Below are 62,100 nucleotides of genomic sequence, written 5' to 3'. Positions count from 1 at the left end.
CACTCTATACTTTCAGAATGTTAATGGTAGTAATAACTGCCTAACATGAAAATATCCAACTCTTCCTTAGGTTCAAAATCAATCTTATAGTGGAAGACAGCACAAATCAGCACAATTTCCTCATGTTAGGAAGGCATGCTGAAAAGATACTTCAAGTTTCTTGCCACACTTTGGTAATAGAGGACGGATACGATGATCCCTTAATGGTGCCGCCACCTCTGGAAAAATTGGTAGGCGAGACAAAAAGATTTTTGCTATCTTTTGGCAATCAAAACAGTGACTTTCAGAAGACGGACTTCATCATTTATGGATTGGTTCAAGAGTAGCTGCCCTTCAACCCAGCGACTATCTCAATCGACCTGCAAACGTCTGTTGCTGTCGCAGGAAAACAAATTATGAGTGAAGCGACTCCTGCCCCAGTGACGCCTTCCCAGCGGCTAGATCACCAACCTCAATCGGTTGCACCTCCCAAAACTTCAAAGAGAGCATTGTTCATTGCTCAACTAGACAAACCCAACAGGTTAAGCTTTCCTCTTAATTATCGTCTTATGTGTAAATCATAATAAATATGGTTGCTTATCTTGGGTGTACATATGTGTTATGCCACTGATCAAAAACTGTTAGCCAATCTTTTTGCACCACTCTTTGACACTTTTTTGCATACCTATCACGATTCTTTCTAACCTTATAAATTATACATTCATTCACAACAAAAAAACTCGCACCGGACAAACAGAGACAACCAATTCTGCAAGAATTGCCAGAGAATTCCACAAACTGGTTGCCCCTAAGATTGAGCCCGCCGACAAAGAGCCGATAGCTGCACTCAAAACAAAGTCTCAAGCCAAAAAAACCAAGGATAGGTAAATTATAATTTGTTTTACGCGTACACACACACCTGCATAACATCTGTTATACCTGTGTTTGCTAAACTATGATTCATGTTTTTTACTATAGTGTTGAAGATGTTCGCCTGCTGAAAAAATGAATGGCTGCAGTCTCCGTTACGAATTGCTACAAAGCTACTCTCCATTTTTTTGCCTTTAAAACATGTGTAGCTGAAAACTTAGTTGCTGAAACCTTTTTTTGAGTTTTTTTGTAACTACTTAAATGGGTGCCTGGGTTGCAGGGCATGTATTTTGCCACCTTAATTGTAGGGGCAAAATATGTGTGGACTGCATCTTCCTTTTGTAACTAATGGAAACAAGGATCGTGCATGTTTATTGCTTTGAACATTTGGGCTTGTTTTTTTGTAACTACTTAAACAGGTGCCTAGGCTATAGGGCATGTATTTTGCCACCATAACTGCAGGCGCAAAATATGTGTGGACTGCATCTTCCTTTTGTAACTTATGGAAACATGCATACTGCATCTTTGTTGCTTTGAACATTTATGCTTGAAAGATTAACTGCTGAAACAAAAACAACCTACTTTTTCACCTTTCACTCATCTATCCTTTTTATTTGTTCATGATTCTGTTTAATTTTTTTTCAAGTTACATGTATCTAATTCATGTGGTTAAGATTCATGCATTCAAGTCCCGCAACAACGAGCATTTTTTTAGTTACTTTTAAGGCGAAAGAAAAGTTGGAGGGCAAAAGTGGAAATAAATTCAAAATAGGGAAAAAATAAAAAGTTAAACCAAAATCGAATGGCTGGACGGCACCGCTGCGCCCCTTTGGTCCTTTACAAATTTAAATTTATATTTAAAGGCATTTTCGCCTTGAACCCTAAACCCCTGCAAACCTAGTGCTAAAACCTCCGAGGCTGATAAACCCTAGCTTTTGGGAAAACCCTAATTTATCCGTTTCCTGTGAAATTGGTTTTGAGTTTTGCGCTTTCAAAACCTTGAGAATCTCTTTCTTCAATTCCAATTCTTCTGAAAACAAAAACCGGCCTTAAAAACCTTTAATTCTTCGCTGTTTTGAAAAGTTTTCCGCAGTTCGTTTCTGAACGATATTATATATAAAATTTTGTTTCCTTGAGTCGGCGTTTGTATTGTGGGTTTTCGTTTCTGAAATTACTTAAAGTATATATTTTTCAAACCTAAATATATATATTGTTAGTATAGTTTAATAATCTTAATACTTGAGCTTTCAAATGGCCATTGATGGTAGTTTCAGCTTGGAATCAGCACTGGGGAGGTTTCTTGCTCGGTGCCCGGAGCTCCAATTTTCTCCAAACTTTGATTTTCTGTCCAAAAAGGTACGGAAATTTACTGTCATTTGTCAAGCTTTATAGGTTGCTGATCAATTAAAAGAAAGACAAATTCGTGGTTAGGTGTTACAGAATTAGAGTACTAGAAGGATGAATGATTTGAACTAATAATATTGCTGGTAAAATTTACTCTGTTTTTCGGCGTTTGGTTTTGCGCAGGGAGATGCTGTGACTGAAGATGAAGTGGTCAAAGCGCTAGTTGGGGTGTTCTTACATCCAAAATATACGATTCCCTTGATTGGATGTTTCCGTCCAATAGCTCAGAAGATCGTGGGCAAAGCTGTCGATTTGCTTCGGCTTGTGCCGAATTTGAGGTCTAATTTTGATGGGGGATCAGTTTCAAAATTTTGCAGAGCTACTAGTTTAAAAGAGGTTGATAATGTTATTGAGTTCTACAATGGAGCTGGGAGGGGTCTAGATCTCCATGAGCTTGCTTGTCTAGCCTTCTGTCGATCCCTTGAATTGGATCCTTTCTTGTGGGAGTACGTTCACTTCTCATGTCTATATATGTGAATACATGTATGCATATGTCTTTAATGTAATCTTATCTGTTCGTATTATGTACTTGTTCATGACATTCACCCTCCTTTTAATGGTTGGACACAGTTACATGTACTATATAGATCTTTCTTTTCGTCACTTGCAGGTCTATAGTAGGTTATTTTCAATTTTCTCCACCTCCATTTCAACGTGTTCTGCTGGGACCAAAAGTTTCTGATCTCCGTATTGAGGTTAGTAAGCTTTGTATGAATAATTTGTGTGAAATGGAATGCTCTCTCTCCCCCTTACTCTCTATCTTACTCTCTTTCCCCCTCCCCCTGGCCAGTTTTGTTGTCTGACCTTTAATGGTTCTTGATTCCACAATACCCATGGTTCGGCCCCTGTTTGGAATTTCTTTAGGCTTATATGAAGCATAAAATAACTGAACATTTTCTCATTGGTGATAAACAAAGCACCAAACAATGTTAGCAGGTGAAATATAAACTTGATAGAACGTGTGGTGAACAAATTGTTCAAAATTACACTAAAACACTTTCCACACTTTTCAAGGATACGCAATTGGAGATTTCTTAGCTGTAACTGATATTATGTAGAGATCTGAAGTTTTGTTTCGTGAGAGGGTTCTATTCTTGAACTTCTTGTAAGTGAAGTGGTGGTGCTATCAATTATGCGGAAACAAAATAGACTTTGATCTTGCAACCCCCTGCATTCATGAGTTGAGCATTCCACATTTTTTGAGCTGCCCCTTCTCGATATTTGGCTTTAATGTCATACTTTTTCTTTTGTAGGATGGAACTAGGGTATTGCTAGCCGTAGGGGTGTCGTACCGCCTCCTCATAGTGAAGTATGACTTTTTCTCTAAACTTCTGAAATGGTCCTGTTTCCTGGACCTTGTGGAGCAGTGTGCAAAACTTGACCTGCAAGATAGTACTTCAGAAGTTGTGAAGGTTATCAAAGACATAAGATGGTGTGGGCTCCAAATAATTTCCCTCATTCTTAAGTTAAGTTGTAAAGCAACGGAGAACTTGGGTATTACAGATGAGGACGCGTTTTCATGTTTCTTGCGGTTGGTCTCGTTCACATCTTCCAGAAAGTTATTTCTTAAATAACAAATTTAATGATTCATTGTTGGTGCAATGTTTATCTTGATATTATTATTTCAGATGGGAGGAATTCTGTCAGGACGTATCATTAGAAAGCGCTGGCTGGTATGTTGAATCATCCAAACCAAATGAATCTGTGGATGGAAGCAGTATTTGCTGTCACAAAAGCAGTCTGCAGTCTTTTGGCCTTAATTCTGGGTCTGCTACTTCATATCAATGTTATGTGATTGACCCACAAGCAAAGCGCCAAAGGTGTGCTTCATAGAGTATTATCTTTTCCTTTTGATTGTAAAATGCTGTGTTATCATAATGGAAATTCACAAACTATTGTCCTTCGCTCACTCTCCTCATCAGAAAACTATGTATCTCTTTTCTCATATATTCTTATTCTACCTATTTGCATTTGCAACTGTTCTTTTATTTTCTGACATTGCCAATTAACTTTGTTGGTATATTTAGGGATGAGAGATCAACTGGCGATCCGTTTGTTGTGACATCAGCAATGAAGAGAACTGTTGAGATGGTGCTGTTAGCTGTGAAGCAAAGGTTGCCCGTTCTTCTGTATGGTTCCACTGGCAGTGGGAAATCTGCTCTCATCAGCAAGTTGTCCCAGGATAGTGGCAATCAAGGTATATACTGTTGTGTCCACTCTAGTTGAAAATCGGTTATTTAATTTGTGGTGATATATACCTGCAACAAACTGTTTCCATTGAAAATTTAGGGTGGGATTTAGGATGAAACCAGTGTTATCTAATACCTGCATTTGAAGCATATTGAAGTTAATATTGAATAAAAAAAATCAGTTTTTACACAAGATTTCATACTGTGACTATCCATACCTAATGTGCCTGCTGTATTGCAAGTGGTGGATTCCCTAGAGGTTAGGGTATTCCTCTTCAACCCACTTCGTCTCGGGTTCAAACCCTCCCCCTCTTAATGTATATTAATTGTAATGAAAAGTCCATGCTGTGTTGCATTACATGTGTTAACAATTTTAAAGGTCATAAATGCCATGGTTTCTTTTTTGAAGAAAAGATTCATATTATATGCCATGGTTTCTTAAGAAGTCTCATCTTTGGAGTGTTTCCTTAGGTGTAAGCTCTTAACCTCTTACATAATTATTGCCCTATGAAAAATCCTTGGGTGGTTGAATATTATGTAGTTGAACATTATGGGAAAACTGGTCTTCTGTTTTAGAGAAATTCTTATGTTGTCCATATGAGTTCTTGGGTATTTGAACATGGTTTAGCAATTAGTTTAGCCACAAAAACAAACAACCAAGCCTTATCCCACTAAGTGGGGTCGGCTGAATGGATCCTAGAAAGCTACTATGCTCGGTTTTACGCCAATTCTTCCATTAGCTCCAAGTACTCCATATCTTTTCTTATCGTCTCTTTCAAAGTCTTCCTCAGTCTTCCTCTACCCCTTTTGCCTTGAGCCTTCATCTATAGTCTCATCTTCTAACCGTAGTATCTGTAGGTCTTCACCATAACTTCTACTACTTCCATAGATTTTCCCATTAAGGTTCCTATATTCCCCGTTTCTAAACGCATTCTACTCTATTTGAACCCTACCCTCATGTTCTAGCTTCTTTGACCTCACTCGTCCAGTAAGATTTTAGCAATTAGTTTTGCGAATTATCTATATTTTTGCAATTATATATCCCTTACTTTCTGAATAGTTTTCCTTGTTTGGGGGATGTTCCATTGTTGTTTTTTTTTATTTTTTTATTTTTTCGCGTGACTCGTATCTTATCTGGTTGTTTCCCAGTTCTATCAATTCACATGGATGATCAAATTGATGGTCGAACATTAATTGGAAGTTACGTCTGTACGGAAAAACCTGGTGAATTTAGATGGCAGCCAGGGTCACTTACTCAGGTTTGAAATCCTTTAATCATATGAAAGTGTACTTGTATAGGTGCTGTTTAACCTCAGTTGCTCAAATCAATTTCTCATTTTTGCAGGCTGTTTCTAAAGGGTATTGGGTTGTCTTTGAGGATATAGACAAAGCACCATCTGATGTGCGTTCCATTATATTACCTTTACTGGAAGGTGCAAACCTGTTTGCAACTGGGAACGGACAGGTAAGAAAAGAAGGGTTAGGAGTATGTTGATTTTTTCTTGTGATAAGAAACAAACTTTTATGAACTTCAAAAATAAGTACGAAGCGTGGATAAGAAATCCACCAACTATAACAAGCCTAAATAATGTGAATTCAAGTCTTTAGGTTACTGGATTTTTATGTGAGAGCTTAAATTGAACACATTGAAATTTGTATTAAGGCTTCAAGTTCTTCAAAAACCTACTTGGAAGAGATGCTTCTTCAGGAAGCCGTAAAATTTACTTTTAAAGCCTACAAGTACTATTGAAGTTTTCTAAAATGCTTATAGAACTACTTCTCGTCTTTATCCTTTCTAAAACTGGCCAGGAGTTCTAGTACGGCACATTCTAGCAGATATTGAGACAGTTCATTAGTGTCTTTGGGATATTTTTAATATTTTCTGCTTGTTACCTCCCCTTCTGCTCTCTAGAGGTTTTGGTAGTTACGAGACGGTATCTTAAATTGATATATGTCTGTCCCTCTGCACTTCTGATGTTGAATCTTGTTTGAAGAAAACCTTTAGCATTTCAAGTTCCTATCTTTTCCAATCTATTCGTATCTTAAAAAAAAGTTCCGATCTTTTTGTAGTTGAAAGGTTCTTGTCACCATAAGAATATATATATATATATAATATAATATAATGGGAACTGTTATTAGCACTCCAAAAATCTCATTCTACACTCCTCACAAGTGTATTTTTCTTTCTAATTATAGAAAGTTTGGAGTGCCAAATGAGATTTTTGGAGTGCTAATAACAATTCCTATCGAACTCAATGAGTGGTAGGTCTCGGGTTCGAGACTTGGGAGCAGTCTCTCCATAAATGGGGGTAAGGCTAGCCGACATTCACCTCTCCCAGACCCTGCGTAAAGCGGGAGCCTTGTGCACTGGGTACGACCTTTTTTTAATAACAATTCCTTATATATATATGTGGGATTGAATTTTCCTATCTTTTTGTAATTGAACGGTTAGTCACCATAAGAATATATATATATATATATATATATATATATATATATATATATATATATATATATATATATATATATATATATATATATATATATGCGGGATTGAATCTTGAGAAACTATTTTTTGTCAATTATGATCTGCCCCTGATTATTGATTTCCATGTACACTGTATCTGGTGTGCCCTTCCTGTTTTGTTTTAATTTATTATTTTCCTTTCTTGGGCTATGAAAGGGCTTTCTAGATTATTTATTTATTTATTTTTTTTTTTTTTGTGTACTTGCATTTTACTAGTGGTTGAAACATTTGTGATTATTGCAGGAGATCACGGTGGCAGAAAGTTTTCGGATTTTTTCCACTATTTCAACTCTTAATCTTGATGCTTCGTGCATTTCGGGAGGTTTGTGACCCCATACCCACTCCCAGTTTCTTTTTTGTCCTTAGGCTGAATTTACATAACACTATTTAATGTCATTTGTTTCAATATACAATATGTCAGTATTTCATAGAAGTTTGATTGGTCAATTTCCATTGGTTAATTTCTTTTGAAATAGAGTAAGTCCTGGTGTGGGAGAGATTAGTGGAACTAAAAGTCTTCAATTCAATCCTTGTAGGAGCATTGAAAAATGGTATTGAATTGATTTAAACAAGTTTTTGTATGCTGTCAACCATTGTAATTCTAGATGGCATAGTGTTGAAGGTTCATCTGTAAATTAGAACAATTCTCTCGTCCTACATAAATGCCAGGCCACATGATTAATGAACTTTTTGTGGCAGGTAGGAATTCACTTTCCGTTTTTTTCAAAGTGAAGGTTCAACCCTCAACTAGCGAGGACTTGCAAAGCATAGTGAAAGAATGGCATCCAAGTTTAGAGCCTCTTGCTGCGAAACTCACAGGTGTGTCCTGACTCCGTTTCTTAAAATTAGTTCATATTGGTTTATCCTTAGTTCTTACATACTTTTGGCTGGTGACTGCTTCCAGAAACATTTGAAAGGATTAACACTGCCACATTACAACAAAATGGTGGATTTCAATCTGGAAGTTCCGCTTCTGTTTATTACCAAAGTAGATTCTCCTTAAGGTAAGTAAAGTTGGTTACTGGTTTTCATATTGGTTTGTTCTGGGTTTTTATATTTTTCTTGTTTGATTTAATGGTAGGGATCTCCTCAAATGGTGCAAACGAATAGCAGGCCTCAACTTTATATTTCAGGGAGATAATTTATCTTATAAGAACCGTTCTTGTATCTATCAGGAGGTCTTAATCGATGAACTTCCTTTTTGTCTTTTGTTTTATTGCGTGGCTAGCTTTCTGTATTAAGGTTTTGGAACATTGTATCATGATTTAGGCGGTTGACGTATTTGCGGCCTTCTCAACCTCTACGAAGAATCGCTTAGCTTTGATGCAAGAGATCTCCAGGTTGTGGTTATGGGAATCAACCATTCCAGACACCTTATACCCTTCTAATAAGCCGGAAGTCCAGGTCTAGTTGATTTCAGAATTGAGATTGCAATGTAATTTGTGTGTGATTAAGTGGAACTGTAAGTTTCTCATAATCGGAGTTCTACTGCAGGATTCAAATCCGTTGGATTTAGGAGTTGGTCGAGTTTCCCTACCTCGAGCTAAAGAAAAGACTCAAACAACTGTTAGTCAGAGCTTATAACACTGTCTATATTTATGATAACTTCAATACAGATTTGGTGATATTCTTGTTTCTTTTGCAGTCGCGTGGCAAGAAGAAACCTTTTGTTGAGATTCGTAGTTCCATTCACTCGCTTGAAAGAATTGCTGCATCTGTAAATTGGAATGAGCCTGTTCTCTTGGTTGGTGAAACTGGGACAGGAAAGACGACACTGGTACAGGATCTGGCTATGAGGCTTGGTCAGAAGCTAACAGTTTTGGTAATATTGCTTCCGAGTCTTTCTCCATCTGACTCTTTTATTGTTTTCTTACTTATCCTCTGGTTGCTAACTACTTTATTGGTGTCTCTATCAGAGGTTGATCTACTTTTACTTTCTGTTTTGTTCCAGAACTTAAGTCAGCAGAGTGATGTTGCTGACTTAATAGGGGGATACAAGCCTATGGACATGAAATTTATATACAATCCCCTGTATAAAGAGTTTCGTGATCTATTCTCTGAATCGTTTGATTTGCAGGTAGTATTTGTCTCAAAACTTCTTTTGTTGATTGTGGATATGTAACTTGGTGTAGTAACCTGTACCGTTATTTTCTTATATGCAGGTTAATTTCAAATTTTTTTGGGAGCTAGATAATGCTCTTAAGAAGGAGAATTGGGAAAGGTTAGTGAAAGGTTTTGGGCTCGGCGCTAAAAGATTTTTCCAGAAAGTCGAAGCAGCTAGATCTGTGTCAGTTGGACAGTCTGGAAAAAAGCGCAAGAAAGCTCTAGTCGAGGATCGAATTAAAGCCTGGGAAAAATTTTCACTGAAAGTAGAGAATGCAAGTGCACATGGAATGATATTTTCATTTGTAGAAGGAGCTTTTATAACTGCACTGGAAAAAGGTGAGTGGATTTTGCTTGATGAGGTGAATTTAGCTCCTCCAGAGACCTTGCAGAGGGTTATCAGTGTGCTGGAAGGAGAGCATGGATCACTTTGTTTAGCAGAAAGAGGGGATATTCACTACATAAAACGACATCCCAACTTCCGATTATTTGCTTGTATGAATCCTGCAACTGATGCTGGCAAACGAGATTTGCCCTTCTCTTTGAGAAGCAGATTTACCGAGTATTTTGTTGATGATGTACTGGATGACGAGGATCTAATTCTATTTGTTCGCCAATTTTTGGGTGGCAAAGATTCCAAAGTAAAGAATATTGTGTCTTTCTATAAAAAATCCAGGAAACTAGCTGAAGAAAAGCTGCAGGACGGAGCTAATCAAAAACCACAATATAGCTTAAGGTCTCTCTACCGTGCTCTAGAATATACGACAAGGGCAGAAAGAGAATTTGGATTTGAAAAGGCAATATATGATGGGTTCTGTATGTTTTTTCTCACTTTGTTGGATAGCAGCAGTTCTTTGGTTATGAAAAATGAGATCTTGAGTTCTTTGTTAGATGGAAAAATTCCAGATGAAGTACGTTATATTAAGTACCTGAGTAACTCAACTATTGAAGGGAGGTCTGACAACTCTACAAAGTATACTGAAACTAAAAGTGTTGAGGAGCGTCTCAGGAATTTGGCTTGTGCTATTTGGATAAAGAAATACCCTGTTTTATTGCAGGGACCTACGTCTAGTGGCAAAACTAGCCTTGTTCAGCATCTTGCTGCAATAACAGGTCATGAATTTGTACGAATCAATAATCATGAACATACAGATTTGCAGGAATATCTCGGTTCCTACATAACAGATGCTACTGGGAAGCTTGTATTCCATGAAGGTGTACTTGTGAAAGCTGTACGAAATGGTTATTGGATAGTTCTGGATGAGCTTAACTTGGCTCCGTCTGATGTGCTGGAAGCATTGAACAGATTACTGGATGATAATAGAGAGCTTTTCGTGCCTGAATTGCAGGAAACCATTCATGCACATAAAAACTTTATGCTTTTTGCGACCCAAAATCCACCTGGTTTTTATGGTGGGCGGAAAATGCTTTCCCGAGCTTTTCGCAATCGTTTTGTAGAGATACATGTTGATGAAATTCCTGAAACTGATTTGATTGAAATCTTGCGAAAGCGGCAGCCTGATGTTACTGAAATAAGGTCTCAGAAAATGATTAAGGTGATGAGGATATTGCAAAAGAAAAGGCAAACGAGTAAAGTTTTTGCTGGGAAACATGGGTTCATTACTCCGCGTGATCTGTTCCGATGGTCTGATCGTTTCGCACAACTTGGTGGTCGTGATCAGGTGGATTTGGCCCGAGATGGTTATTATCTTTTGGCAGAGAGGCTTCGTGATGAAGGCGAGAAATGTGTTGTTAGAGAAGTTCTGGAAAAAGAAATGGGTGCTAAACTTGTTGAGGACAACTTGTATCTTCAGGTACTCCTCTCTCTGTTTTTTTTGGGGGGGGGGGGTGGTATATAGAGTTTGCTTTCTTGGTTCCTCACATGTTTCCTTTCGGTTGTATTTGTAATTTCTTTTGAATATGCATGTCCAGTGAATTTTTTTATGGTGACTATGTTCTGATTTTTGTTTTCCACTTTTTATAGGAATATGTTCCCAGCTTTCCTGATGGTGCTGAAATTCCCAAGAATCTTCAAAAGTATGTAGTTAGACTGGAATTTTCGTTTGGTGTAGTAGGTTTTGATTAGCTTCTGAATACTGATGATAAATTTTGTTGGTGTTAGTTGGACTAAAAGTATGCGACGATTGTACTTCCTAGTGGAGCGTTGCTATAAAATGCGAGAACCTGTACTTCTTGTTGGTGAAACGGGGGTTGGGAAGACAACTGTCTGTCAATTGCTGAGTATTCTTCTGGGTTCAAAATTACACATTCTGAACTGTCATCAATACACCGAAACCTCTGACTTTCTCGGGGTTAGTTGTGAATTTTTATTTTATTTTGTGATTTTTCTTTTAACTCCTACTTGGGGATTCTCTGTATATATAAGGTTTTGGAATGTTACTTTATTTTTATTTCATTCAAGATCGAAATGATAATTAGTGAATGCATTGCAGGGGTTTTATCCTATTCGCGAGAGGTCAAGGTTAACATCGGATTTTAAAAAAGCAATTGAAGAATTGTTGATGACACAGGTTTTTGAGCGGTTCCATCTGGACTCTGTAAGAATCCTTTATTTGTTTACTTTTCAATCCTATTCCTTATCTGTTACACAGTACTATCCCTAAGCATGCGTGGGACTAGTTTTTCTAATTTTTGTGGGATTTACTGTAGATCATGGGTAGTATGCGACTATGTGTTACATATTTGATGTGTGTGTGTGCGTGCGTGTGTGTGTGTGTGTGTCTTATAAATGCAATATACAACAGCAGCTTCAGGTCGGACCCACCCTTTTTTCCGTTCTTTCAAGAAATTGGGATCATTAATGGCGTCTAATCCACTTTCTGTTAGATGATCTAAAACCGTCTTTTTAGATCTCATTTCGAGAGTTATGTTGCCAACGATCAATCAAATCGAAAATCAATTTATCCATTGATAATCATGTGGATTTTTGCTTATTTATTATTATTATTTTTGCATGAAGATTTTAAAAATAGATGGTTCAGTTCATTGAACTAGAATGCAAACTTGGATCACCTAGCAAGCCCTGTACAAACAATATTGATAAAGAGGGATCCTTTTCAAATGATTGAAGCTGCTCTTTTATTAGGTCTATATGTAAAGGTCATCCGTGTAGAAAATCAGCCAAGTCGGAAACAATTTGGTTGTCTAACCGTGATCAAACAGACAGAGGGACACATAATTTCTGATACATACTCAAATAGTTGTGATGATAGTCAAATGGCTAACTGCTGTTTGAATTGACTGATTTTTTCATTGGGTGAACACTTTAATTAAGACCTTAAAAATAGATTGTTAAGATTATTGGACTGTTTACAATGCTCTCTTGCATTTCCCTTTTAAAGATGGATCCATCATAAGAAGCTGAAAATGCTTCAAGACTTGTGTCAAGTGAAAAGTATTTTTTTTTATTTTTTTATTTTAGGGAACAATAGTAAGGTTGCTTATTGTCTATTATAAATTATGATAGTGATTTTTTCTCTTCTTTGTAGACTGTCTCTTCGGACATAGGTCAAGCCTCTGCAACATTGTCTAATCTGAACAAGATGATAAAAGCTTACAAAAAGGGTCCGATTTTGAATCCTGATGTCACCAATCAAGATGTGATGACTTTGGAAGGGATAATATTGAAGCTATCTGAGATGCACCAAAAGTGGCAGAAAATGTTTGAATGGTTGGATGGGCCCCTTGTGCAGGCAATGAGGAGTGGTGATCTCTTTCTTGTGGATGAGATTTCCTTGGCTGATGATAGTGTTCTTGAGAGGTTGAATAGTGTCTTGGAAACAGAGAGAATGCTGTCTTTAGCTGAGAAAGGAGGTCCTGATCTGGAGAAAATTGTTGCTCATGAGAAGTTCTTTTTGCTTGCGACAATGAATCCTGGTGGTGATTTCGGTAAGAAGGAACTATCTCCTGCTCTTCGTAATCGGTTCACAGAGATATGGGTTCCCCCTATAGATGATAGAGGTGAGCTTAGAAGTATTGCATCTCAGAGGTTGTCACCTGAATTCTCATCCATTTTGGATCCTTTGCTGAACTTCTGGGAGTGGTTCAACCATCTAAAGTCAGGAAGAACACTTACCGTGAGAGATCTACTATCTTGGGTGGATTTTGTTAATGTGACTGGAATCAAGTTAGGACATGTGTATGCATTCCTTCATGGGGCATTCCTTGTTTTGCTTGATGGACTGAGTTTAGGTACTGAAACTTTGAAAGGGAACAGCAAAGACGTAAGGGAGCATTGCTGGTTGTTCCTTTTGGAAGAATTGAAGGTTTGTTGGGTTTCTTTCAACTTGAATTGTTGTCTGCTCGGATTGCTTGCACTTTCTAATTTTGTTCTTTTGCCTGTCCATCAATTGGCTTCCATTGTGAAACATGACTCCTAGTGGTTTTGTTGTCAATTTAATATCTCCATGCTTGCATTCATTGTAGGTAGCAGAGGAAAAACTTAGTGAATTGGAGTTCAAAAAACTTTCAAAAATGCAAAACTATGGTTGGGGCGCTCCTGAAACAATTGAACAGGATTCATCCTGTGGTAGCATGCAGTGTGACAACATTTTTGGTGTGGATCCTTTCTATGTAGAGAAAGGTAACTATGTGATGCAACATGCACTCACTGTGTTTTATTGTTTTGAAAAGGTTACCCGTAGGCACTGTAAGGAACTGTTTTCTTCTCTCACGTTTCGTGGCACTGTACTTTAAATTATTATGATGGAATCATTTTGATGTTTGGTCTTCAATTTTAGTCACTCTGTCCTCCTATGATGTACTATAGGTTCTGAAAGTTGTGACACTGAGGGGTTTGAAATGTTGGCACCTACCACCAGGAGAAATGTCTTGCGGGTACTGCGAGCTATGCAGCTTCCGAAACCTGGTATGTCTTTTCAAGTACCAATGCTGCTTTCAAGTGTCCTCTTTTTCTTTTTGCTTTTCATAGCCTATATTACACCTTGTTTAAATATCTTAATTTGTTTATGCTCTCCAGTTCTATTGGAAGGTAGTCCAGGTGTTGGGAAAACAAGTTTGATTGTTGCATTGGGCAAGTTTTCTGGTCACAAAGTTGTCAGGATAAATTTGTCCGAGCAGGTTGGTATTCTTTTCCAGCTTTCATATTTTTATATAGCATAGATATATGTTTTGCTCACTCTTTTTTGTCTCTATGCATCTGGGAATGGTTCCTATGGTTCTGATGCAGACTGATATGGCGGACTTGTTGGGCTCAGACTTACCGGTTGAAAGTGATGAAGGAATGAAGTTTGCCTGGTCTGATGGGATCCTATTACAGGTTAAAACACCTTGTGTTTGAGGTTTAATATCTGTACCTGTGACATGAATCCACCTTACTCTCATTTTCTTGTCTTACGTGTCAATTCTTGCAGGCTTTGAGAGAAGGTTCTTGGGTTTTGCTTGATGAACTTAATCTTGCTCCACAATCTGTATTGGAGGTATTATGAGGACTCCTTTTGTTTCTCTATGCAATTATATTTGTATTTCTTTCTCTATTCAATTATCTTCATTTCTCGTTTTTCTATGGAAACATATTCGTTTCAAGGACTCCCCTTATATTGTTTTGTATGTCTAATATGATTAATGGCGAAATGTGCCTTATCAGGGTTTAAATGCTATCCTGGATCATCGAGCTGAAGTTTTCATTCCAGAGTTAGGCTATACTTTTAAGTGTCCCTCGTCCTTCAGAATATTTGCTTGCCAAAACCCTTCCCATCAAGGTGGTGGCAGAAAAGGCCTTCCAAAGTCCTTTCTCAACCGTTTCACTAAGGTATTTGTCTGACTGTCATTTGAATTCTGTATATAGTTGTGTGAACCTCACTTTATTATGTATGCTTGCAATAGGTGATGATATAAATGTCTATTTCATTGTTTCAGGTGTATGTGGATGAGTTAATTGAGGATGATTATCAGTTTATCTGCAGTTCCCTTTATCCATCAATTGACAGACCTCTGCTTTCAAAACTGATTGTGTTTAATAAACGGATGTATGAAGAAACCATGGTGTATCACAAATTTGCTCTGGATGGTTCTCCTTGGGAGTTTAATCTACGAGATGTGATTCGATCGTGTCAACTCATACAGGGTTTGAACCGCTTGTTATCTTTTTTGTTTTTATTTCTTCGGAAAGTTGTATTTTGGATAGTGCTGTATTCTAATATTTTTTTTTCAATTCAGATGCACCCTTTATGTCCAAGGAGTATTGCTTCCTGGACATTGTTTATGTTCAAAGGATGCGTACAGAATCAGACCGTAGAAAAGTCCTACAGTTATATGAGCAGATTTTTGAGAGGAAGCCACATATAAATCCTTACCCACGAGTTCACCTCAGTTCTGGATACTTAATTGTTGGAAATACTTCCATAAGAAGGAATTGTGTTCAGTCATCTAAACTTCCCAGCAGCACACTTAAAATTTTGCCTGAAATCCGTCAAAGCTTGGAAGCAACTGCACAATGTGTAGAGAATAAATGGATGTGTATCCTGATTGGTCCAGCATCGTGTGGTAAGACCGCATTGGTCAGGTTACTAGCTGAGCTCACAGGAAATGTGCTGAATGAATTACATCTTTCATCTGGAACTGATATATCAGAAATACTTGGATGCTTTGAACAATATAATGCCTTCCGAAATTTTCGCTTGGTTGTTGCTCAGATTGACTCCTATGTAAAGGAGTGTTACAATTTGCGATTAGAGTCCTCAAAGGATGCAATTTCACTTAGCAAAGGTTTTATTCCCAGATGGTTTGCTTTCTTGTCGAGCGTTAATTGGGATTCTAGTTTTACTTCTACTTTTCTCGAGGATACAGGGAGATTTTCCAGTTCTCTTGCTTTGTTAATTGAGGTCATTGACAATCTAAAGTTGGTTATAACTGGGTCAAGCAAAGATCTTGATGAACTTAGGATGACAACTATCAAGTTGCAAGAGGGTTATGAGAAGGGGCCAATTTCGGCAAAGTTTGAATGGGTTACGGGAGTATTGATAAAGGCTGTAGAGCGTGGAGAGTGGATTGTTCTAGAGGATGCGAATTGTTGTAATCCCACGGTATGTAAGCTTCGCCATGCCTATGCGTTATTTACCCTCTAACATTCATGTTATTTGTCACTGTCCAGTAATGTTCACTCTCCCTATGCTTGTTTGTCATGTGACATGGTTTTTTTTTTTATTGTTAAATTAGGTACTTGATAGGATCAACTCTTTGGTTGAGCTGTCTGGATCAATTACAATTAATGAGCGCGGGGTTGTGAATGGAAAACCACTTGTTATTCAACCGCATCCTAATTTTCGAATGTTCCTGACTGTAAACCCAACTTATGGTGAAGTATCCCGAGCAATGAGGAACAGAGGAGTTGAAATATTTATGATGCAGCCGTATTGGCTACTAGGCGAGAGTAGCAGATTCAGTCGTGACCGTGAGGGCAGTGAACTAAATGATGTAAAAAGATTCATTGTTCTTTCAGGCATTCCCTTTGCCAAATTAGTGCATTCAATGGCCAAATCACATATCTATGCTAGAGGAGAAGGATTACGTTCTGGTGTTTCCATCACATATCTTGAGCTTTCTCGCTGGGTTCAGCTGTTCAAACAACTTCTAATGAATGGAAGCCAGCCTTTGTGGAGCCTTCAGACAAGCTGGGAGCATATATATCTCAGTACACTGGGCGAGGTTGTCGGAAGAAATGCGATTAGTCATGTGAAATACACATATTTACCGGTAACTGAATTGTGTGAATCTAAGTTGTCAATGCACCCATCTTTGTGTTTGCCTGGAGGATGGCCAGCGCCATTGAAGCTGAGTGATCTTGCATGGAACTCGAAAGAAGCTCATGTGAAGACTAACTGCATGTACCTCGAGTTCCTGGGGGGCAAGTACGCATCATACCAATTACAACTCGCAAGTAGTAGGTGCTCTATGTACCAGGATTCAACTGCTCGGGAACTAGTGACTTACTTGAGGGGTACAGGGATGCTAAATGAAACTATGGTTCACAGGGCTTCCCCCTTTTTGACCTTAAACTCTGTGGAGAATGCTGAAGTTGACAAGGCATTGACAAAGGTTGAGAAAAAGCTACTTTTTGCTGCCAAATGGGCCATTGAACAAGCTACTGAAAGTGATCTCAAGCTGTACCTTCTATGGTTTAACTCATATTGTTCTCAATTACAGTGCTTCCCTCAGTTCAAGCATTTTGTGGATTCTATTATACAAAGTATGGAGCATCGTATTTGGGAATACATGTCCCTTCGATATCATGACCTTGCGTCTATTCACAAAGTAGAATTTGAAAAGCAGCTGATACCACTGCTCTCATTTGAGTTGGTGGATGCAATTGAGTCAAATGACAGGTCCACTTATCAAAAGTATTTTCACAATGCGTTGAATTTTGTAATGCAACTGAGGCTCACTTATCAACAGTGGAATACTGAGAAAAGCTATGATTATAGTAAAGCTCACCTGCTAAATAAAGGTCGTTACTTAGAAGTGTTACAATCTTTGCAGAAGTTGGAGGGGGAATTCCTTTCTAAGTTTGCTGATTCATCTGTCATGCTAATTGAGTCCCCATCTTTTGATGCACTCATTCAGTTGTACACTGACCTTCTTGAGGATCATATATTATTTTGGAAAGGTTTGAAGTCGTCTGACTCAGATCTGTTGCTAATCTTTTGGCGAATGGTGTTGAAGCATGCTGCAAAATTGAAGGACTTCTTTCCTGAAGCAGTGTATAATCTGCTGGTAGGCTAATAGTGATGTACTTCTTTAGCTTTCTTGTGATGTATTTTTTGTCTTGATTTTTTTCTGTTTTTGTTTTGTCTGGAATAGAAAGAGAGCGGGAAGCTGGAAAGTTCTTCACTTTTCCACTCAGAGAAGTCCTTGCTGTGGGTTTATGGCGGTCACCCAATTTTGCCTTCTTCTAGTAGAATATTTGAAAAGCAGCTTCAGATTTTGGAACTTTGCGAGTCAGTTTGGCCAACACGAGCAAGATTATTTGTCCATGGTAGGACATTAGCTTTCTCTGTTTCTTTGGTTACAGTGACTTTTGAGCTTCTATAATGCTGTCTATGTTTGGTTGCTGTTACAGTGAATGATCCTGTGATTGGGGTTGCATCCTCAAGTTCTGATCTCCGCTCCCTTGTGTTGGAAGGTTGGTTTTTTATTTTATTATTTTAACGTACTTCTTTGATTGTTCTCATCCTAATTGATTTGTGGCCCCGTCATTACAAGTTCTTATGATATTATTAACTTATATAGGTATTTCCATGTCATCATGTATCACGGGTAAATCTGATTCTTATGAGGATGAGGACCAAGTTGTACAACGGTTGGATGGAATTTATCAGGTGGGAGACCTTCATGTTTCCACAATCACCATTTTGAGTATTCCTATCACGTGTTAATGAAATACATATCTATACTTTTTTTTCGGCAGAGTCTTTTGCAAATGTTAAAGGAAACAGTCAAATTGAAGGAGGCTTCATGGTCAAAAAAAGTTTTGTCCATAGTGACTGCATCTGTTTGTTGTTCTTTTGGTGACGAGGCAATAGGTCAGACATTTGGGCATGGCTGTTGGCAGGACACATATCCTCTGACTGATAGTACAAGCTTTGCCCTGGATATGAAACTACTTCAGGATCTATCATCTATCATTCTGGTCAATAGAGAAGAAAAACAGCTGGTAAGATCATCTCAGTGGTGCTTTGAAATTTATAACCATAAACTACATACGACATCATTCTAAGCTCATGAAGGAATTGCTTATAATTCATAGTCCCTCCAGTGCTTTATTTTATTTTATTTTATTTTTTTTAACTGTCGGCTTTAGTTGCTTCCAGTAGACTCATATTATTTAAGTTTTATACTTACTCTGGAAACTAAGGTGTTTAGAGTAGGTATTTTCTTGTTGTACTTGTTTAGGTAACTGGTTGAATGGATAAGTTCTGTAAGCAATTAGTGCATAATAGTTATTCATATTCATTTCTTGTTTCTACTTATCCTTTTTGAGAAATCAAAATTCCAATTTGGATGCTGTACTCCATAGTTACTTTCCTAACTTTACTAAACATAGTCATGGAAAACTGCATTCCATCCCTGTGGAGAAACATAGGATATATTTTCCTTTCCCCTTCCTATTCCTTGAACTGAACGGAGCCCAAGTTTTTTGGAAGCAAAAAGATGAGCATGGTGTTATGGAGGTGTTTTGTAAATTTTGGGTGATCTAAGTGGAAAGGAATAAGAGGTAGGAAGGGCCGATGATTTGCCACTTGTTAGGGTGTGGATTCGGCTTCCCTGTGAGTGTCACTATATTGAGAGTTGGTTTTGGATTTAGCTGTGCTCTTAGCCTCTTAGTATTTATCCTTGTTACTTTTCAAGTTGTTGTTCAGTAGATGCCTTTTCCCCTGCATTATAGTGCATAATAGTTATTCATATTGCTCCAAAAGAAAAATGAACTTGTTTTTAATGCAAGCATGCTTTTTTATGAAGAAACAAAATTTTATTGCAAAGAAACAATAAAAATACAAAAGCCCAGAAAGACACACAAAACAAGATAAATAGCACCATCACCCATACATTTAGAAACTATAGAAACAACACAAAACTAACTAATAGCCGCATTCTAGTTATGCCAAATTTCTGAAAAAGACAAATCTCTAAATTCTGTAGTAACCGAAGCCCACAGAGATGACCATTACCGAACATTATCCCACATATCCTCCCTTCTACTGCCTTCATTGTTCTAAAAAATCGGCTTGTTTCTTTCCATCCAAATGACCCAAAAAATAGCTGAAACTATACATCCCCATAAGACCTTGATTTTCTTCCCCTTTCCTGATAATTTATGTTCCTCTACCATAAGAGAATAACAATGCCTGGGTAAAACCTAACTGATACCGAACTCCTTAAACAACTTCAACCAGAGATTTAAAGCCACCGGACGGTGAAGAAACAGATGGTTAACAGACTCTGAACTTAATGCAAGCATGTTGCTACCTTAAAGGACACGTAATATGTGTTAATTTTACTTATCTTTGAATGACAGGAATTGGCCAAAGTATTGAACCATCTGAAGTATGCATTGACATTCTCAGTGAACAATTCATCTAGACCTCCTCAAATGTTTCTTCCCCATCAGAAGATTTTCTGGATACTGGATTTGTGGAGTTCAGTTGATGCAGGTCAATGAAACTTTCTGTTACATTCATTTACCTGTTATGTCATCAGTGTGCTTATCTTTTTTCTTTATGCTGCAGTGAATACAAAAATTTCCAGCTTTGTACTCGAGATGTGGTTTCGGTGGCATCAATCCTTGTGGATTTATTGCCCAGTTTCTGTCGAGGTACATATATTATCTTATGTGGTGGGATATTTGCGCTAGCAATTTTCATTCGCTGACTCATTTCCGGTTTCATGGTATTCTAATTGCATGCAGAGCTTCTTAAGCACAGCTGTTTATGATATTCAAGTACGTGATATTCCAGTACCTGATGTGCTGATTCACCCTGTGGTAACAGCAACAGTCTTCCAGATACTGTAAGATGTTTTCTTCCTTTTAAAGTATTACTTATTCTACACGTACCTGGCCTGGGTAGAAATTCTTCATGATGGTTGTCTATATTTAATTTATAAGGAAAATTTTTCATTCATAGTACTTCTAGTTTTGTCAGTTTCAAGTTTTATTAACGAGTAACGACTATTTCTCATGATACATTTGAACCTTATCATTGAATACATTTTTACATTTATCTTTGTTAATTTTTTCATACTGAGATGCTTGTTTAGCTATTGATGTGTCTTTAACGTGTGTTCTTGTCATCGCTTTCCTCTCTCTTTCATTAATTAGGAAAAGCACATCTTCTATCAAGGATTATGTTGTGGGCTCTCTGAAGCTTAGAGGTGCATCGTCTAATCTATGGCGTAGCTCTCTCCCAGGAGCAAATTTACCTTGTTTTCTACTATCCACTGCTCGTTCTCTGTTCCAGCAGGTAGAGTACCTTTTTATGAGTTGTTGACTAAGCTTTTCACAAGTATAATACATATATATTCATATGATGCTCTGCTTGTAGATTATATATGCACACGAGAAATCTTTTGACTCTGACCAATTCGCTAAGATCAAGTCAACTTTAGAGGTATGTTGTTATAAGTTGTCTGAGTATTAAATAGTTTGTTGAACAATTAAGTGTTGCATGGAATTGGGTCATGCCATTCTGTTTTTACATTGGGTTTAGTCGTAAGATTCAGAATTTCATTACCCATATTCTCCTCCTGTAAACTCGTGATACTTTTCAGAATTTTATTACTTTGAATTGGGTTATAGTTTCATTTCATTCTCACTTCGTAACACTGGGATTTGTAAGCGGTTTATCATGAGATGATACTTTCGAATTTTTATTACTTTGAACTGGGTTATTCTTCCTTTATGTTTTCACTCTGTAACACTAGGATTTGTAAGTGGTATACCATGAAATGATCATTATTTAGCAAGGCTAGTTACTATGTCTAGAGGAAATCAGAATTAACTTTTTCGTTAATGATGTCTAATCTTAACGATGTCTAATCACAATGAATTTCCCAAAATAATGAGATATTGACTGCTCTATTGTACTTCGCTATGGTAACAGCAAGGAACTGGTGTTGTGGGATCTCTTATTTCAGAGTCAAGTCATCATGGTCTGAAGGAGTCGGTGGATATGTTTATCGAGCCACTGCTTCGAAACCTCTATCCCCATTTCTCATCTAAAGGTATTCTTTAGAAATTCTTTGTGCATACAGTTTTGGCGCTTGTGAAACCCTCATCGTTTTCATACTGTTCAAATATATTTAACATTTATTTTTAGTTCACACTGAAGTTATCTGCATCCATATCCAGATTTTGATATCATTCATTTTTGTGACATTTTTTTTTCTTTTTACTGGCAAGGCTGTTTGTTGGTTTATAAATTGATTTCAATTATATTTAATATTTACTTGAATTTTCAGAGGTTGGCTTTATTCAAGGCTGTGTTTGGCTGCGTCTTGGGATATTACGTCTTAATCTATTGCTGTGCTGTGATGATTTGGATCCTGCCATGAAATACCATTGCAAGAATTCACTGTTAGCAGAGAAAATATCGTCGCTGAAACTTGAAATTAAGGTTTCTTCCCTGAATATATTTTTCTATTGCACGAGTTGTTACAAAAGTGTACTGACATTATAATCATCTTTTACACGCAAGCACTTATTGGTATTTTAGTAGGCATATACAAATTGACATTTGTGTATTTGGCATAATCCCTTCGGTGGTTGATTTCTGTTTCTTGCATATTGCTTTGTATATATTGAATTATTTCATTTTGTTCTACTGAAAGTTTGTTGGCCCTGAAGAAACATGTTAACATGCTTGTCTATATGTGTGCATGCTTCTGCAGCAGCACTATATGTGGTTGCATCACTAATTCTGGTTTTGTTTCGATGTTTTCCCGAAGATCTAAGGTGTTGCTGCAGATTTCATGTGTCTTGTAGAAGTGTAATCCTTGTTTATTATTTTGTACTGTTTGTTTATTTTGTAAAGAGTTATTATTTTGTACTGTTTGTTTATTTTGTAAAAAGTTATGTATCTTATAAATATCTGTCGGGAGCAGTTACATCCCAAATAAGCGAAATAGTGCATCAAAAACTGTTTATAATGAATGTAAGTCAATAAAGTATCTTAACGTATTATGAAGTTACAGATGTGATCATCTATACTGACCGGTTACAAATATCATGTGCAGTTTTACGGTTTATTTCAAATAAATTATACTTACGACTGTGAAACTAGTTTTTAATGATTCAATGAGATTAAAGCTGATTTTTTTCAATGAATTCTTGTTTTCTGGGTAGGTTCGGCAAAAAAGTGAATATTTGGCTGGGCAGATTTCTACAAGATATTCTCATGAAAAAAGGTCACAGGCGTTGAACAAGCTTGAAGTGGAGCACAAAAAGCTACAGAGAAAGGTATAACAATTTTACTTTTGCTCCACACTATCAATATATTTTGAGAATTCATATACTTAGTGGAGTAGTTTTTTGTTTGAAATGCATCACTCTATTTGTTACCTTTTCCAGCGAGAAAACTATGCACATGATTAGCGATGATAGCTTTGTCTGCTTCTTCTAAAAGGCATCTTGTCTTTTTAGAATATATTAATGAAAATTATTGCAAGTCATGTATTGCCTGTTGAGCTATGTGAATGGTGAACTTATTGTTTTGGATTTTTATTTTCTGTATGTTTAAGAGTGAGCCTCTCAGTCATACTATAGACCACTTTTTTTTTTTTCTCACTGAGGTCTTTCATGCACATGCACTTTGACCGATTAACTGGTTGTGTTTGTATTATATTCAATCATATGGTTCATAATACCTCTGTTTTTTTAAAAATTCTTTTTAAGTTTTTTTGGTGACCATCCTCAGTTTCTCTTCTCGTTGTACTTCATGTGTCTCCTGTAGTGCTTCTTTTCAGAAACCTTTAGAATGCATAGCTTATGCTTTACTGATTGTGCTTCTAGGCATAGGATACCTTTTACTGATTGTACTTGATGGATTTTGGTTTAAAATTTTGATATTATGTTCATTCCTACTGTGTGTCATAAATTTTGTCAAATGTTTTTCAAACCTTCAGTGCTATGATCATTTGCTCTTCTTTTTGTACTTCTGGTGTCTCCTTTTAGTGTAATGTTTCTTCAGGAGCAGCCCTCTCTTGAATGCATAGATTATCTTTAGTCATTAGACTCGTTACTGATGTTAGAATGTCAGGACCCTGAATTGGTAATCGGTGGAGAGGCAGTATATCTTTTAAGCTCTTTATGCTATGATCGTACCCTAATTGTGGGACATTCTGAACTGGTTCTGCTTGAATGAATAGAGTCTTATTCATATTCTTCTTGATGGATCTTGGTGTCTGAACTTTTAGATTTTGTGGAATAGCCTCTATATATACTATATTTTCAGCTTCACTGGACTTCAGGTAGCATTTCTTCTTTAGCTGTCTTTTCTTTTTTCTGACGATAATCTTTTGTTTGGTGCTTAGATCGTGTTCCGCTCTGACTACCGGAAATTTAAGGGCTTGAAACAAGAATGTGACAAGTTTCTTGAACGTGTCACATCTGATGAATTTTTTCAGCATGTTACATCTGATATGTTTTGCAAACACATTTCATGTTCAGAAGTTTCAGTTGGTAGTGTTCATGCCATTAATTTACAACAGATTCTTGACCAAGGCATTAACTGGCAGGTGTGTCTCTAAATGGCTTGCAATATTATGCTTGATAATTGTCAGTCTATTCATTCTGTTTTAAGCTGTTATTATGTTTTCAGCTTTCCAATTGTTTTAACCCTTGATTTTAATTCTTATATTTATCTCAGAAAATGGCAACTGGTTTTATTGAACAACTATTATCAGATGAGTACCGTGAGTACACAGATTTTGTTCAACCAGTTCTGGTTGCATTATATGAAATTAAATTGGGCTTGGCACTGATTCTGTCTGGCATCACGCAAAAGATAATCCTAAGTAGAGTTGAGATGGCCAATACAGATATGCTTATGGTATTTTTTTATGCTTTTATGTTTGTGGATTTTAGCAGTGTCTTGTTGCTTTAATTACTTACTTGGAGAGTTTGACAGGGATCAATTTGCTCATTCATGAGATTCCCCCGGGTATCAGTTCCGAAGACCATTTCTATTGACTTAAACAGTGGTTCGAGCGAATTTCCCTATAACATAGAAATTCCTACAATGTTGAATGCTGATGACATAAGTCATCTTGAGAAGTTGATCACCTTTTCCAGTGGTGTTCTGAGCGATGATATGGTATGTATTGCATCTTATAATCTTTTTCTACACAGGGTATCCTGTTTAAGTGTGCTCAAAGTTTTACTTCTGGATTATTTCCTTGACTAGAATTGTTTGGCATAAAATTCAATGCTCATAATATAGTTTCCTACAGATATCTGTTTCACAACTTAAAGCTTCTCTGCACCGAAACATTGTTGTCCGTGTTGCACATTTCGTTGCTAATGCGTGGCTGATGGATTATGCATCTTTTATGGTTTGTTTCTTTCCCATTTTGAAACTGTTTGAGTGGAAATTTACTCAAAGTTATTGACATCTGATAATATATTTTCTTTGTGATTCAGGTATTGGATAAGATATTTAATGTGTTTGCAAGTCGTTGGATGAGCATGAAGATTCAATCTAAAAATGAAGAGGAAGCACATTCTCAAAAATTCAAGTTTAAGCCTCGTGCATTAAAACTTGAGAGTATAATTGATCTCAACATATCATCTCTTGGGAAGTTATTTGCAAATGAAAGCTTCTTAGAATGGAAGGAATTTCTTTCTAAAGATTTGCCTATTGAGAGGGTAGTGCTTCTGTGCTTTTTCCCGCTTCCTCTTGGAAGTAATTTTCAGAGTTTGTGTATTTGTTCATTATTTGTGTTCTGGTTGCAGATTTCATGTATGCGTATTCTTCCTGGGTATTTTAATACTTCTGTGCTTTTTCCTGCTATTCTCATAAAAAAATATTACCCATTCAGGAGGAAGATTTGAAAGAACAAGAAGATTTAGATGAAGAATGGAGTTTTATGGATGATTCCATTGTTAACGACGTGGTCAATGCTCACAATCAGTTATTTGGTTCATGTAATCTCGTTCTAGCAGTAAGTTGTTTGTGAAACTTAATTCACAACTACTATTTACTGCTGAAATCAACATCTTTTTATTTTTTGCCTCTATGCTGTATTTTTTCACTCCTGATCTGTAAGTTACACATATTACCTTTGTTCTCCTCTCTTGCAAAGAATTTTGTTTGATGCCGATTTCTTTGCTATAGTGGTGTAAATTAAGTTTTAGGGGTGCCAAGGAAGACGTGTAATAGTTCCGCAGACATAGGCATAATTCACCGTAATTCTTTGTTATGTATGTTCCAGACTATGATTGACCTTAATTTTTGTGATGTATGTTCTTTTGCAAATCAAGATTGTTGTCCTTGGAGAAATTTTTTGTGATGTAAGTTCAAGGAGGCAGGAAAATATTTGGTCCGAACTATGGGTTGGAAATGTTTTGTTTTTAGTTTTGCTTGGCTTTGGAGGGTGATGTTCTTCTGTTTTTTTTCTTGTTTAGTGGATTCTTGGTCCACTTTTATGTAATTTTGTTTTACTGAGTACTAAGGTGTTCACTTTAGAAAATAATGCTAAAGAAAACATATTTGGTGGGTCACTTTCTTTTTCTGATATCCTGTATGTGTTTACATTTGGGTGACATTGTTTATTTTTCATGCAGCCGGGTACTTTCCATGTCAGCGATCTGGACAAAACGCTTTCATTCATTGATTCGCATACGCTTGGAGTAGGGATGATCAAAGGTGAAGATTTTTTTGCGGTGGCTTTTTTTCTTTCTTGCTTTTCTGTGTTATACTATGTTTGCATAGTAATAGTCCTTTTCATTTCCAGGTTTAGGGGGCTCATTTCTTTCCAGTCTGGATGCTGCACTTGTACCAGAGAATCTGTTTCGTATTTGTTTGGAGCATGAGCAGAAGTTTGTTTCTTCTGATACGTCAGCCCACAAATATAACTTTTACAAGGTGTGTAAACATTTGTGTCCTAGTATGAATATTTTATCTTCAGTAGCATCATACCAGTAAACTGACTTCCATATCTTATTTTGTAGGATTCAAATGCTCCGAAGATGTATGAAATGGTGAAATTGCTTACTGGTCTTCAACAACGAATTCATACCCTTTTAATTGAGTATGAAGATCATCATGAACTTCAGAAAATCATGAATGCTATTCAAATGCTTATGAATATTCCACTGAACACCTGCCTAGCTAAGGTATTGATACTTCCAATTAGTACCGTAAATTTATTATGTGTAACAAGTATTTTATCAAAAAATCTCTACAAAAGATCATTTCACCGTTTTTTATGCCAAGGCTACAATTTTCATCCTTGTACATTCTTTTCCCTGCCGACCCCACTTAGTGGGAAAAGGCTTTGTTGTTGTTGTTGTTGTTGTTGTACATTCTTTTCCCTGCGTAGGCCCTTTTAGGATTGCAGTTTCTAATTAACAAGCTCCATACATTACAAGAAAATGGCTCACAATTCGCGTTCTCTGGTAAGAGTTTTCATTCAATGAGCATTTCCTTCGTGGTGGAATTTGTTCATTTTTCAATCTTCACTTTTTTCTATGCCTTCTTATAGATCAAGTCAAGCCCATTCGTGAACTGGTGTTCTCGTGGCAAAAGATGGAGTTCAATTCCTGGCCTGCCTTACTTGATGAGGTGCAGGATCTGTGTGAGGTTAATGCTGGAAAGGTAAATCAAAGTTACTTGTAATTGTGAAAGTTAAATCAATAGAAAAGCAACAATAATTAACCCATAAAAAACTTGAGTAACAATAATGTTGAAGAATGGCCAAAGAAAATAAAATTAATGAAACCCGATTTATTCTTTTCCTTCTTGCACTATATCACTCATGTTTGAGAAAATATTTGAGCCTTTCTAGTTTGTGGTTTTAATTATCAAGTATTGTTCAAGTTTCAATGGCTCTTTATACCCAATCCTTCATTGAATCATAAATTTCCATTACTGCTGTAATGTAATACGACAGTAATTTTTTAATTAGGCGAAAAAGCCCACTTAAAGAAATAATACCTGTACCCACCCCAGTACTTGTCACTCATCTCCTCCCATTGAAAATCCTAAACATAAATTAGTACAAATGAATCTATTATTAAAAAATGGATAATGAAATGGTAGTTTGGGAGGCTTCAAATGCGTAGCAAATGAACAATATCCATTTGTATCTTGTTTAACTTAAATCTTTTTGTAATTTCTAAAACTGGAATCACGGGATATAACCTTCGGCTCTGTATCACCTTGTAACTTCCAAGTCAACAACCAATCAACATAACAAAATTGGGTTGATTCAAGGATAGTATTTTAGGAAGATGGTATGGTTTACTTATGAAATCAGAGATTTTTAATATAAATCTGAGATTTTTAATAAGACGGGTGTAAGATAGAATCACGTGTCAACTTACTTAAAAATTAAGTTCAAATGAGGCTCTCTTAAGCTTAATTGATGAATGCCTTGATATTGCAAGTTCATTTCTCTAATGTAGTGAAATAAAATTTCTTAGTTATTGATTGATTTTGCATATCTAATTTTATGCTTTTGTCTTGTCATTCTTGCAGATCTGGCTTTCGCTTTATTCAGTTCTACGACCTTCTGATGCTGTTGAATACGAAGAATCTACTACCCATAGGCACGTTCAGAATATGTTTATTTTTTTTTCTTGAATATTATTTATGGGAAACTTTGTGGTTTACTGTTAGATTGTGTGACATGTCTGCAACTTCGCAGTTTGGAAGACTTCTTACGTTTATCCAGTATTGGTGAATTTAGAAGGCGCCTTCAACTTCTTTTTGCTTTCCTTGGCCAAATAACTACCGGTACAAACCTACAGGTTTATTCAAGGTATGATAGTAAAACTTTCGTACTATTTTGCTCTACCATACTGGTAGTAAAATTACTCTTAATAGGTTCATGTCAGAGATGTTAAAATTATAGTTCTCAGGAGCAAATGCTCCCATTTAAAATACTTTTTCCTTTGGCAAGGGATATTAACTGTTAACAATTCATGCAGTGATTGTGAGAAGAAAAATGTGAAGATTTTATACAATGCGTTTGGATATTACGTGCAATTCTTACCAGGGTGAGTTCATCAACTCAATGTGCCTTTTTTTCCCATTCTCTGTTTTCTTTCTTTTCCCATCACAATCTTTGAGTATTGCATTGTTTTCATCAGAATTTTGGCACATATGGATTCTAGTAGAAGAGATATAGAGATGGAACTCAAGAAAGAACTCAAACTATGCCAGTGGGAGCACTGTGAGAGTTTTCTGGACTTTGGGAAAGTCGAAAGCACAAGGAAGAAGCTGAAGAAGATTATAAAGAAGTACACTGTAAGTATATGTAGTTTATTCCACAAACTTGATGTTCCTTATTGCTAATTGGGTGATCTCGTGACTAGGTGTATTCCACAAACTTGATGTTCTATTGTAGACTTTCTGTTATCCTAATATCTTCTATGTCAGTCATATATTGGTTCGGTTCTGAATCTGATAGACTAGAAAGTAATTTTTGTTACATCTGATGCTTTCCCTGAGAATTTAATTTCTTTTTAACTAATATCCAATTGTCATGTAACTTCTTTAATTTGGCTGGAATGTTATCAGAATTCTGGACACACTATTGATCATGATCATTGACCTAGTGTAATATTGTCTGTATGCATGGCCCTCGTCTGATAAAAGAACAATACTTGGTTATTTGCTTTTTCCATATTTACTTTGAAGAGGTAATGATTATATGCCTCTGTTCTTGTTTGGATAGGTCCTACTTGAACAACCTGTAATTGTTTTTCTTGAGCAAGATATTGTGAAGGGGGCTGAATGCCTGCCTCAACAAGTTCAAAAGTTCCTCATGGATAATGTGAACCCAAAAATAGGGACGGCAGATGCTGTTTTTGATTTGACTGTGTTGAATGACAAAGATAGGTGTATGTGGTACACTGATTGGATAAAAGAAGCAGATTCTGCTATGAAGAATCTGAAGAAATTACAGCCAGATAGAACTCTTGAATTTGCATATCCACAGTCTAAAGGTGCTGGAAGTTTCTTCTATCTTCATGAAGTTACTTGATTTTCTTTTATTTCATTCTTCGGTTCTTACTTTTTGAATTTACAATACAGAACTGTGCTCAGACATTGCTGGAATACTAAGGCAGTGCCCAGCTTCTCTTGTCCCTTGTCCTTCATACAAGGAGGAATGGAGTGCTGTGTGGCTCACACTTCAAAAAATATTTAAAGATGCAGTAGATTGTTGTGATTTGTGGAAGGATGAAAGCAAGATTCAAAAGAAGAGACGGGCTTTTTCTTGCCTTCTAAATCTTTTAAAAAGCAGCGGGTTGTCAAGGGACATTTTTATAGAGGTATGAACATTGGATTTTAGCTCTTGTTCTTCAGAGCATATTCTTCATATATCCATATATAACTGTGATCAACTGAGCAACTAGAAATAACCATTGTGTCGTTATAAAAAATAAACTTAATATATAAGTGTTGCCAGAACCTTAAAATAGTTCCAACGGTATATATTCTGTAGGCAGGTGAGCGATACAATCACATGTAAACTAACTTTTGCTCTTCTATTGAATGGCTTCTGATAGGACGAAGTTAAATCTTGGTGGTTTGTTCATCCGTCATATGATGTTCAGCATGTGCTGCTGACACAAAGTCGTCTGCCCAGTGGAGATTCTGATGCTGTTCTTGATTTGACTAGTCAAAATCTTGTTACTGAATGGAAGACAACGAACGAATACTACTTCAGTAGCGTAGCATCTGTGCTTTTTACTCACAAACAGGTGGGAATGGCTAGATTTCAGAAGCAAGAACCTTGACAACTAAATCTTGTCATTTTGGTTTGACTACTGAGTATTTATGTTAATTTATATGCGTTACAGAATGGAAGCCAAGATCCTTTTCTTCACCAGCTCGTTGAAATACAAAAAAATCAGCAGGAAACTGCCAACAAATTTGCAGAGCAAATGCGGGACTTGAAGGAATGGATTTCTACTCTGGAGAAGTTATATTCAGATTCCACTGGTTCTGATGATGGAAGCGGTAGCAAGATCTCTATTGGTCAAAATCAACGGGCCACCTTCAAATGCATGTGGCAACAAAAGGTAATTTGTAACTGTGGAATTCTACTTTTCATTTGAATGATCGTTGATTTTCGTCTTAATTTAAGATGCTAAGGATTTTTGTTTTGTTGCAGCAATTATTTGATAGTTTGTGTGCCACATCACATGATGAGTTGTTGTTGCTGAAGACATTCCAGAATACCCATTTAAACAATCAAACTGTCAAGAATGAAGTAAATGAGTTTCTTGCTTCTATTGAGAAATTTATTCCAGTTCTGCAGAAATCTAAGGTCTCTGTTTCTTGTTCCTTGTGTGTTGTACATTTCTATCATGCATTAGATAGCTCCTCACACTCGCACTACATTTTTGCTCAACTTTGTAACAGGAATCTTTGGACAATTACCTTCTTGGCCCTGATAGAGCTATAATGACGTTTTCTGGCTCCTCGCAATTCTTTCTTGTTTCAAAGCGTATGGAACAATTGGTGTTCCAAAACTTCAAGGTTATCAAGGCTTTTGAGGATCATCTTCTTGCTTTCCATGGGAAAGATGCAGATAGAAGCTTGGTGAAAGATATTTTGCTTGGTCATTTTGTAGACATACTTAAGAAGGTATCCCTGGCTTTTTAATTCTTTTTTGGTGCTCGATTGTTTTTTTTTTCTTTTGGTTGCAGTGTGACCCTTGTTAGCGGTAAGCTAAATATGGCAAATGATTCTTAGCTGTATAATTATAACTTTGTAAGGGATATGGAGTCTTATGTTTTTGCATTTTTCAGGGGAGGTTGATGGAAAGGGAGTTCAGTTCAGTGGTAATAAATGAGAAAAATGTTTCCGTTGGTACGCATGATGATGACGGCGGTGAAATCAATTTTGCATTTTGGAAAGCTCTAAGAGCTACATTTGAACATATCGTTGGTGTGATGCAAACATTAGGTTCGCCAAGTAATAGCCATGTTCATCCAGATAAATTGGGTCATATCACGTCTTGGGAAAAGATATTTGACTCATCGTTGAAAATTTTGAGCTTGGACAGTTTGTGTGATAAGCTCCGGACAACAATCCTTTGTGCTGTGAGTTTTGTTTCATTTTGTTTTAATTTTTATTTTTAAGAATTATTGTATCCATGTGGTTTTGTTTTGTCACTTGTGTATGCATACCCATTAAATTATATAATGTCCTGTTCTCAGGAAAAACTGGTGAATCATTGTGGTGGACGTTCTCCGAATGCTTTGCTCCAAATCGAAGTGCAGTTTGAGCATCTACATTTCTGTTTGGACATATTGTGGAAGTTTGGTCATGCTCTGTTGAAAGAACTTTTAGCTATGTGCAAAACTGTAAGTGGTCTAGTCCGCATCTCAATCACACATATATTCAAATTTGCTGTTTCTCATACCCTTTTCTTTGGGCTCGTGGGGCAGGAAGTGGGAATGTGGAACTAAAGCTTCATTCAATTACTCCCTTTCCCGTCAAACCTTATTTCTATTACCCGAAAATGGTTCAAAAATTGTATGGTGATTCTAATGTTTTTTTTTTTTTTTTTTTTTTGTTTTTTTTTGTTTTTTGTTTTTTGTTTTTGTTTTGGATCTCTCCAAGAGGTCGCACTTGGTGCGATGGCAAGTGCCTTCGCCCATGAGCGGTAGGTCTCGGGTTCGAGACTTGGGAGCAGCCTCTCCATAAATGGGGGTAAGGCTAGCCGACATTCACCTCTCCCAGACCCTGCGTAAAGCGGGAGCCTTGTGCACTGGGTACGACCTTTTTTGTTTTGGATCTCTCCATGTGTGAATTTTTTCTGTGATCTTTCTTTCTGCGCTAAGATTTAACATGTTGGTGGTAATCTTACTCTCATATCTGGTTCTGCTACCTACCCAAACCGAAATAACTCACTCTGCCTTCCTGCCTTAACTCAGCCATTAAGCCTTAACTTTTACAGTCGATTTGCACTAATAAAAACACTTGCATGGTATTATATATAGCATACAATATGGAAATTATAGGCCCTGACATCTGTTATGTATGTTATCGTGAACGGAAGTTAACATTCACATGATTATGTATTGGAAACTAGATTATATTTGTCATGATTATTGAATTTTTTATTTTGAGGAGATTGATATTTATATTAATGTGCAGGTATCTTTAACCATTCACATGCTTGCAAATGTTTTGGCTTTATATTCAAAGGGATCTGGGGTCTCTTCTGAAGACCAGGAGGAGGATGCTACTGGTAATACATCTCAAGATAAAACTGGAACGGGTATGGGGGAGGGTGTAGGACTGAATGATGTCAGTGATCAGATCACTGATGAAGATCAACTTCTTGGAACTGATAAGGTATTGATTTGGGCACATTGAGTTTTTAAACCAGTTTATTATTGTAGGTTTATCGTTTGGCACATCATGACAAGATGTTATTAAATTTTTCTATGCATGCATGTGCAGGCCAGCGAAGAACAAGATGCTGCAGGTGAAGTCCCAAGTAAAAATGATAAGGGGATAGAGTTTGAGGAGGACTTTCAAGCTGATGCATTTAGTGTCAGTGAGGACTCTGAAGAAGACGCAAATGAAGATGATGAAGATCAGCAGTTAGAGTCTAAAATGGGAGAAACTGGAGCTGACAGTGAAGCTGTTGATGAAAAACTATTTGATAAAGATGAGGATGAAAATCTCAATAATACTAAAGAGAAGTATGAATCTGGAAATTCAGTTAGAGATAAAGATCCAAGTTCTAGAGAGCTTAGAGCCAAAGAAGACTCTGCTGCCACCGCCGACGAACCTGGAGATCTTGATTTAAATAAACTGGATGAAGAAAATGGTGAGACTGGAAGCCAGGATGATCTAAGTGATGGAGAGAATGCAGATGATATGAACTTAGACAAACAAGAAGCAGTTGTAGATCCTACAGGATTAGAGCCCGAGGAGTTGAATCAAAATTCTGATGAAGCTGAACCTATGGAGGTTGATCCTGTAATGCATGATGAGAATGCGGAGAATGAGAACCATGAAGAAGAACAAGCAATCTCAACTGATGAAATCATGGGAGAGGCAGAGACTGAACAAACGGATGCAACTCCTGAAAGTGAGGATCATGAAGATAATACTGAGATGAATTCAGAATTAAGCAAGGATGAGTTAGAACTGGGAGTACCTGACTCACAGAGGGATATGCCCAACACAGAATCTTCAACACAACCAAATGGTAACATGAAGGCATCAGATCCAGGAGATGTAGCACCAGAGTTGAATTGGGCAAATAGCAATGATATTCATACTGAGCTTACTCCTGTGAGTGGTTTACCTCCTAGAAATACTTCAGAGCTGGATATGATGGTTTCTGAGGTGTCAAATAATGGGACAAATGTTGTTGAGCAACCAAAATGTCAACTTCCTAGGCAAGAATCTTCATCGGATAAAAAAAGCGAGCCAAACCCTTTCCGTAGTGTCGGGGATGCACTCAAGGACTGGGAGAAAAAAGTTCGAGTATCTGTCGATCTCCAGGAAAACAACATGGAGGTACAGGATGAAATTGGGAACGAAATTGAGAATGAAAATGCAGATGAGTTTGGATACGTTTCTGAGTATGAAAAGGGGACAGCTCAGGCTTTGGGACCTGCAACATCTGAGCAGATTGACAAAAATGTAGATGGTAGTAAGTCCAACGCCGATGAAGATCTTTCAACGCATAAAGATGGCCCTGTTGAGATGGAAATTGAGAAGCAAAAAGTAGAACCACAGCCTAACCAGAGTCATACTCAAGTGCTAAAGGATAAGACCGAGGACCAGATGCCTCTCTCTGGTGCAGAAGAATTGTCTGGTGATCAATCTCAAGAAATTCATAGCCATCGTGATGGTCAAAGCATGGTAGAGGACGTGGTCTCTGTCAAGAAATCCTACTTTAGTGACATAAAGCAGCTCAGTGAACTTTCCGTAAATGATGGTGACATGGGAAAAGCTCAAGATCCTGAGGAAATTTCTGATGATGTTATGGGCAATGCTACCGCTGTTTGGAGAAGATGTGAGCAGACCACGACAAGATTGTCACAGGAGTTGGCGGAACAATTGCGTCTTGTCATGGAGCCTAATCTTGCCAGCAAGCTCCAAGGGGATTATAAGACTGGCAAGCGGATTAACATGAAGAAGGTTAGACACAAGATAACTCAACCAGTGTCCAACTTCAGTTTTTCTAAAACATAGTTTAATAAGTTTTCTTTGTGGTGTAAAATTTATTAGGTCATTCCATACATAGCCAGTCATTATCGGAAAGATAAAATATGGCTGAGACGGACCCGGCCTAACAAACGTGATTATCAAGTTGTCATTGCTGTTGATGATTCCCTTAGTATGTCTGAAAGTGGCTGTGGTGATGCTGCTATCGAAGCTCTGGTGACAGTATGTCGTGCAATGTCCCAACTAGAGATGGGGAGCCTCGCTGTTGCAAGCTTTGGAAAGAAAGGTAACATAAGGGTGCTGCATGACTTCGATCAGCCTTTTACTGGAGAAACCGGAATCAAGGTGAGTGCCCTTAATGCCAGTATTATCTTGAACTGAAATACATAGCAACATAGAGGTTATTTATGTATTTTGTTAGGGCAGTAAATTGTTGGATGAAGCCCTTTCCTTTCATATTTCTGTTCAGTAGTGTTAGGGCCCATGGTATATGGCATGTAATGTGTTTTACTGATATTGTTGTGCAGATGATCTCGAGTTTGTCATTCAAGCAGGAGAATACTATTGCTGATCAACCAGTTGTCGATGTGTTGAAGTATCTGAACACCAAGCTCGATGAAGCGGTAGCAAGAGCACGCCTCCCATCAGGATGGAATCCACTACAACAGCTCATTTTGATAATTGGAGATGGCCGGTTCCACGAGAGGGTAATATTTTTTTTTCTCCCTTTCCAAGTGGCCAACGAGCCGTTATTGCTGCTTGTCCACAGTCTCATTTTTTCTTAAACAAAATCAACTTTGCAGGAGAACTTAAGGCGGTGTGTTAGGGATGCCTTAGCTAAGAAGCGTATGGTTGCATATTTGGTTCTTGATAACTCACCAGATGGTTCCATTATGGACCACAAGGTAATTATTCGTACTTTTTTCTTAATATATAGTGTCTGTGTTTTTTCTCTCTGTTCTTCTTTTATTATGTCGTGAGTGGATCTCTAATTCCAGAATGCCTTTCTGCAATTCTTCCTTTAGGAATATTCTTTTGAGGGTGGCTGCAAACTGGTAAATTACATGGACTTTTTTCCATTCCCATTCTACATTGTACTGAGGAACATTGAAGCACTTCCTAGGACTCTTGCTGATTTACTGAGACAGGTAAGCATAATAGTTCACAGCGTTTTTCATGCCTAAGTGCCGCGATGTGACCAGAAAACGCATTGCCTCTCTTTCTATGTTTCTGAAATCTTTGACTTGCTGTTTGCAGTGGGTTGAGCTTATGCAGTACACAAGGGACTAACCTAATCATTCGGTGTGAGCTGCAAAGATCGCTTTGAGTGGCGCAAAAGGTCATATTTTCATAGCAGGTTAACCAGGGAATGAGGATGATGCTTATTGTGTATAATGTAACTTGTATAGGAAACAATTAGAGTCATCATCACTGAAGATGAACAAATTTTTAACTTCATTCACTTTTTTTTTTTTTTTTTTTTTTTTTTTTTGTGGTAAAAAAGATCATTCTTCTTCATTTGAGTAATGTTTTATTGGTGTTGTGTGGTAATTCTAATTCGCTTTCCATTGGACATGGAAGATACCAAATTAGAATTAGCCGTGGTTTTTGGTAATTACACAAGGATTTGGATCCTCTGCCAGACAGGCTTGGACAGCTTCCACATACACCTTCCGCTGCAAAAACCATCTCAACACTCAAACAGCCTCGGTAGAATCTGATTCCACATTTAATTGTAACCTGCCAGTTTCTGCACCATTTCGATCCATGCTTTCATCGCAGAGTTCCGTCGCAAGTTCATTACCCTTCTTATGCCAACCCATAGGTTTTGAGATACCCTGTAGTGAGGCCATTAAAATTCTTCTCATTTGCGAGCACTTGGTGTTCTTGTCGAGAGATTTTAACATGGACCGAGTGTTGCTGACATCAATAGCTAAGTAACGCATCTTGCCGAGGGATTACTGGCCCGTCTCTTCAAATATTTGACATAGTTTCAGAGCAGGTTTGATGTGGGTCATGTGGCTCTCTACTGTACCCGAGTTATCGGATTTAATTTTACACTATGCTTTTGCGCTTAATGTCCAATGTATATTGGTTGGGCTTGTGGTCCAATATGTGGTGTTCTCACGATAGGGGGCGTGCTCCCATACAGAGGAATTGAGAAAATAAAATACAATATATAAGTGTATGGCTCTAGACCTAATAACATTGATGTCTTATGCGATAAAATCCAACACATAACAGTAAGCGATTAAGTTGAGATAATATCGGTTTTGTTAAGGGGTGGACTAGTGGGCCATCTCTCTAAGAGAATAGGCATTTCATAATCCTTGGTGGGCCCAAAAGGTTTAGTACCAAACATTTTTAGATCCTCGAAGAAATATTAGAAAAATCTTTATATGCATCCGTCTTTGAAAATGATCTCATAAATAAACAAAGTAAACAACTAGAGATTATGAGTATATGCATCCATCTCTGAAAGTGATCTCTTTAGGATCTCATAAATAAACAAAATTCAAGGTCCAAGGCAATGTATAAATTATGAGGAAAAGAATACAAAAGATTAGCGTCCATAAACAGTATAAGTTTCAACTGTTGGCAAAACGAGATAATGTGGCCCACCACACTGCGGGATCGCTTTCTTTCTCTAGATTGAAAGCTACGGTCTTGATCGACTGTGGAATCCCACCACACTCCCTAACTATCAACGTTGCTATTCTTTTGATTTCTTCATTCTTCATAACATCTTTATTGGAGTTTACTATTTTCCTGAACATCTTTAGGGCATCATCCTCACACATTCCCTCTATTTTGATATCCTCCTGTTTCCACGATTCACCGCGCTCACCGATCTCGTCGTCATAGTAGCAACCACTGCGTCCAAGCATGACCATTCCGTGTTGGCCTTTACGGATGCCAATCCTCACCAAATCAATCTCAGAAGAAACTTGATCAATAAACAACAAGTAGCTCTTGTTTTCCAGCTCTTTAGCTATAATTTCTGCTCTCTCATAGTTACTCATCAACTCATCCGCTTGTAACCCTAACTGCTTTTCGAGTATGTGTTGTATGTCTCCCACGCCTTTCTCCTCCGTCATGGTTACCCAAAAAATGACGTCAAACGGCTGATCAGTGTTCGTAAGTTCACAGAATCTGTCGTGCACGTTCTCCAGCACCGTTGTCTTTCCCACCCCGGAGGGTCCCCATATGCAAACCCTAGCGCACTTGTCACGACCATCTTTTACAAGCAACTTTAGAAACAACACGTCAACATAGTTATTGAGTGATGGAAAATCATCTATCTTGAGTGCACCCCTCTTTATAAACCGATCGGGCAGTGCAGGCGCGCTCTGATTCCTTATCGTGTCGAGTTTGATCTGCTTTCGCAGGTTGGCGATCCTTTTTATTTTCATGCGAATCTTTAGATCAAGGCACCAAGAAGATTGAAGGAGTCCACATGATTGGCCTTGGTTGATTGTTCTAGTCCTCTCCCTCTCTTTATACCTTTTCTCCAAATTCTCAATTTTGTGTCTCTCTTCATCGACCTTGCGAAGCCAGTCCATGCACTCACTTAGCCATTCGATTCTGTAAGCGTTTGCGGCGAGCACCTTTTTGACATCGGTCTCTTCGTTTTCGAGACGCTTTCTTTCATGCTCAAGTTTCTCAAAACCTCTCTTGCCAAAAGCCATGGTATTGGAAATTTGGAATAAAAGAAAAAGGAGAATGTAGTTACAGATTAATGATTAACACGAGAGTAATAGAGGTCTATTTGTACTACTCATGCTCACGGGCTGACCAATTTCTATTAGGAAACCATTGCCTTTCCTTTCCTTTCCTAACAAGGGACGGTTTGATTTGCTTTCTTGTTATTGTTTGTTTTACCATCAAGTCTAGGTAAAATATATGCGAAAGCAACAAGAAAAGTAAGGAGTACCAAATTTTACATTCCTAAAACACCGGGACAAATTAACTATAGAACAAGGATAGTAAGTACAATCCTAATTAAGATACAACTTGTAAACACAGAGAAATTCATTCTATATGGTTTTCAATTGGACTCTAATTAAGATACAACTCGTCAACAGAGATAAATTCATTCTTAGTGGTTTCTCCTTGGACTTGAAAATTGGATATGTAATCGCCACTAGCACTACAATTAGTGGTTGTACAACTTAGCCTGAAAATCTTTTTTTTTATTAAAAAAAATAAAAAATAAAAAATAAAAAAAATAGCCTGGATATCCTATTCCATAGTGTGAATATATGATTGCACCAAATTGATTATATATATTGTGTGAGATCCCACATCGCCCCTATATTCCCATCCCTACCTAGCATGAGGCTTTTTGGGAGCTCACTGGTTTCGGGTTTCATCGGAACTTCGAAGTTAAGCGAGTAGCGCGCGAGAGCAATCCCATGATGGGTGACCCACTGGGAAGTTCTCGTGTGAGTTCCCAAAAACAAAACCGTGAGAGCGTAGTCGGGGCCCAAAGCGGACAATATCTTGCTATGTGGACGGGGTCCGAGATGTGACAATTTGGTATCAGAGCTAATCCCTGGCCGGAAGTGTGCCGACGAGGACGTCGGGCCCCTAAGGGGGGTGGATTGTGAGATCCCACATCGCCTAGGGAGTGGATATTGTAAGCCTTATATGTATATTCTCATCCCTACCTAGCATAAGGCCTTTTGGGAGCTCACTGGCTTCGGGTTTCATTGGAACTCTGAGGTTAAGCGAGTAGTGCGCGAGAGCAATACCATAATGGGTGACTCACTGGGAAGTTCTAGTGTGAGTTCCCAGAAACAAAACCGTGAGGGCGTAGTCGGGGCCCAAAGCGGATAATATCGTGCTACGGTGGTGGAGCAGGCCCGGGGTTGTAAGATCCCACATTGCCCAGGGGAGTGATCTTTATATGTATAGTTCCATTCCTACCTAGCATGAGGCATTTTGGGAGCTCACTGGCTTCGGGTTCCATCGGAACTCCAAAGTTAAGCTAGTAGTGCACGCGAGCAATCTCATGATAGGTGACCCACTGGGAAGTTCTCGTGTGAGTTCCTAGAAACAAAACCATGAGGGCATAGTTAGGGCCCAAAGCGGACAATATCATGCTACGGTGGTGGAGTGGGCCAGGGATGTGACAGATTGGTATCAGAGCCTAACCCTGGCCGTGGTGTGTTGACGAGTCGTCGGGCTCCTTAAGGGAGGTGGATTGTAAGATCCCACATTGCCCAGGGGAGTGATCCTTATATGTATATTCCCATTCCTACCTAGAATAAGGCATTTTGGGAGCTCACTGGCTTTGGGTTCCATCGGAACTCCGAAGTTAAACGAGTAGCGCACGAGAGAAATCTCATGATGGGTGACCCACTGGGAAGTTCTCGTGTGAGTTCCCAGAAACAAAACCGTGAGGGCGTAGTCAGGGCCCAAAGCGGACAATATCGTGCTACGGTGGTGGAGCGGGCCCGGGATGTGGTGGACCCCAGGCTGGGATGTGACATATTGTATTAACTTTTTTTATTGATAAAAGTTATTTAGTTTGATTAAAAAATAAATTATTATTTGTAGGTTTTTATCACAAATAGTCTTTGAATTGACCCACCTCATCAAGATGGTTCCTGAAGTTTAAAGTCAATCAATGTAGTCCCTGAAAATGGGTGTCACTAATCAATGTGGTCCATCCATCACAATCCTATCAAAATTCTATTATATGCTAATGTGACACATAACGGCACCTCACAAGTCTAATTAAATATTTTCATGTAGATTAAAAAGATTTAAATAATAATAAAATTTGACAGAATTGTGAGGGAAGAACCACATTGATTTGCGACACCCATTTTCATGGACTACATTGATCAATTTTCAATTTTAGGGACCATCTTGATGGGGTGGTTAATTTTAGGGACCATTTGTGATGAAAACCCCTTATATGTAATCACTTGTGGATGACATTGACACAACCAAAAGACTAGTTCTAGATGCTTTTAGAGATCCATATACTGCCTGTTATTTTCATTTATTCACTGTTCAGATGGTGGAAATAAACTTGAAATTTGAACAAAAGTCGAAATTTGTAACTTAACATGCACCAATTTCCTTATTTAGATTCATAAACCTAGAAATATAGAATTTCCTCGTGGAACAAGAAAATTGACTTTGGGACCTCCAATTCCCAGGTTTAAATTCCATGTAAATATGTAGTTGTCATTACTGTATTTCCATGAGTGAGAGTTAAAAAAATAAACTCAAGCATGAGTGACCACCATTGTTGCAACCACTACCACCATAACCGTTATCGCTGCCACCATCTCCACTCAACATCATTATCGTTGGCGCCCCCACTACCCACCATCATCACTATCATCGTTGCCACCAACCATCACCATCACCATCACCATTGCCACAACCCAAACCATTTACAATCAACACCGCTAACACCACCACCCCCCCTCAGCCCCCATTCATCATCGTCGGCATTGCCACCACCCATCGTTATGGGCGAAGCTACATGGGGACAAGAAGGAGCGGCCACCCCTTTGGTATCTGGAAGTCAGCATTAAGTGTGAGGATTGCGCCCCTTTGGTCCTCTGAATTGCTACCGAAATTTGCTGTTCTACTTCAATGCATCTATGTTTTATGCTTCATTACTTCTCATGCATTGTTTTTTAATACTCAGGCCAAAATGACGTCGTTAAGAAGGGATATGGTAAGGCTATCATTATTCAAGAGTTTGTTAAGTTGTTTGATAATATAAAGGAGTTGGGTGTGCAAAGAAGTTTCAAGTTCGATCAAATTCTATTTAAAGGCCATTATACGCCACAACAGGTATATGTTGGCCAATAGGTACTTTAATGCAATGTTGAGTGAGGGAATAGAGCCCAATATGAATACTTAAAAATTATATGAGCCACTTGGTTATGCCTATAAGGTGTTTGACGAATCACCCTACTTAACTATCTCTCTTAAATGCCACACTCAGGAGCTACTGTAGAGAGATATGATGGGAAGATACCTTGTATCTCTTCCATAACATGATATATGAGTCAAGGGCAATGATGAAAAGCCTAATAATTTAACCATACACATTGCTCTGAAGGCATGTGCAAGGTTAAGGCACTCACATATGAGAAAATAATACATGAGTTTGTGAAGAAACATGACAAGATTGCATTAAATATGTTTGTGGTTATGTGTTGATTTAATTGTATTCCAAATGCAGAGAAATGGGCGAGGTTGTGAAAGTATTTGGCGAGTTTTCAAATTTTTTTTATGAAGTGCGACAAAAAAAAGGTAGAAGCTTCTATCCTTTTATATTTCACCCCTTCCAGACAATTTATGGCTTCGCCACTACCCACCATTATCACCGCCACAACCAACACCACCTACAATCGACACCACTACTACCACCCTTCCCTCGATCCCCCACTCACCATCATCATTGCCGGTGTCGCCACCACCCACCATCATCACCACCACAATTAACACCACCTATAATCAACATTGCTACTACCACCTATCATTACCATCACCACTGCCACCTCCAACCGCCATCATATTGTCGATGTTGTTGTTGCCGCCACTACCACCACCACGACCTACCAATATCATCGTTCCTGCCACCTCCACCCACCATCAACACCATCGCTCCCACCCACCATCATCATCGCCACTGCCACCCTCCACCATCATCACGGTCACCACCACCCTCCATTAACACCACCCATTAACATCACCGACGTCACCACCACCACCACCACCACCACCCATCATCATCATCACCAACGTGATAATGATGTTACCAACCTTAAATTATAAGATAAGGATAATACTTGCATTATTCCAAATGTGGAGAAATGGGCGAGGTTGTGAAAGTATTTGGCGAGTTTTCAAAATTTTTTATGAAGTGCGACAAAAAAAGGGTAGAAGCTTCTACCCTTTTATATTTCACCCATTCTTGACAATTTATGGCTTCGCCACTACCCACCATTATCACCGCCACAACCAACACCACCTACAATCGACACCGCTACTACCACCCTCCCCTCGATCCCCCACTCAGCATCATCATTGCCGGCGTCACCACCACCCACCATCATCACTGCCACAATTAACACCACCTATAATCAACATTGCTACTACCACCAGTGAAGAAAATATCGATAATATCGGCGAAATATCGCCGATATTATCGTTTTTTCGGGGATCCGATATTTTTTAAACTATCCAAATTGTTTTCGCCAAAATATCGCGATATTTTGGCACTGTTCAAATCGGAGAAGAACGCCAGACTCCGTTAACCGAATCCCTAAATCCCCAAATTCGAATTCAAAGCAAATGAACTGAATCCCTAAATCCCCAAATTCGAATTCAAAGCAAATGAACTGAATCCCTAATTCCTAAATCCCTAAAATCGAATTCAGTACAAAAATGAAATTACATGCAGAAAATTCGAAATCTGTACAAAAATTAAATTACAAGCCGAGAAGAAGAGAAGTAGGAGCCTGGGAACGTCGTCTTCCTCACGAATCCAAGACGGCTGGGACAACATCGTCCTCCTCACCGACGACTACGATGAGTTCCGGTCTATCGTCCGGTGTCCGCTGCCTCCGCTTCTCTCCAGATCCCAAAACCCGCTCGGGTTTGATGGATCATCTGCCTCATGTGGGTGTGGTGTGGCTGTGCTCCGGGAAGGAGAGTTGCAGAAATGGGGGGAGAAGAAACAAGGAGGAATGAGGGAGAAGGTTCGAGGGATTGGGGAAGGGGGAAACACGGGGAAGTGGGGTGTGCGTGTGTTTGTCTCCTCTGGGAAGGAGATATGCAGAAAAGAGATGGGGGGGGAGAACTGGAGAAGAAACAAGGAGAGGGAGGGTGTGTGTGCGTGTGTGTGTGTGGAATGAGGGAGAAGGATCGAGAGATTGTGTGTGCGTGTGCGTGCGTGTGTGTGTGTGTGTGTGGCACACGGTTTTGGCACACGATTTTGTATGAAACCATGGTTATGTGTGTGTGTGTGTGTGTATGGTTATGTGTGTGTGTGTGTGTGTATGGTTATGTGTGTGTGTGTGTGTGTGTGTGTGTGTGTGTGTGTATGGTTATGTGTGTGTGTGTGTGTGTGTGTGTGGCACACGGTTTTGGCACACGATTTTGTATGAAACCATGGTTATGTGTGTGTGTGTGTGTGTATGGTTATGTGTGTGTGTGTGTGTGTGTATGGTTATGTGTGTGTGTGTGTGTGTGTGTGTGTGTGTGTGTGTGTGTGTGTGTGTGTGTATGGTTATGTGTGTGTGTGTGTGTGTGTGTGTGTGTATGGTTATGTGTGTGTGTGTGTTATCCGAGAGAAAAAGAAAAAAACTTTGAGGGTGTGTGTGTGTGGCACACGGTTTTGTGTGAAAGAATTGGAAGTGACTTTGCTCAGAAGAACCAAATATTCTATCAGAGAAGAGCAAAAAAATCTGCTTACTTTATCTTCTTCTCCATGTGAAGACCAAATTCTGTCAGAGAAGAACCAAAAATGCAATGTATAAAGTGTAAAATATGTACTAATTCATTATATATAAATTATTATGGTGTGTTTAGACTTCTTTCATTAATTACTACAGATTTTCTACATTCACAATGTTTGTCAGCTCGCTATATAATCAACTTGATAATGTTAAATCCATCATGCAATGCATTTCCTTCCAATTTTTTGTGATAAACTAATAGATAATTGACTAAATAAACATCCTGCAAAGTTTTAATAAAAATTTCCAAGTTTTTCTTACAATTTCCGTGGTTTCCATGTAATTTTTATCGATATTGATATTATCCCGATATTTCCATCGATATTTTCGTGTTTTCGGACTACCGATATTTCCGATATTACCGATATTTTCTTCCTTGACTACCACCTATCAACACCATCAGCACTGCCACCTCCAACCGCCATCATATTGTCGATGGTGCCGTTGCCGCCACTACCACCACCACTACCTACCAATATCATCGTTCCTGCCACCTCCACCAACCATCAACACCGTCGCCCCCACCCACCATCAACACCATCACCACCACCCTCCATCAACACCACCCATTACCATCAATGACATCACCACCAGCACCACCACCACCATAATCACCTTCATGACTGCAGCCACCACTCATCATCATCACCAACGTGATAATGATGTTACCAACCTTAAATTATAAGATAAGGATAATACTTGCATTCCTCATTAGGGATGAACTCATTCCTCCACTTGTAAATAATGTATCTTCAAGGCATAAATTTTATATTGAACTGTTCGATATCTTAATCTTTTTTTGAAGATCATACTTACAAAAATCATTCAAATGGTAGATCCTTTAGTCATTTAGATGTATAAAATAAATGAACGGTTTACCATTAATATGTTACTTAATACATACACCTTGATTTATTTGGTACATTTACATACTAAACGATCTCTAATTCGAATGATTTTTTTGTATGAATGACCTTCAAATTTAGAGTTAGAAATAAAACGGCTCCAATTATAAAATTTTTACGGTGAAAATATATTACTTGGAAGTGAGGAATGAGCTCACCATGAAGTGAGAAATGCAGGAATTATTCGTAAGACATTAGGAAGGATGAAAAAATTACTTAGTAACGCCCTAAACCTTTGGTGTGATATATATCCCACCCGTACGTTCATTCTCTGATCATGGTGGTGAGTCGGTGAGTGAAACTGAATCACGATTGATATAATGGGAGGTGATCGATTTCACGGGTGTCACCTGTTCATGCTTAAATAATAGACACCACATGCCTGCACTCAAAAGGAAAAAAGCAATTTTACATAAACACTGTGTTTTGTCTTATCTTATGCATGCTTTTGCTTTTCAGGGGACAAATTACATAGTAATTTACATAGTTATTTGTGAAAATACTTTCATGTTAATAATGCCAGCTAACTTTTCAAAAAAGCTTTAGCTTTTGGAGGTTCTGAATGACCAAAAATAGCTGCAAAGTAGGGAGTATTAGTATTAGTATCTTAGTTCTGAAATTTTTATAAAGAAAACTAAGGACTAGAAGCTTAATTGATTCTTTGAACCATTAACTATTTGAACTTTCGAAAGTTAATTAAACCTATGCACTATAATGCATAGCGGAAGATATACTCACGTGAATTTTTAACTTCGCCTCATGTTTTGTTCGGCCAATTTATTTACTTTCTTAAATACAAAACACATTTCCACGTAATTTAACTTGATAAACCTCACTTTACAAGAGCTTATAGTTCAGTTTGGTTAAGAATATGAGTATGACTACTTAATGAAATATCAAAGATGATTATATATTGGATAACATTTCTAGAATTCTATTTTTTGTTCGCATTTGAAAGATTAATATAAAGTAGAATATTGCCTTGATAAAAACAAACTGAACTCATACTAATGACTTATACTTTGAGTTGTAAGGACAATTTTACCTTAAGCCAATGTCAACAGTTCAAATTTCCTTCTCATTTCTTAAATAAAATAGTAAAAATGATCTTTTGGCTCATGTTTTACTCAGTTAATTTAAAAAGAAGTTGAACCATCAACCCTCACATCATATTATCTACAAAAATATAGTTTACGTACAGAATCTCTCAAACATCACCTTTGTAAAAAGTCCAAAAACATGCAAGGCTTATAATTAAGTCTGAAATTTAACTAAACGACCTCCAATAGTTGCTCTAATCAAACAAAATAATTACTAGGCAGGTAGAAGGAGCTTTTCCTGTTTCGTATTGGCCTTTCTTTCTTTCTTTATTTCTTTTTATAAAAGCAAAGACAAGTTAAAGTATCATTTAATCAAGCAATAGTAAATTCCACTTTAGGATATATATAAAGTGGAATATTGCCTGGATAAAAACAAACTTAACTATCAATAATCTTTCATTCTTTCCTTTAAATTTTCGAGATTAACTACAATATTTATATGTATTTAGTGCAATTATTTTGATAATAAGATATAACTCATAAATATTACTATTTAATACAATCCATGTAACTTATGTAAATACTAGAATTTGATGATCCAGTTTCCCTACAATACTTACATGACTTTTGTGAATATCATCGTCTCAAAATCGAGATAGTGATTGTATTAGATACTTTTATTATTTCCTTCAAATTATCAAGTTTTACTACAATAGTTAATTACCATGTCATGGTAAGGTATAACTCATGTAAATATCACATTCTAACAATCTAGATAATAATTATATTAAATATATGTAAATATTGTAAGAAAATAACTCAAACTCAATACATAAAAATAACATATTGCTCCACCCGACTTGATTATATAAGAATTTAGCAAAGAGAAAAGGAATCAAAAGCCTAATAATTTGGCATCTGAGCTCCTCCTCAAAAAGAATAAAAAAAATTTAAAAAAAAAAACACAAAAAATATATAGAGGAGGACGAGTAAAGACTAAGGTCCCCACATCCACCCAGCACTGCCCCATCTAGAGCCCCTTGACTTTAAAAAATTTCATTTTATGATCCCCACCCTCCCAAACCCCAACCCAATGCCATGATATCTCCATTAAAAACTTGGTTGCCAAGAAAATGACAAATACAACAACAGAATAAAAGGGTGAGTGATGATAACCCCCAGCACCCACCCACCTGGCAATCCCTGCTTCAAACACACTACTACAACAACCCTACCCCTCACACGATCCCCATTTTCTTTCTTCTTCCATCACTTTCCTTCCCTTTCCTCTCTAATTTTCTAAGGAAACAAACACCATGCTTGATCCCAACACAAACCCACATGAACACCCATTCCTCTTCAACAGTCGCGCCGACGACGACCAAATTAAAAGTGACACAACAACAAACTACGATTCTTGGCATTCCGTAAATTACGCTTCCCGGGCTCCTCAGAAAACTACTAAAAAATATGGAAACCACAGCATGGGAGGCCGGATCAACGTCCATAATACTACTGCTGCCGGTGACGAGTCTGACTCGCCGCCGTTGCGGAAGACGACGAGCCGCGTGAAGAACTACCGGAGTCTGTCCCCGGCTTCGAAAAAACAAGCAATCGCCAGAGGACAGAGGGAGCTCATGGAGATGGTGAAGAACATGCCTGAGTCGTGCTACGAGCTTTCGCTGAAAGATCTCGTTGAGCATAAGTATAGGCCAATGGGTGGCGAAGAAGAAGAAGATCGAAATCAATATCGAGGTCAAGAGGAAGAATACGATGATAGAAGTACTGAGAATTTGGTAAGGAGGGGAAATGGAAACGGAAACGAAAACGAAATGAAGAAAAATGGTGAGAGGAAGAAACTGGTGATGAGGAGTGGGAGTATAGATAGTGGGGGGTTTCTTTTGAAGATGGTTTTGCCAATTTCTTTGGGGGGTAAGAAGAAGAATAATAAGAGCGTTAAGGAGAAGGGTGAGTGTTTGGTGGTGGATGCAAATAGCAATAATATGAGTGCAAAGGTGTCTCCAAAGCCTCAGGGGTTGGATGGATCTGTGAAGGTAGTGGGTGGGGATAATGAATGGTGGAAGATGAAGAGGTTTTCTGTATCAGAAAGGAGTGAAAGTGGTGTTTCTAGTATCAATAGTGGAAGCAGAAAAAGCAGTGGCAGCGGTAGCAGCAGCAGTTGTAGCAGCAGAAGCAGCAGCAGGTATGTTATCAATTTTAACTCGGAGTCTCACTTCCATTCGAGCGATAGGAAATTTATTTTTTCTTAAATTTTATTCTGGAAACCATGCTCTTTAATTTTGAGTTTGCCTTCAATTCATTCAGACACCAATTTCCATGATTGTTTTAAAATTTTCGGAACGAGTGATCATTCATTCGTGATGAAAACAGGGGAGTCTTGAGTTTATTGACTTCATGAAAGAATATATAAAAATTCTAAACCAAAACCAAAATCTATTTAAATTGGGGGTTTTGGTATGCGTCTGTGTGTAGTGGAATGCTTGCCCGTTAGATCATTTTCCATTGGATCATTGATCGCGCATCAAACACTTGTTGCTTAAGTGCATGTCACACACCCAAGCGTAAAAGAATTTTCGTTTGAATTAACAGAAACAATCCTCTAAGTAAGCATGTGGGACATTTGGGTGAAACTTGAAATACATCTAAATTTCTTAATTTCGGTGTCTCCATTAACGGAAGAGAGAAAGGGGAAAGGCAAGAAAGCATAAAAACATGTGGGAACTGGTAAAGTTGCATGTAACTCACTCACATTCTAGAAACTGATTTGCCAAATGTCATGACTATAAGATTGAAACATGTATACAAAGGATTGTTTGGCGCAAAAGTTGTGCAAGTTTTGGGGGGCCTTTTCAAAATTTGGCACCATTAAAAAAAATTTGTGACGTTTACAAAAACATTACATTGTAGTATTTTTAGAACTATCTCAGATATTTTTCATTTGTCAAAAATATCAACATAGGGCCTATGAAAGTGTTAACTTAGTACAAACAAGTTTAATAACATAGGGCCTATGAAAGTGCTGTAAGAATTAAACTTAAGGTGTTTGATTTCTAAATATAAGAATCAACTCACAGTCGCATTAGTGAAATAAATTCCTTTTACATTATAGCAAATTGTTTTTAAAAAGTATTGAGATTAAAGTGTTTGTCAATAATGGATAACGTTACCTTGAACTTGGAGTTAAAACTCCTCAAAATTACAAGTGACAAGTGATATATCAATTTTCAAGAAGTATATTATAGCAAATTGTTTTTAAAAAGTATTGAGATTCAAGAAGTATATGTAAATATATATTGATGTTTTTATATATATTCAGTAGCATGTTCTAAAAAACGCTAGACGCTAGTTGGGCGGCGGGCTGGCACCTAGCGGCTAGGCGGCCTAGGCAAATTTGTAATTTTTATTTATTTAATTAAATTTATTATAACAAAAACTAAGTCTACTTAATAAAATGGGTTGTTTTCTTAACCCTAATTCAAAAGTGAAAAAGATGATAAGCATATAAAATAGCAGGCCCAGCCTAGCCCAACCCACCCCCCACCCCACCCTTTCCTTATCACAAGTCTTCTCTCTTTTATTATAAGAATGCCTCGTTTCCATCAAATCGTCTAGATACCTCTCACTTTTATTAAAAGCTTATTATATTAGCACCTCACAAATTGTTGAATAAACATCATGTACTTAATACATCTCATATTTACTTTTTTAATTAAAAATTATCTTAATACACTTCACTTCCTTTCCCATAATACCATCACACCCCACATTCTTAATATATATCTTACATTTTCTACACACACCCCACATTTTTTATACATCCCACATTTCTCAAATCTTATAACACTCATTTTTAATTTTGCCGAATGATTTCAAACTATATAAACTTTAGTTTGCCGAATGATTTCAAATTGAATGATATAAAAAAAAGTTTAGACTCATTTGAACAATTTTCAATAACAATAATAATGATTTCAAAACTTTCGAAACACTGATTTCGTGTTCCATTTGTCAAAAATAATTTTTCTCAATCAACATGTTTATAGTTTCATTGCTTAGGGTTTTATTCAACAATGGAGAATGATAGAGACTTTGATAGTTGAAATAAATAAATAATACGTTAAAAGAGATTTGTAGTGTATTTATAAATTTTTTATTATTATTTAAATCTAATAAGGTTAAAATTTTCATTACATAGTAGAGTAAATAAGTCATTAATATTAAATTTTAATATGAGATACATTTAATATTTTGTGGAATGTTAATATAAAAAGTCTTTATGGAAAGCCAGCCTCGTTTCCAATTCCGCATTCAAACCCTCGTTTCCATCGCCCAACGCCTTGTTTCCACCGCCTACACTTTTTTTTTTCAACAAAGAGAAGCTGCTTGCTCTCCTCTCTGTTTTAGAATCAAGAGGCATTTCCTATCATCAGATCTCTTCCCCGCTAACCCTCAACTTTCATCCCAAAATCCAGAACGATCAAACAACATCAACTTGGCCCGCTGGTCAAGCAGCAGAAGAAATCTGAGGTGGATTCTTTGAACGATCAATGGGGTTTGTATGTATCGCCAAAATTTCCAGTCCCCTTTCTCTCTTCTTGTCAGATCGCAGTGAGATGGAAAATCGCCGAGGTTCTTACGAGGCTGCCTAGACCGCCGCCTACCACCGCCTAGATAGCGCCTAGGCGGCTTACTATACTCGATTTGATGAACGCTTTGGCATAAATCCCGGCGGCGCTCCACCGCCTAGCGCCTAGGTGCCGCCTAGGCCGATTTTTAGAACACGTCGGTTCAAATCATCGAATGAGTGAAACTGTACACACATCACTTTCAATATTTAGTTCAACGCAACACAGAATATTTAACTAAATCCTAATTTTTTGTCCCAAGTCTATTTGTTTTATATAATTGTGTTTCTGGTTGCATGGTTGCAGGCGCAAGAGCAGTGGATGCTGGTCGTTCATCCTGCTCAAGAAGAACAAGAGGCGGGATTGAATGACGATTTGCACCTTCTAGATACAATACAGCATGGAGATTAATATTAATTAAGTGTTTGTGTAATTACGTCTCAAATAAAAATATGCTTTTGAGATATTGTAGAATACCGTAGCTTGTGGTGTGTATATTCTTGAAGATTTTGGGAGAGTTGGTATATCTTTTCAGTTAATTAATGGAACTTATAATAATTTCGTGCCTTTTTGTGTAAAATCCTGTTTAAAAAAAATGAAAAACTAAAGAAAAAAAGGTTATTAATCCTTTACGCTTCACTTTCTCTCTCTCCACATCTTCACAACGCTTTCTCTCAGTTCTGCACGCCTCACTGGATGAAAATTTGTAAAAAGATTTTGTGAACTGGGAATTTGAACCATGCTAGAAATTCCAGAAAATGAGATGATAGTGTTGAGAATATCCATTGTCAGACGAGTCTATAACATATGTAAGGGCGCATGTCGAAAGTATTGAGCATGTCAAGCAACCAAGCACAAATATCCCATCGTGCTTTGCTGAATGTGTGTTCCTGCCGTTGATTTCACAAGTATTTGACCCTAGAATATGGAAGATATTGTTGGCTTCTTCTTATGAAATAAAAGAAGGAAATTGCTTGAGAGTGGCTTGAAAGTTCATGAAGTTTGTTTTTTAAGTAACTTGAAATAATATAATTATTATGTTTGGAGGTAGGTAGGTAGGCACATATTTTTCTTGCAACAATATGCCACACTTGTAAGCATGGAAAAGGAGTATCTTTGATATTATAAAAAATAAAAAAAATGTATAGAAAACTGAATGATGATTCCATTCTGCTCTGACCAAACAATAACTAATTACATTGATAATGGTATATATCTATAAAATGGTTGTTCCTTAACTACTTTACAAGAAGTTGATTGCTATCACGAGAATGAAAGATTTTCAGTGTGTTCAAAATAGATACATACGTTATATGTTATTTGTTGTCGTGAGTAATCTTTCCAAAATAGGAATGTAAATATTAGAGTCCTTTATTGGGAAGGATATATCTTGTGTTGATTTTAGTTTTCCTTTGAGAACAAGGATTGTATGTACTTATATACCAAATTATGCAATACATGAAAATCAAGCCGTAAATTTCTATTTGGCATTGGAGCCTAATCGTAACCCTAAAAAATTCTACCGTGCTACGGCTGCTGCGTGTTCAAACTGCAGATTCGTGTTCTTGTTGCGTTCGTTGCAGCAAACCGAAAGCTGCAAGAGTATTGCCTATCGTGCTCTACGGGTGTAACGGTGTGTGATCCATTGCAGGTGTTACAGAAGGATTAGGCCTAAAATTGGAGGGTGGGTTGCATGGCTCGGCCAACAACTCAATTTTGAGTTCGATTGTAATTTAGAGTGATGCTTTAAATGTACCAAGTACTGTAAAACTCAATGGATCAAATTATCCTCTTTGGTCCAAAGTACTGGAAATGCATATCGCTGGGTAAGAAAGGGTTCGTGATAGGGAGCATTAAGAAGCCTAAGGAAGACAGTGCCAAGTATGAAACTTGGGAGACTGGAAATGCAATTGCGAAATGGTGGTTGATTAATTCCATGGATCCTACCATCATGGGGTTTTTCATCCATCTTTGTACCGCTAAAGAAGTATGGGAAGAAGTTGCTCGAACTTATTATGATGGGTCTGATATCTCTTAGATTTATGAGTTGAAGGTAAAGTCATTCCGACTTCGACAATAAGGACGGCCTATTGGTGTATATTATGCCGATCTCAAAGTTGTCTGGCAAGAACTGGATCAAAGGAGACCAATCAAGATGAAATGTGTTATTGACTTGAAGACACTTCGAGAAGAAATCTAACTGGACCGTGTGTATGCTTTTCTAGCAGGACTTGATGATATATTTGATAATGTACAAAGTGATATTTTGAGAACTCAACCATTACCATCCATCGAGGAAGTGTTTTTTTGTTGTTAGGCAGGAAGCACAACACCATGCTACTATGATGGGAGGCAGTGCTGTTGGGAATCAAGGAGGAACACCCCTTGTGGCTATGGTGTCACGACCACCATCGTCTGGCCAGTTATATAGTTTGTCATCATCAACAAATTCTCGCCCATTTACTCGAGAAAATAAAGATGATTTGAAGTGTACTTTCTATAGGCAAACCCGTCATACGGAAATGTTGACCCTAAAAACTACCAAGCCTACATGGCGCGTAGGCCGAGTAACTAATGAGCTAACTACGTCATTCGGTTGTATGCTGGGAGTGGTAACTCGTCAGCCGAGGAGTAAAATGTGTTAATGTAGCATTGAGCGTGCGGCTGACTTCTCGATCTTGCGACTGGGGCCGAGGAAGGAACACTCTCGGCCTACGGGTTCTAGAGCCTGAAAACAAGGCTATTAGTTCTGCGAAGTTCACAAATCATCGACACTGGATTTGGTCACAGTGATTATATTCGTAAGAGTATAAGCACGTCGAATCAACACCAGAGTATAGGGGCACATATACTCAAAAAAGATATATGTCTTGATGGTAAACGTGGTTCGGCCGTCAGAGTGCCGAACTCTAAAGCCTACTTGTGAGTATCCAATCATAAAACAACTAAGCATTCAATGTGCCGAGCCTAGTAATTCGTAACACCTCACTTCGCCGAGAAGGCTAATGAGATGACCTCTGCCAATAAGGACTCCAAAATCCTTCTTGACCGAGACTTGGATAAATAACCAGTCGGCCTCGACACAGTGCTGTTTATCCAAACTGAAGGTGCTCCGCGGTTGGTTGATTCTACGGCAACAGTTCTGTTTATCCAAACTGAAGATGTTCACTGGTTGCCTTCACAGTGCTGTTTATCCAAACTGAAGATGTGTCAGCGAAAGAAGAAAATAAAAATCTCAAGGTTGTTGAGAGGTTTCGTGAAAGCGAGGGTTTGCGCATGGTAGTTTGTGTGCTGAGTTGGAGAGGGCTTTAATGATGTCATCCTCCCTCTATTTATAGTAGTCAACCCCCTGATCTAACCTATCCCAGCCAGTCTGACTCTTACTAGGACTTTGAAATCAACCCCCTTATCAAGCCGCATTCAATCCAAACTTCTACATTCTTATCCTGCCGAAACTCGTTCTTGTATCAGGATTCAACCACCTATGGATTCCTAATAGAACACAGCCGGCCTTGGCTATGTGGCCCATAAGCCGGATACATGTTTTCAAAAATATGGCGTACCTGAATGGTTCCCAGAATTAAAGAAAAAATTGCATGCAAATGAGTGAGCTGCTAATGGAGCTAGTGGAAGTCGTGCATTCGTAGCCGCTGCAACACTTGGTAACAAGGATGTCGTGCAGACTTAAGGGGATCCAAGTCAAACTTAGTTGACTAGGACCAATCCTAGGTAATCCTCGTCCAATACAGGTACTGTTGGACGTGTTCTTTTAGCCTCTAGTATTGAGCACCATACAGATTGGATTGTACTTTGGTGCAACTGATCATATGACATTCGATAAAAATTTATTTACGTGTATGACAACAACTCATCAAAAGTGTGTTGCAACGACGAATGGCACCATTATCATGGTGATTGGGGCCGGCACAGTGGACCTCACGCTGTCTCTCTCTCTTCACCACTGCTTGCTTGTTCCGTCATTTTCTCATCATTTATTAGCTATTCCTCAAGTTATTGAGCAATTGGATTGTGTTATACTTATGTATCCGTTTTTTTGTTTACTTTAGGATATTCAGACCAAGGAGATAATTGGGCGTGGCATTAAGAGAGAGGGGTTGTATTATGTGGATGACGTTGTTCCTGGTATAATTAATGCAGTTTGAGCATCCCGTACTAGTAATCTGCAAGAAGTTTAGTTGTTGCATCATCGATTAGGACATGCTTCTTTTGGTTATTTAAGGCGTATGTTGCCTAGTTTGTTTCATGAAATAAAAGATTCAAACTTACATTGTGAAGTATGTATTGTTGCTAAGAGCCATCGTGCTTCGTTTTCTCCTAGTATGAATAAAAGATTGTTTCCATTTGAGCTTGTGCATTCAGATGTTTGGGGGTCTTCACCCATTAATACCATTTCAGGGGTTAAGTGGTTTGTTACGTTTGTTGATGATTGCACTCGTATGACATGAGTATATGTGTTGAAACATAAAAGTGATGTTAGTATGATTATTCAGTCTTTTTCTCGGATGGTGGCTATACAATATTCCTCTATTATTAAAGTTATCCATTTTGATAACGAGGGTGAATATGTTAACTCTGAGCTATCTTTTTTTTTTTTTCTGTAATCAAGGAATCCTCCATGAGACAACTTGTCCTCATACCCCATAACAAAATGGGGTTGCTAAGAGAAAAAATCGTCATATTTTGGAAACTACTCATGCATTGCTTATTGGTGCGTCCATACCTAAGAGTTTTTGGCTGGACACGGTCGCCTATGCAGTGTATGTAATTAATTGCATGCCATCACGGGATGTAGAATTCCGTACTCCACTCCAAGTATTGACAGAACATGTTCCTGTTATCTCTACCAACACTCTTACTCCTCGGGTGTTTAGATGTGTTGCTTATGTTTATATCCACAAGATTCATCGTAGTAAATTGGATCCCTGTGCTCTTTGGTGTGTCTTTGTTGGATTTGCATCCCAACAAAAAGGTTATAAGTGTTATCACCCTGAAACCTGCTACATGCAGGCCACCACGGATGTGACTTTTTCTAAATCGAAATATTTTTATCCTCCAGCATCATCACCTTTTGATCACAAGGGGGAGAATGCTCGTATTTGTGATCTTGATGGTGTTTTTGGGTGGTTGGATGTACAAGACTACTTGCTTCAGGGGGAGTGCACCGTGATAATGACAGTGCCATGCCGATTAATGTAACAGAGCCTCGGTCCCTTCTTGCTGAGACTGCTACAGGGGTTCAGCCATTGATTTTCGAATAAGAGAATTTCGCGAGTCCCTGTGCTAGCGTTCAGTCAGCTGCTGCCAAAGCTAGCAGCCCCGAGACTTGTGCCAAAGTTGCTTTCCCTCTCTTTAGCTCGATAATGCTATCATCCAATACGTCTTCCCTGAATATCCCTGAGGTAAGTACAATTGATGCTCATGTAACCAATGATGTTATAAGTACATATAAGTTGCCACTAAGGCAAAAATCTTGGTGTGCCCCCTGATAGGTTTTCTTTGGAAGGAAAAGTGAAGTATCCAGTAGCCAATTATGTGTCATGTAAAAAAATTTCACCCGAACGTCAAGCTTGGGTGAACAATGTGGAGTCAATTCAAGTACCAACTCAAGTAGATGATGCTTTGAAGAATCAAGAATGGGCTGAAGCAATGGATGAAGAGATGAGGGCACTACAGAAAAATAATACATGGGAAGTAGTGAAGTTGCTGAAAGGAAAAAAACCAATTGGGTTCCAATGGGTTTTTACAGTTAAATACAAGGCTGACGGATTACTCAACAGGTACAAAGCAAGGTTGGTAGCAAAAGGATATACTCAAACGTATAATGTCGATTCTCAGGAAACTTTTTCTTTGGTAGTTAAGATGAATACGGTACGAGTTCTTATCTCATTAGCTGCAAATTTGGACTGGCCATTGAAACAGTTTGATGTAAAAAATGTTTTTCTTCATGGACATCTGGAGGAGGAAGTGTATATGGATTTTCCTCCAGTATAAAATATTGTAAGAAAAAACAGGAGTGTGTCGATTGTGGAAGTCACTTTATGGGCTTAAGCAGTCACCTCATGCATGGTTTGGGAGATTCACTCAAGTCATGAGGAAAAATGGGTATTATCAAAGTCATTCTGATCATACTCTATTTGTGAAATGGAGAAACGGTAAAGTAACGGCCTTAATTTTTTATGTGGATGATATGACAATAGCAGGTGATGATTCAGATGAGATTGTCAAACTGAAAAAAAAAACCTTGTTGTCGAGTTTAAGATGGAGAGTTTGGGTGATTTAAAGTATTTTCTCGTAGTCGAGGTTGCTTGTTCATCCGAAGGTATTTTCTTGTCTCAATGGAAATATGTTCTAGATTTGTTAAAGGAAACACGTATGTTTGGGTGTAAACCTCTGGATACTCCTATTATGGAGAAACATCAATTGGAAATTTATTCGGATCAGGAACCAGTAGATTAAGGCAGATATCAGAGATTGGTAGGAAGACTAATTTATTTAGCCCATACTCGTCCGGATATAGCCTATGCAGTGAGTGTGGTGAGTCAATTTATGCACTCACCAAATGTGGATCATATGGTTGCTGTTATGCGGATTTTAGCTTATTTAAAGTCAGCCTTGGGAAAAGGAATTTTGTATAAAAATTCCGGTCATTTAAAAAATGAGGGGTTTATTGATGTTGATTGGGTAGGTGATGTGACTGATAGGCGTTCTACTTCTAGATACTTTATGTTCGTTGGTGGAAATTTAGTTACTTGGAGGAGCAAGAAACAAAAGATGGTGTCTAGGTCTTCTACAGAGGCCGAATTTGGAGGTATGATGGAGTATGTGAAGTTCTTTGGTTACGTAAGTTGCTTTGGGGTCTTTGTAACAAAAACCAAAGGAGGCCACAAATTTGTATTGTGACAATAAGTCGGCACGAGAGATTGCAAAGAACCCGGTACAACATGACGTAATGAAGCATGTGGAGGTTGATCGGCACTTCATTAAGGAAAAGCTTGAGAAGAAGATTGTGTCAATATTGTTTGTGAACTCGGAAGAACAACGTGCGGATATTCTCACTCATGTCGTGTGTAGTAGGATTTTTGGTGACTCACTTGTCAAGTTGGGCATGTGTGACATCTATGCTCCAACTTGAGGGGAGTGTTGTCATGAGTAATCTTTAGAAATACGAAGGTAAATATTGTGTAAATAATAGAGTCCTTTATTAGGAAGGATATCTCTTGTGTCCTGTTTAGTTTTCCTTTGAGAACAAGGATTGTATGTACTTATATACCAAATTATGCAATACATGAAAATTAAGCCATAAATTTATGTTTCATTATTTAAGTGGAGAAACACTTACAAAAAATACTTCCCTCCACTTGTATAACACCATATGATGTACCATTTCATAGTTTGGGCACATTGAAAAATTTCTGCACAAGAATTATTGTCATTTTATTGTCAAGAGCATAACCTCATGCCTCAATACTATATTTCCAGTTACATGCACATGGACCAACCAAAGTAGTTATAATATATAGGGTAGTGATTTTTATGCTTCTCCTTCAGCATGCATCTCTTTTTGTTGTTGTTATGTTTCTCTAATTTATTTAATTAAATAACTAGAAAAACAAGAAGAAACAAAATTATAGAAGATGCTAGGACTCGGATTTAGTCTAATTTATTTTCCTTTAATTTGTTCATCTCTTCGTTAATTTTTGTTTTTGGTTTTTATATTGCTAGGATTGCCAAGACTCAAGTTGTTTTTGTAATCATTTTAGTTGATGACTTTCTTTGTTCAGTGTTTTTCTCGGCTTCAAGTACCCTTTAGCTAGAGGAGGTTTCGGATTTGAAATGCTATGTGTGTATTTGTTAAAAAACATAAGTACCCCTTAACCCAAAACAAAAACAAAAATCACTTCTCATAGTGAATAATTCAAACAACAGAAGTTGCATTATTTGCATGATCGCCGCATGAAGGCCAGCAAAGGCCAGACCCCATTCTGTATTTTCACCATTTGGTTATGTTTAATTGCTAGAATTATTATAATTTTTTTGTCTTATTATTTTATTATGCATGACTAATTGCTAGAATTATTATTTTGTCATTATTTTGCAGACCAACTTATTCTTTATTAGACCTTAATTCGAATTAGTTGAATGAAAAAATGGTCCATGTTTTATCATTTCCTGATTTGGTACCCCGTACTTCTAAATTCTAATAAGATCGATTTAGTTTGTGGATTTTACTTTGTGGTCTCGTTTGTTACTGAGGATTGGCGACAATCTCTCCAACACATCGAGGCATATTAGATAGTGTGATGGATTCCAAACACTTTCTACTTGATGTCACTTTCACACGATGGCCAAATCTGAAATACTATCGGTTGCCCAACTTAAAACATGGGTTTTTGAGTGCCTTGTTGCTAAAGGGTTGCCAAAGGGAACTGCCAACAAAGCCATCAATTTTTTGACTACTCGTATTGTTGAGCTCAAAACCTCCATTACACCACAATTTATTCAGCAAGCCCTTGAATATATGAGGCATGCTTCACTTGATCTTGTAGCATAACCGACCCCAGTCCTGAAGCCCATTTTGGGTCGTCCTGCAGTCCCCCTCCTAAACCCTATTTTGGCTCGTCTTCTTTGAAACTTGTGGTCTCAATCAATTTGAAATCAAATTCTCTGTATAATTTTCTTTCCTTTGTTCTATTGATGGACTTGCATGAATATTAGTAGTTTACTCCCATTGATGAGAGAGAAACATGTTAAGTTCCAAGCAATGTATTCTGATAACATTGACAACAAATACAACTCTTTTTTTTTCTTTGGTCAGAAACAAACTTCATTAGAGAAACAGGAGAACCACAAGCACTAGGCAGAGAGAGACAAAGAAAGCTATATTCACTTCTTGAGTTGCACATCTCAAAAACCAGGGTTTTTAGTCAAAATGATTTTTGAGATTAGCTTAATTCTTCATTTTGTTTCATGATAATGAAAATCGATAGAAGTGGTCCTTAAGTTTGTCCACCTTGAATCATTTTGGTCTCTTCGTGAAAAAATTGTCAATGTCCTCGTTAAGTGATATCCTTAAAAAGTAGTCACATAGTCATGCACGTGACAATTTAATTAGAATATTGACATATTTTTTAAGGAATGATGAAAATGATTTACATTAGACAAACCCAGGAATCACTTCTATTGATTTTCATTGTCAGATACTAAAGTAAGAAGTTATAACAATATCAGAGACAATTTTGATTAAAAACCCAAAAACTATAAAGTCCGTGAAAATGAGAAACTCTCGTGTTCGGCGTCCGAATCACTAGTTTCCGATGGCCCACACTGAAAAAATCACTCATGGCCCATCCCCTATTAGAGGCCTACCATAACCCTTTTTTGACCTCACCTTCTCTCTCTTTTGGTCTTGTCTGGACAAAAGAATTTTTCTATCCAGAGAATTGTGTCTCGAGCTTAAATAAATGGATCTACTTTTTAATTTATTTAATTTTTTTAGTAGAGGTTAATCCCAATCCAGATTCTAACAAGTATAGCGTTTTTTCATTCATAAATCGATATTTTGTCTTAAATTATGGTAATAACAATTGAAGACTTATGACTGGTTTAGGATTGTGGTGCTTCAACAAAAACAAAAACAAAAAACAAAACAAAACCAATAAAAAGAAAGAAAAAAAAGGTTATTAAAAAATCTGGAACATCAATAACAGTAGAAAAGCAAAAAGGTCTACCATGCTTATAAAAAAGTATGTTTTTTTTAAATCATAGTAATCAATGCCCATTTATCAAATTTTTAAATGGCAAGTATACCCCTACATGTTTCACAAAATTACAATTTTTGCGTCTACGTATTGTCTTTGACAATTATTATCACATTAAATATCATATTATTTTTAGTCATTTAACATATTCAAAGAGTGTTTTTTCTCCTTTCTCTCTCAAAGAAAATTCCCAAAAGAAAACCTTGCTCAGCCGCTGGCCCTAGCCTTTGGTTTTAAGGTCGGTGGCAGTCCTCAATCTCTCATGCTTTCTTCTACTTTTCCTTCTTTTCTTCCTTTACTTTTCTTTACCTATGCTTTTATTTGAGCTCTGTCTCATCTATCTAAGCTTTTGTCTCAGTTTTGTACCCTCTCCTAAATCAATTGCCGGTCACCGCCATCATTCTCATGCCTCCCCATTACACCCTTTTCTCCTACCTCCATCTTCCTACCCTTCATCTTTTCCAACTCATAACCATGAATTAGATCTCGGAGTGTTGGGCTCTATCTTGACACAAGACCCAACCCACACAGCCTAATGTCGATCCGACTTACCGAAAAAATTGGGCAAAGTGTGGAATGATTCACGTCAGAACAAGGGTGTTTTACACACCCCCTTTACCCTCCCCCTCCTCATGTTACGTTTGGTGATTTTTCTTGCAGGTGTGGCTATGGAGGCTTTGGCTCTTGGTGGATTGACTCTACACAATACTCTCAAATCTAGTTTTTGGTTCGGATGCATTTTTCAGTTTCGTGTGATGTCTTCCTTCGCTGAGGTAGCAGCGGTTGCAGTGGTGGTGACTGGTTTTTGGCTACTGGAGCTTAGAGTTTTACTGATTATTATTTCTTTTGTAGCCTACGACCCTAAATCTATGTGGGTCTCCCTTTGTGGCTGGGGTTGTAGCTTTCCTTTTTGGGCTTGTCTTCTAGTTTATGTTTGCTTTGTTGTGTAGGGCTTTGTGCTTTGTTTAGGTTTAGGCCTTTCTAGCACAAATTGTATCCCCCTTTCATTAATGAAGTTTTATTCTCGACAAAAAAAAAAAAACATATTCAAAGCAATTTATATAAAAGTTTACTAAACACTCAAACACTGCCTTTTTTTTATTAAAAGAACTTTTACAAAAATTTTTTTACCAAATACTCAACAACTTTATTTTACAACTGTTTATTCTCACAACACAACATAAGCTGTGTTTTTTTTTTAAGTACATCAATACCAAACTAGCCCTCGTTACCGTGGCCAACTAGTCTAAATGGATGTTT

General features: G+C 37.7%; 4 protein-coding genes across 5 annotated transcripts in view; 2 read left to right on the top strand and 2 right to left on the bottom strand.

The window, feature by feature from the left end:
• The first annotated feature begins 1,738 nt into the window (after positions 1-1,738).
• On the top strand, positions 1,739-36,524 carry LOC103436637 (midasin). The gene is made up of 72 exons (XM_029101833.2): positions 1,739-2,205; positions 2,377-2,699; positions 2,864-2,948; positions 3,507-3,784; positions 3,882-4,073; positions 4,281-4,450; positions 5,592-5,701; positions 5,788-5,907; positions 7,213-7,291; positions 7,669-7,788; positions 7,874-7,973; positions 8,051-8,147; positions 8,239-8,373; positions 8,464-8,535; positions 8,615-8,791; positions 8,921-9,046; positions 9,132-10,886; positions 11,057-11,109; positions 11,195-11,384; positions 11,526-11,630; positions 12,582-13,358; positions 13,519-13,675; positions 13,862-13,960; positions 14,072-14,172; positions 14,282-14,371; positions 14,466-14,531; positions 14,699-14,863; positions 14,971-15,178; positions 15,271-16,136; positions 16,270-17,823; positions 17,911-18,085; positions 18,170-18,232; positions 18,340-18,428; positions 18,518-18,763; positions 20,126-20,261; positions 20,337-20,422; positions 20,516-20,616; positions 20,927-21,068; positions 21,150-21,215; positions 21,708-21,828; positions 22,066-22,220; positions 22,949-23,062; positions 24,136-24,339; positions 24,471-24,653; positions 24,732-24,917; positions 25,054-25,155; positions 25,244-25,468; positions 25,642-25,764; positions 26,387-26,468; positions 26,557-26,687; positions 26,774-26,938; positions 27,145-27,220; positions 27,307-27,419; positions 28,302-28,372; positions 28,471-28,584; positions 28,754-28,822; positions 28,916-29,072; positions 29,503-29,773; positions 29,862-30,100; positions 30,338-30,532; positions 30,632-30,853; positions 30,946-31,101; positions 31,197-31,421; positions 31,586-31,879; positions 31,997-32,143; positions 32,940-33,140; positions 33,249-34,946; positions 35,037-35,318; positions 35,501-35,680; positions 35,777-35,878; positions 35,999-36,121; positions 36,231-36,524. Exons 1-72 carry the CDS (start codon positions 2,101-2,103, stop codon positions 36,261-36,263), a joined length of 16,338 nt encoding a protein of 5,445 aa, XP_028957666.2. The 5' UTR covers positions 1,739-2,100; the 3' UTR covers positions 36,264-36,524.
• A 1,037-nt stretch (positions 36,525-37,561) lies between these two features.
• Positions 37,562-38,662, bottom strand: LOC114825273 (disease resistance protein RPS2-like). The gene has a single exon (XM_029103687.2). It carries the CDS (start codon positions 38,660-38,662, stop codon positions 37,562-37,564), a length of 1,101 nt encoding a protein of 366 aa, XP_028959520.2.
• Positions 38,663-47,461: 8,799 nt separating this feature from the next.
• On the top strand, positions 47,462-51,628 carry LOC103436624 (uncharacterized). Its single transcript, XM_008375069.4, has 2 exons — positions 47,462-48,618; positions 51,368-51,628. Exons 1-2 carry the CDS (start codon positions 47,732-47,734, stop codon positions 51,426-51,428), a joined length of 948 nt encoding a protein of 315 aa, XP_008373291.3. The 5' UTR covers positions 47,462-47,731; the 3' UTR covers positions 51,429-51,628.
• A 10,285-nt stretch (positions 51,629-61,913) lies between these two features.
• Positions 61,914-62,100, bottom strand: part of LOC103420116 (2-oxoglutarate-dependent dioxygenase 19-like) — a 3,336-nt gene continuing 3,149 nt past the window's right edge. For both annotated transcript variants that reach the window (XM_029101831.2, XM_029101832.2), the window contains exon 4: positions 61,914-62,100. This exon is cut by the window's right edge and continues 389 nt beyond it. The gene's annotated coding sequence lies outside the window, so the exon portion shown is untranslated.

Source organism: Malus domestica, chromosome 05 (assembly GCF_042453785.1).
Source record: "Malus domestica chromosome 05, GDT2T_hap1".
Classification (NCBI taxonomy): domain Eukaryota; kingdom Viridiplantae; phylum Streptophyta; class Magnoliopsida; order Rosales; family Rosaceae; genus Malus; species Malus domestica.
This window is presented reverse-complemented; position numbering and strand designations above follow the sequence as displayed.

What these genes read in the sequence shown, in the direction of transcription:
- LOC103436637 (XM_029101833.2), top strand. Translation starts at nt 2,101, where the DNA reads ATGGCCATTGATGGTAGTTTCAGCTTGGAATCAGCACTGGGGAGGTTT. An exon ending in TTGCAACTGGGAACGGACAG is followed by an intron (nt 5,908 to 7,212) that starts GTAAGAAAAGAA and finishes TGATTATTGCAG; the next exon opens with GAGATCACGGTGGCAGAAAG. An exon ending in AGATCAAGTCAACTTTAGAG is followed by an intron (nt 21,216 to 21,707) that starts GTATGTTGTTAT and finishes CTATGGTAACAG; the next exon opens with CAAGGAACTGGTGTTGTGGG.
- LOC103436624 (XM_008375069.4), top strand. Translation starts at nt 47,732, where the DNA reads ATGCTTGATCCCAACACAAACCCACATGAACACCCATTCCTCTTCAAC. An exon ending in AGCAGCAGAAGCAGCAGCAG is followed by an intron (nt 48,619 to 51,367) that starts GTATGTTATCAA and finishes GCATGGTTGCAG; the next exon opens with GCGCAAGAGCAGTGGATGCT.
- LOC114825273 (XM_029103687.2), bottom strand. Translation starts at nt 38,662, where the DNA reads ATGGCTTTTGGCAAGAGAGGTTTTGAGAAACTTGAGCATGAAAGAAAG.